This window comes from Mercenaria mercenaria, chromosome 7 (genome assembly GCF_021730395.1).
Source record: "Mercenaria mercenaria strain notata chromosome 7, MADL_Memer_1, whole genome shotgun sequence".
Taxonomy (NCBI): domain Eukaryota; kingdom Metazoa; phylum Mollusca; class Bivalvia; order Venerida; family Veneridae; genus Mercenaria; species Mercenaria mercenaria.
The window spans coordinates 83239031-83306090 of record NC_069367.1 but is presented as its reverse complement, the minus strand read 5'-3'; the positions used below and the strand labels follow the sequence as shown (position 1 = coordinate 83306090).

Sequence of the window (67060 nt, the reverse complement as noted above, 5' to 3'; positions counted from 1 at the left end):
AGAGCAGTAAGCATGGTAAGTAACAACTCAAAAAAGAAAACTTCAATACTTCAGCAGCAATGACTTGCATTTTACACGCATGTGTGTGCCATACCATTATTTATTTTGTAACTTGTTGTGATACTAATTCCAGTGTCTTTTATTGCCTATAAAATTGATTATTCAAATTAACAATGTGATAACATCTTTAATCAGTTATCATGTTTTAATGTAAACTAAGTTAACTAACTGAAACTGATTTTTAACATTCTCTTTTACAATGCCACAAAGAAACTACAATCTTCATAATCATACTGCATATTAAAGCAGAAGGTTACAAATAAGCCTTCAAGCATTAAAAATATATAACTTTCTAAACATTATCAATGTTCTACATCATAAACATTCTAGCCATTCAGGTTTCTTACAAGTTATACTCACAAAACTACCAGTACTACAGTTTTCACTGTGAATTTAAAACACTATTAATGTTAGTACAATTATGTAAATCAAAACAAGATGTTACACATAAACAATCCAGCACTTTAGTTTCTAATATGAGGCAGTGGGAAATAACTTTTCCTGCAGTTTTAACTTTAAAATTAAAAAGAAAAATATTAAATCTATACAAATGGTCTTCAAGATTTGACATAAAAGTTTCTTCGAAAATGAATTAGTCCACTAAATTAGCATACAACAGTCAACACCTCCTTGCATTCATAACAACAATTTCATCTATCTGGTAAACAGTTCAAAACTCAAGTCATGACATGGGACATCAGCATAATGACTTTGTGGCCAGTATGGATTAAACAAGAGTGCCAAAATGACCCTATATCGCTCACCTGTTATCACAGCATTTAAGGACAAGAAGATCGAAAAACCATAATCAAGATCAATCAAAAGAATTATGAGAAAATATAGTTGAAATTTTCTTAAAGTTACTTCAAATAAAATTATTTTCAAATAAGACCAGTAGTTTCATGCCCGAAGGATTACATCGAGCAAAATTTTGACTGATGAAGCCCAAAGGACAGGAACAACAATGGGAAGAAATTAAAAATACATCTAAGTCCTCAGAAAAATATCTAAGTCCAAAGGACAGGAACAACAAAGGGCAAAATTTAACCAAAAAGAAATAAACAATTCTTACAAGGTACAGATATGTCAAAATGCACCTAAAAATTGGAGGTACCATCCATGTTGTACCACAGAAAAGTGGTCTCGGTTTTTCCCTACAGCCAATAATAATAAAGTTACTTAATAAGCTATTTATAGTAACATAAAAGGGAAGTAACTGAAAAAAAATTATTGTAAGTCAACAAAAGGATCTGCCAAATAAAAACATTAGAGCACTGCAATCGACGCAAATGCAGAGCAATATACACCCAAAACAAAGTCATATGACCTTTGACCCCTATGTGTGTCCTTGACCTTGAAGTGAGCCATCCAAATACGCTCTGCACATTGTTTCGATGAGGTGAACATTTGTGTCAGGTTTCTTTGAAATCCTTCAAGGGGTTCAACAGTTACAGAGCAGAAGGGAAATTGCTAACCAACAGACATACAGACTGACAGACACCGAGGAGATAACAAAATATGTCCCTTCGGGCGTATAAAAAGGAATCAAGATCTTATGGTGATACAAGTTGTGTGCAAGTCTGGCTAAAATCAAATATTAAATGAAGCTGCTATTATGCCGAAAAGGTCAAAATAGCTAATTTTGGCCCTTTCAGGGGCCGTAACTCTGGTACCCATAATGGGATCTGACCGGTTCAAGAAAGGAACCAAGACCTTATGGTGACACAAGTTCTGTGCAAGTTTGATTAAATTCAAATCATAAATCAAGCTGCTATTGTGCAGACAAGGTCAAAATAGCTAATTCTGGCCCTATCAGGGGCCATAACTCTGGAACCCATAAAGGAATCGAACCATTTCAAGAAAGGAACCAACATCTTGGTTCGATACAAGTTGTGTGCAAGTTTGGTTAAAATCAAATCATAAATGAAGCTGCTATTGTGCAGACAAGGTCAAAAAAGCTAATTTTGGCCCTTTCAGGGGCCATAACCCTGGAACTCGTTATGGAATCTGGCCGGTTCAAGAAAGGAACCAAGATCTTATGGTGACCCAAGTTGTGTACAAGTTTAGTTAAAATAAAATCATAAATGAAACCACTATCGTGCAGACAAGAAATTGTTGACGCACAAAAATAGCAAATTCTGGTCCTTTAAGGGGCAATAACTCTAGAACCCATGATGGGATCTGGCCAGTTTTCGACAGGAATTGAGATATCATGCCAATACAAGTTATGTACAAGTTTAATCAAAACTGCTTACAAAATGTGGTCTCTATCTTGTTCACAAGAAATTGTGGACGGACGGACGGACGACGGACGAAGGGTGATCACAAAAGCACACTCTGTCACTACATGACAGGTGAGCTAAAAAGCCTGTACTCTGATCAGGAACCATCCTGTTCATTTTAACTTTATAGACCTATGGCTGATACAGTTAATGTGCACAAACAAACAACATGGATCCTGATCAGACTACACATTATTCAAGACTAATGTTAATGTTTGTTAGTAACTAGCAAAAGTCTAACAAGCAACTACTACCAATACACAGGTCTTCTAACACATGATTCAAATGTTGGTATACATTTTGTTAATGTCAGTAATGTAGTGTCACTCAATTCATTTTAGTTTTTAGTTGTGTAACAACTTCTGCTTGCTTTGCAACCTCTTTCTTTAGCATCTCTTGTCCTTTATCACATAATGCCACAGATTGAGCTAGCAGACTAAAAGCTTCTCTCCATTTTAGAAACAAAAACATATCTGTTGTAGTTGATGAATAACAGTTTTAGAATAATCAAACAGTGAGTGCATTTACTAAGCATAGTATTCTGTCTGTAGTCTATTATATAAAATAAATGTAACTATAATGAAGAAGAGAAACCACCAATAGCCAATACATAATTATACAGTCTTTTAAATTTTTTCTTTCAATTTTTGAAAAATTCCCTGATAATTCCCTGATTTTTTCAAAATTTTCAAATTCCCTGAATTTTCCATGCAGGGAATTTTTTTTGCCTTTTTCCCTGTTTTCCGTTTTCTAGAGTCGGTGGCCACCCTACTAGTGTAGTTCTGTTAGAGTTGAGGATGTTCTTTGGTTCGAATTAAAGCAAAAGTTGTTCTTAAAATGCATTCTAGGTGTGTCATAATTGTATCCTACAAAGGGTAAAAAGACGTTTGCACCACAGTGGCACTGTTTCCATGGAAGTTCGTCTATATCTCTTTGTCATGTTTAGGTTGAAGACACATACATCTACTTATATATGTCTAAGAAACTTGTTTGGTTCATGACTTGCGACAGACGCAGTTGCCTCAATTCTCATGACACTGAATCGATGGACTTGACTGTCAAGAGGCAGCAGACCGATTGTAAAATTCATAAGATTTACATACCAGGATCAGTCTGCTTTCAAGCTTGAAGTTCTATGTCCCTTTTTAGCTCACCTGTCACATAGTGACAAGGTGAGCTTTTTTGATCACCCTTCGTCCGTCGTCAGTCCGTCCGTCAACAATTTCTTGTCTGCATGATAGTGGTTTCATTTATGATTTTATTTTAACCAAACTTGCATACAACTTGTATCACCATAAGATCTCGGTTCCTTTCTTGAACTGGCCAGATCCCAATATTGGTTCCCGAGTTATGGCCCCTGAAAGGGCCAAAATTAGCTATTTTGACCTTGTCTGCACAATAGCAGCTTTATTTATGATTTGATTTTTACCAAACTGGCACACAACTTGTATCACCATAAGATCTTGGTTCCTTTCTTGAACTGGCCAGATTCCAATATGGGTTCTAGAGTTATGGCCCCTGAAAGGGCCAGAATTAGCTATTTTGACCTTGTCTGCACAATAGCAGCTTCATTTATGATTTTATTTTAACCAAACTTGCACACAACTTGTATCACTATAAGATCTTTGTTCCTTTCTTGAACTGGCGAGATCTCATAATGGGTTCCAGAGTTGTGGCCCCTGAAAGGGCCAAAATTAGCTATTTTGACAATGTCTGCACAATAGCAGCTTCATTTATGATTTGAATTTAATCAAACTTGCACAAAACCTGTGTCGCCATAAGATCTTGGTTCCTTTCTTGAACTGGCCAGATTCCATCTTGGGTTCCAGAGTTATGGCCCCCTAAAGGTCCAAAATTGGTTATTTTTGCTTTTGCAGCCATATAGACTTCATTTATGGTTTGATTTGATACAAACTTCCAAAATATCTTCAACAACAATAAATCTTGGATTCCATGACAAATCAGATCCAATCGTAGGTTCCAGAGTTATTTTATATCTGATTACAATCAAAATGAATTTATATCAGTAAGTACTTATAGGACTTATTTGAAATTTCATTATTGTCATTAGTTGGACTGAGCCAATCAGGGTAGATAACTATGGACTGATTTTATGTCAAATTACCTCCCTTTATTTCAAATTAAAATGAGTATATCTCCATAACTAATGAAGATACTGATCTGAAATTTCATTAATGTCAACAGATTTATTTGGCAGATCCTTCTTTTGTTCACTTACAATAACTTTCTTTTTAATTACTTCCCTTTTACGTTACTATAAATAGCTTATTTTTAGTAACTTTTTTATTACTGGCTGTAGGGAAAAACCGAGACCACTTTTCTGTGGTACAACATGCATGGTACCTCCAATTTTTAGGGGTATTTTGACATATCTGTACCTTTTAGATGACCCATATTCAAACTAGACCTAGATTTCATCAAGGCAATCATTCTGACCAAACTTCATGAAGGTAAATTGAAAAATACAGCCTATATCGCATACACAATGTTTTTCTTTGATTTGACCTAGTGACCTAGTTTTTGACCCCAGATGACCCGTTTTCGAACCTGGCCTAGATTTCATCAAGGTTATCATTCTGACAAAATTTCATGAAGATCAATCGAAAAATACAGCCTCTATGGCATACACAAGGTTTTTCGTTGATCTGACATAGTGACCTAGTTTCTGATCCCAGATGACCCATTTTCGAACTTGGCCTAGATTTCATCAAGGATATGATTCTGACCAAAATTCATGAAGATCAGTTGAAAAATACAGCCTCTATCGCATACACAAGCTAAATGTTGACAGACAGACAAACAGACAGACAGACGCCGGACAACGAGCGATCACAAAAACTCACCTAAGCATTGCTCAGGTGAGCTAAAAAGAGAGCTGTCACAGGAGACAGCGCGCCCGGCCATTTCGATGCTGGATAGTCAAACTGGGCACATCTGAGGAAGCTAGAGCTGTAACTGGAGTGTTTAATGACTACAATGGTGGATGAAGATATTACACAATAGCTTCAGTCTGTGTAAAAATATTTGGTAATAAGAGAGATAAAGATGAAGTGTATCAAAACATTAAATAAGTATAATTCTAAGCAAAAAGGGGGCAGAATTCATAAAATATTGGTGCAAGAGTTATGCACATTGTGTCATATGATGTGGAACAACTACTTCAAGATTGAATCAAATCAATTTAGTAATAACTAAGATATAGTGAAAATGCATCAAAATTAACCTTAAATTCTAAGTAAAGGGGGCATAATTCATGAAAAATTGGTACAAGAGTTATGCACCTTGTGTCATATGATGTGGGTGATAAGGTGGAACAACTACCTTAAGTTTGAATCAAATAAGATAGAGTGAAAGTACATCAAAACTTTAACCTGAAAATCTAAGTAAAATTCATTTATTTAGGTTTTAAGGCGCCTAACAGGACTACAAATTTTGGTTCCACATCTCATTTACATCAAAATAAAAACATGAGGTATGGAATCAAAATTTGTATACCTGCTTGAATCACAGGGTTACAGCAAAACCAAGTGTTACGACCCTATTAGTCGCCTCTTACGATCATGCAAGGGTAAGACAGTGGTTCCAATTCTTTTCATACACAGATCATCCCAGAACCACATGGGACTTCTAAGTAAAAGTGAGGGATAATTCATTAAATATTGGCACCAGAGTTATGGACCTTGTGTCATATGATGTGTGTGATAAGGTGGAACAACTAATTTCAGTTTGAATCAAATTCATTCAGTAATAATTGAGATAGAGTGAAAGTGCATCAGAACTTTAACCTGAAATTCTAAGCAACAAGAGGACCATGATGGTCCTGAATCGCTCACCTGTCCCCACATGACCAAGTTTTGAACTGAGTATGACGTCGTTTTTTTTTTATTATTTTACAAAGTGACCTAGTTTTAGAGCTCAATGGACCCAGTTTTGAACTTTACCTAAAATCATCGAGATAAAAATTCTGACCAATTTCATGAAGATCCATTGAAAAATATGGCTTCTAGAGAGGTCACAAGGTTTTTCTATTATTTGACCTAGTGACCTAGTTTTTGAAGGAACGTTACCCAGTTTCTAAATTGACCTAGATATCATCAAGGTGAGTATTTTCATGAAGATCTCATGAAAAGTATAGCCTCTAGAGAGGTCACAAGTTTTTCTATTTTTAGACCTACTGACCTAGTTTTTGATTGCACGTGACCCACTTTCGAACTTGACCTAGAAATCATCAAGGTCATCAATCTGATAAACTTACATGAAGATCCATTGAAAAATATGGCCTCAAGAAAGGTCACAAGGTTTTTCTATTTTTAGACCTAATGACCTAGTTTTTGACCCCACGTGACCCAGAACTTAACCTAGACATCATCAAGGTGAACATCTCACCAATTTTCATGAAGATCTCATGAAAAGTATGGCCTCTAGAGAGGGGACAAGGTTTTTCAATTATTTGACCTAATGACCTAGTTTTTGAAGGCATGTGACCCGGTTTCGAACTTGATCTAGATATCATCAAGTTGAACATTTTGACCAATTTTCATGAAGATCTATTGAAACATATGGCCTCTAGGGAGGTCACAAGGTTTTTTTTTAATTTTTAGACCTACTGACCTAGTTTTGGACCGCACTTGTCCCAGTTTCGAACTTGACCTAGATATCATCAAGATGAACATTCTGACCAACTTTCATAAAGATCGCATGAAAAATGTGACCTCTAGAGTGGTCACAAGCAAAAGTTTACGCACACACGCATGGACGGACAACGGACGCCACGCGATCACAAAAGCTCACCTTGTCACTTTGTGACTGATGAGCTAAAAAGTGCATCAAAACTTTAACCAAGGTGCCGATGTGGAAGGAAGCCAACGCCAGGTCAAGTAAGACAGCTCTCCATACTTCGTATAGTCGAGCTAAAAATGCTTAAGGGTCTGTATCTATTTCAGATCATTTAGAACAAATACCACATTCATTTCTATGTTTTAATTTACTGTTAAGATCTTCAAGCATACAGAAAGTTCTGAAATTCAACAAACATGCAATAAAATGCATGAGAATATAATACACCTCTGATTTCATACATTTTAGAGACAGAATTTTGTTCCTTTCACAACACTCGCATGACTTATATGTTCACACAGGGATAAAACTTGTTTATTTCTAAGTACAGCTTTCAGTTTTGTGTAATTTTTTTCAATATATCATATGGTATTCAAGTTTAGAAAAGATACATCTGCACTGTTGCCAGTCTTTATTTATAGTCAACAGCAGCTTAAAAATTTGTTCTTGTAGTCAATCTTTTAAAACAAAATTAGTCTTGTGCTAATTTTAACCATACTGGTAATGAAGTTGAAGAGCACTGTTTAAGTTTTGAAGCAGCTGTAATAAAATCACATTTTAATCTAGAGTTAAAGTGAAATTCAGCACATGGTATATCAAGAAATGTACAAATTAGCAAATGACTTATGGAAAGTATATACACAATGTTCGATGAAAAACAATATGCCAAGAACAATTCAGAATTAGTCTCTATGTTTGTTTTTCTTCGATTTTCGTCGTTGTCTGCCTGAACTCCTTGACCTTGACCTTCTGTGTTGAGATCGTGACCTCGACCTTGACCTTCGTGACCTTTTAGGACTGCAACATTTCAAGAAAAAATTCAGATTGCAACCATCTTATGATTACTCACTTTTTTACTTCCATTCAAATTTATTTAAATATATTGTATAAATATTTTCCTCTATAATCAGACATCTTTAATATAAATCTTTTTTTTTTTAACATCTTGAGAAAAACATGCAATTTTTGAAAGACAATTGTGTATACACACAAGTTATTATATTGGATAAAACATTAAACAGCCATTAACAAACCTTTTTGCTCTTTTTCTTTTTGGACTGTCATCATAATGATGTTTTTCTTCATACCGAGGTGAGTTTGATCTGTGACGTTTTCGAGCGTCTCTGCTAGGAGAATCATTGTACTCCTTAAAAAAGAAAAATGTTTGCATAAAAACAACTGAAAGATGCATCACACAATGTACAAGCTTTTGATGATTGTTCAAGAAAAATGGCCTCTAAACGTTCATCACTGAAATATGGCAATTTCCCCTGAGTCAACAGCCAGCAGTTTGATTATATTTATGCAATATTGCCCTATTCCAATTGTCTAAGATCTTTTGGATGGTGTAAATTTCAATGGTGACCCCCAAATTGTTAACAATATAAAATACTGTGAAATAAATAATATTCACAGGGGACTTTCTGGCTTGCATGGTCGAGCGAATCCACAAAATTAAATCCTGATGTACAAGTAAATTTCTCCTTCTTTTCATTTAAATAATTTGAAATCCAGAATTCTTAACCCCACAAAATATCTGTTACTGCCAAAATCACAAAATGTTGCATCCACAAAATTCAATGATTTTGCAGTATGATAATATTAACCAACCCAAGGGCTAAATTTCTGGCATTTGTGCTGAACCATTACACAGGCTGTGTAATTTTCAATGTGTTTATAACAGTAAATTTTACAAGGACTACTCAAGAAATGAACACACTGTTTTTATAACAGTAAATTATACAAAAATTGCTCAAGAAATAAAGTCACCAATGTGCTTATAACGATACAATCATTGAGAGACAGACAATGGACACGGGTGGTAAATGCGCAATCCAATTCCCACTGGGAATACGCTACAAATGGGTTGCGCGACTTCCGGTGCTGGTGTTGCGCATCGATATATACAAAATCGAGGTAGATGGGGTTTTTGTTTTTGTAAATAATGACATTAATGAGTGCTTTCAAAAAAAAAAGGAAAATGCTATTTGACACAAAAATGAATAAAGATCATATGTGTGAAATACAAACTTATTCATTTAAGAATCAGCTCTGTTATCACGAAAACTCTGCTGGCTCGAGCTGTCAAAAAAGCATGGAATCATGAAAAATGCAAATTTTCTAACTCTTGTGCCTTCTTTCTGGAAATGTGACGCTTCTAATGATCAAACACGTGTAAAACAGTCATGAATATTACATACACTTGAATGAAATGCTGCTTTTGGAGGAAAGATTGGCAAAATATAGTTGGGAATGGGGTTGCGCCCCGGGAATGGAGTTGCGTGTATACATTATATACATTATGATGTATATGAGCAACTCCATTCCCGGTGCGCAACCCCATTCCCGATGATGTTTTGTCAATTATGTCCCAGTAAGCAGGATTTGAAGCAAATAATTTTGATATTCGTTACTTTATAATAGTTGAGTTATCATAACAAGAGGGCCATGAAGGCCCTGTATCGCCCACCTGACCTATTGACCTAAAGATCATCAAGATTAACATTCTGACCAAGTTTCATTAAGATATGGTCATAAATAAGTGTTAACTAGCTTTTCCTTTGATTTGACCCCGTGACCTAGTTTTTGACCTAACATGACCCAGATTCTAACTTGACCTAAAGATCATCAAGTTTAACATTCTGACTAAGTTTCATGAAGATATAGTCATAAATGTGGCCTCTAGAGAGTTAACAAGCTTTTCCTTTGATTTGACCCCGTGACCTAGTTTTTGACCCAACATGACCTAGATTCGAACTTGACCTAAAGATCATCAAGTTTAACATTCTGACTAAGTTTCATGAAGATACAGTCATAAATGTGGCCTCTAGAGTGTTAACAAGCTTTTCCTTTGATTTGACCTAGTGACCTAGTTTCTGACTCCAGCTGACCCAGATTTAAACTTGACCTAAAGATCACCAAGATAAACATTCTGACCAAGTTTCATTAAGATATGGTCATAAATGTGGCCTCTACAGTGTTAATTAGCTTTTCCTTTGATTTGACCCCGTGACCTAGTTTTTGATCCAACATGACCCAGATTCGAACCTGACCTAAAGATCATCAAGTTTAACATTCTGACTAAGTTTCATGAAGATACAGTCATAAATGTGGCCTCTAGAGTGTTAACAAGCTTTTCCTTTGATTTGACCTAGTGACCTAGTTTTTGATCCAAGCTGACCCAGATTTAAACTCGACCTAAAGATCACCAAGATAAACATTCTGACCAAGTTTCATTAAGATACGGTCATAAATGTGGCCTCTAGAGTGTTAATTAGCTTTTCTTTTGATTTGACCGGGTGACCTAGTTTTTGATCCTACATGACCCAGATTCGATCTTGACCTTAGGATCATCAAGTTTAACATTCTGACCAAGTTTCATGAAGATATAGCCATAAATGCGGCCTCTACAGTGTAAAAAAGCTTTTCCTTTCATTTGACCAGGTGACCTAGTTTTTGACCCCAGATGACCCAATATCAAACTCGTCCAAGACTTTATTAAGGATAACACTCTGACCAAGTTTCATTAAGATTGGGCCAAAATTGTGACCTCTAGAGTGTTAACAAGCTTTTCCTTTGATTTGACCTGGTGACCTAGATTTTGACCCCAGATGACCCAATATCAAACTCGTCCAAGATTTTATTGAGGGTAGCATTCTGACCAAGTTTCATTAAGATTGGGCCAAAATTGTGACCTCTAGAGTGTTAACAAGCTTTTCCTTTGATTTGACCTGGTGACCTAGTTTTTGACCCCAGATGACCCAATATCGAACTCATCCAAGATTTTATCGAGGGTAACATTTGACTAAGTTTCATTAAGATTGGGCCAAAAATGTGACCTCTAGAGTGTTAACAGTCAAATTGTTGACGACGGACGGACGACGCCGGACACAGGGTGATCACTAAAGCTCACCTTTGAGCACTTCGTGCTCAGGTGAGCTAAAAAGCATCAGATGTCTCAGATTAAGCATATGAGGTCAGAAACTTCCATTTTTGTTGATTTCATACTTTTTTTCACGCTTCGTGTCGCCTGAGTTTTTGTGATAATGGAGCTGAATCATAAATTACAAACCAGATATTTTACACATATGATGTATTACCATATTTGTGTCGAATAACATTTTGCTTTTTTCGAGAAAATTTATTCTTGTCTCATACTAAGCAAAATCATAACTTCACATACCTCAATTTCGTCTTTTTTTACGCACAACACTAGCACCGGACGTTGCGCAACCCATTTTAAGCGTATTCCCGGCGGGAATTGGATTGCGCGTTTACCACTCGTGATGGACAGACAACCAAATAAACATCATGGAAAATATAATTTAAGAGTGACCTACCTTAGCAAGTAACTTTTTCCTGTGATGTTCAATTTGTTGTGACATTGACATTCCAGGTTTACGACTTCTCTTTCCAGCTTCAAGTTCATCTTGGTATTTCATAACTTTTACCTGAAACAAGCATTGGAATACAGGTACAGTTAGAAATGACCTAGTGGTATGGTAACTGGACTTCTAAGAGGCCATGTAACTGATAAACAATTACTGTATTACTGGTGTTTATTCTTATTGCTGAGAAGCTGCATCAGTTTTTTTCAAAACTCTAACATTATATACTTGGCAAAATCACCAACTTTCTACAAGTCAGCTGGATGGCTTCTATATCAGTTCTAGAGTTTCCAACTGCAGAGGGCAATAATAACTCTCAAGTCAGTGACCTAAACTTTTGACCACAGGTGCCCCAATCATTGATTTGATGCTGGATTTACAGTAACAAAGGCAGAAACATTCAAGTTTATAAAGGACATCTCTAATCTTCTTGGCATAAGAAAACCAAAATTGGTGAAACCCTAATCTAAAGTCTTAATCTAGATGTTAGTGCATCTTGTCTTTCTAAACATTTTCTAACTGGTTTCTCCCAATGACAGAATAACCATTGCAAGGTTTGAAATTAAATTAGTAATTCAAAGTCAACAACCTTAATTTTACCAGAAAAAAATATTTTAAGAAAAACTGTCTTGGCTTCAGTAATAAAGTATTAAGGAATTGAAAACATAAACTTTATATCTGGTAAACCTCAATTTCACGTAATTTTCTACGTCTCTCCTCCGTCATCTCAGGCTGATGATGTTGCCGTGGCGTTCCATACGAATCCTGGGATTTATCATCCTGGTAGTCATCATCTGACATTTCCTGTCCATCAAGATTTTCCTCCTCTATTGGCCTAAGAGAAATGAACATGAAAACATGGAAAACCAGGTTATATTTACAACTGATTAAGAATTGCAAATGACATAAACTGGTGGTATTGAGGTCTGACCTAGCTTAAAAACATTTATTTTAGGTGTGATCAACTGAAAACAATATGCAATTGATCAAGCTGAAAAATTCTGTAGAATGCAGCAGACAAAGTTCCCTCTGGATCATTTGTGTATCAGCAAATATCATTAGTAATGGCTTTTCATGACCCTACATTTTTTAAAAAAGATTGTAAACAACATGAGCACTGCAATGCGGAGCAATATACGCCCGAAGGTATGACATTGTGACCTTGAAGCTAGCCATCCAAAACATGTGCTCTGCACATAATCTCGATGTGGTGTTCATCTGTGTCAAGTTTCTTTGAAATCCTTCAAGAGGTTCAACAGGTACAGAGCAATGACCTCTGACCCCCTAAGTGAGATCTTGACCTTGAAGTCTGCATGTTGTCTCGATGTGGTGAACATATGTGCCAATGTTCATTACATTCCTTCAAGCAATTCAAGAGTGACAGAGCAGACACGAAACACACTCACACAAATAATTACCCTTAAGTGTGACCTTGACCTTGAAGTGAGTCATCCAGAACATGCTCTCTGCATGTCATCTCAATGTGGTGAACATTTGTGTCAAGTTTCTTTGAAATCCTTTAAGGGTGTCAGAGTTCCAGAAGGGACACGAAACACACTCATATGACCTTTGACCCTTTAGTGTGACCTTGATGGAAGTGAGCCATCATGAACATGGGCTCTGCACATCGTCCCAATGTGGTGAACATTTGTATCAAATTTCTTTGAAATCCTTCAAGGGGTTCAAGAGTTACAGAGCAAACGGACACCAGGGGTATAACATGATATGTCTATCAGGCGTATAACAACCAGGTTGATGTTTTATAGAACTAAATGTACAACACTTACTGTCCATCCAGATCTTCTTCTACTTCCTGTTTACTATCTTCTTCTCCCAACAAGTCCCATTTTGATGTTGTCATTGCTGGAATGTACACATGAGCCTCCTAAGGTCAATATCTTAGTTTTGCTTAGTTTAATTCCATATACTTTCTATAATTAGCAAATGGCTCCTGTATTTTTTTCAAGCTAGCCTGACTTGTGAATAACTCAAAATGCTTCAAGCTTTCAATAGAAAATAAAGTATTTTCACCTAAATAAAAGTTATAAGGAAAATCTGAGAATCTGTAGAATGCTCTGAGTGCATCCACCTTCCCACATTACAGCCATAACTGGCTAACTCGAGTTTTGAGAGCTGTATGGTGTTTACCTATCTCTTCCTGCATTTCTATCACCTTCATTTCAATGCAGATTAACAATAAAATTGTTTTCCTGCTTGATTTTTTCAGGCTAATAACAGGGGACAATGCCAGGATCATGTACAATTACCTTGAGCTTCTAGTTCTGTTTCATCAACTGTTTCCCACTTTGACTTTGTAAATTTGGCCAGATTGGGTTCTGGCTTACTGGGTTCAAGAGGCATACCATCTAAATCTGAGACTGTTGCTTCACCTACTGTAAAAACAAATAAGAAATCAAATGATTACAAATAGCAAAATTTGAAAGATTGTGAAACTTGAAAGATTCCCTACCAGCAAAAAAGAATAACAAGTTTGATCTGTCAGGACAATGGCTTAACTATTCAAATACGTTTACCAACTGAGAAAAGAAAATGAGTGAATGTGTTTGTGTGTACAATGTGTCTGCCAACTCTGCCGTCATGTGCTAAGGAACAATATGGTCACATAAGCAATTGACATTGAAGAAGACAGGAAGGGATACTCAAAAATAAGTTTAAACTCAATATACCAGTTAGTATGAGAAATGTGTAACAGGTGTTGGGGTATGAGGGATATTATGAAACCATGAGATATGAGTTACAAGTAATGGAGGCAGTGGGTGTAGGTAGGGATGGAGATAATTTAAGAAACAATGATGTAAGTCATTGTGTGTAAGTGTGTGTGTGGAGATTGGGGCAGGGTAAGATATATAATGAGTGGAGAGGGCTTACCAGGTAGAAGTGAGGGTTGGGGGCTACTAGTTCTAAGAATTATCATTATTTGTTGTTTTGGGTTTGACGCCGTCTTCCAACAGTATTTCAGTTATGTAACGCCCAGCAGTTATCCTAACCAGTATTCCTGGATTCTGTACCAGTACAAACCTGTTTCCGCAAGTAACTGCCAACTTCTCCACACAAATCAGAGGTGGAGGACGAATGATTTCAGACACAATGACTTTTATCAAACCATCACTGAGAACATATGCCCGCTTGGGGATCACACTCAGGACCCCATGATCAGTAGATCTCCTAATTTGGCTTAGTGGGTGGGCAAGACTCAAACAAGTTTAAAAAGATACACTGAAATTGAGAAGTGTACCATTAAACTTTAACCAACACTATTACAAAATCTGACTCCTGTGACCTTGACCTATGTGACACCTCAACCTATACCAAACAAGACCAATCACTAATGGTGATGAATAACCCCAGACAGCAGCTTATTGTCAGAGGAACGGGGGTATTGAAAATATGATACATTGCATTTGTATATTGTACTAGGAGGAAATGTACAAAGATGCACATAAAAATGTTGTGCAAAACTGTATAAAATCTCCAAATTTCATTGCTGTACCTTAAAAAAAAGACAATAGGTCAGTAGGTCAAAATCAAGGTTACTGAAAGTCAGTTTTGTGATGTGTGTTCAAAACTGTACAACTTCAAGTTGTCCAAATTTTATTGCAATATCTTAAAAAAAAAGTCAGTCAGTAGGTCAAGGTCATGGGACCATGTAATCAGTAAGGGTCATCAACTAGTTATACTTAAAAGAATATGAAATATGTTAGAAAATTATTGAAGTTTTTTCCAAGGTGACTCTATTCAAATCTGAAACAAATAAAAGAGCAATAACTTCATTCAAATGGAAGGTGCTTTCACATACACTTGGAACCGATAACAATAATAAAGTTTTATAAAAGTCTGGCATTCAATGACTGAGAAATAGCGCCGACAAATTTTTTCTATATACATGTACATATGAAGAAAAAATTAATAACGGGCCATAACTATGTGAAAAATCTTTCAAAACGAATGCGCTTTGCACATGCACAACTTGACTTGGTACCAATGACAATTACAAGGTTTGATAAAAGTCTGGCATATAAGGACAGAGAAATAGCATTAACAATTTTTTCTATACACATATAAAGAAACAAGAGCTGTCCGTCTCATTCCATTCTCCATTCAAGCCAAATCTAACAAAGCTTGTCTCAATAAGAGACCTCTACTTTAAAAGGAAGATACACCATGGGCATAATTCTGTCAAGAACACAAACTAGAGTTATTGGAATTGTTATCACACATGCAGATGATGATGGTAAAGATATATTTTGAGTTTCAAGTAATTATCTTATATAGTACCAAAGTTATTTCAGAAAACGAAGTTTGTTAAAAAATTTAAGTATGAAAGGGGCATAATTTGGTCAAAAATACAAATCAGAGTTATGGGGATTGTTACCACACATGCAGATGACAATGATAAAGATACAATTTAAGTTTCAAGTATTTATCTTAGATTGCATTAAAGTTCTATCCGGAGAGCGAAGATTGCAAAAAAACAACTTTAAGTACAAAAGGTGCATAATTCTGTCAAAAATACAATTAGAGTAATGGGGTTTGTAACCACACATGCAGATGATGATCATAAAGAAATATTTCTAATTTCAAGCCATTATCTTTTAAAGTACCAAAGATATGTCTATAAATGAAGCTTTCGAAAAAATTTAACATGAAATTAATTCCAAGTATAACAACTTTGTGACCTTGACCTTAGGTATAATGGGCCCAGTCCCTATACATACTTTGTTTGTATGCTGGACAATGTTTATGTAAAGTTACAGTAAGATATAAGCAACAGTAACAAAGATATGACAGAAAAACAAAGGTTGCCAAAAAACTTTAACCTAAAAAATAACAGAAGTATAACACCTTGGTGACCTTGACCTTAGGTATAATAGGCTCAGCCCCTGTATATACTTTGTTTGTATGCTGGACAATGTTTCTGTAAAGTTACAGTAAGATATAAGCAATAGTAGCAAAGATATGACAGAAAAACAAAGGTTGCAGAAAAACTTTAACCAGGAAAGGTCACACCAACCTCGATGCCGGGGTGAGTAGAATAGGCCCCCCTATTCTCCAAATAGTGGAGCTAATAATTAAAGGGCCTTAACCAAGTAAAACAAGAGCACCGCCTTGCGGGTGCTGATGCTCATCTGATTTTTTTTGTATAATAGAAATATTGTCCTACCCATGATTTTCTAAGTCTAAAAAGGGCCATCACTCTTGCAAAAAGCAGGATAGAGTTATGTTTCTTGATGTACAGTGTCCACTTATGATGGTGAAAAACTGTTGCAAGTTTTAAAGCAATAGCTTTGATAGTTTATGAGAAAAGTTGACTTAAACATAATATTCAACCAAGAAAATGATTTTTCTAAGTCCAAAAGGGGCAATAATTATTGCAAAAAGCAGGATTGAGTTATGTTGCTTGCTGTACAGGGTCAGCTTATGATGGTGAACAAGAGTTGCAAGTTTTAAAGCAATAGCTTTGATAGTTTAAGAGAAAAAGTTGACCTAAACATAAAACTTAACCAAGAAATCTGATATTTTCTAAGTCCAAAAGGGGCCATAAATCTTGCAAAAAGCAGGATGGAGTTATGTTTCTTGCTGTACAGGGTCAGCTTATGATGGTGAACAAGTGTTGCAAGTTTTAAAGGAATAGCTTTGATAGTTTAGGATAAAAGCTGACCTAAACATAAAACTTAACCAAGAAAACTGATTTTCTAAGTCCAAAAGGGGCAATAATTCTTGCAAAAAGCAAGATGGAGTTATGTTTCTTGATGTACAGGGTCTGCTTATGATGGTGAACAAGTATTCCAAGTTTTAAAGCAAAAGCTTTGATAGTTTAGGAGAAAAGTTGACCTAAACATACAACTTAACCAAGAAATCTGATATTTTCTAAGTACAGAAGGGGCCATAAATCTTGCAAAAAGCAAGATGGAGTTATGTTTCTTGCTATACAGGGTCAGCTTATGATGGTGAACAAGTATTCCAAGTTTCAAAGCAACAGCTTTGATAGTTTAGGAGGAAAGCTGACCTAAACATAAAACTTAACCAGGCAACGCCGACGCCGACGCCGACAACCGCTCAAGTGATGACAATAACTCATCATTTTTTTTCAAAAAATCAGATGAGCTAAAAAATCATCAAAACGGAACCCGCTTCGCACATGCACAACTAGAACTAGTACTGATAATTGTTACTAGGTTTGATTGAAAACTGGCAAATAATTGATAAGAAATAGTGTGGACAAATTTTCTATATATACATATATAAAGAAAAAATTAATAAAGGGCCATAACTTCATGAAAAGAAACCGCTTCGCACATGCACAACTAGGCCTGGTACTGATAATAACAAGGCAGTCTGAACGACAGCTAAATCCCCCGCCACTGCTATGGATAGTGAAAGGGTAAACCTTTGATTTTAGCTGTGACCTTGACCTTGAACTGACATGGCTGACTCATGAATTCTGCACAACGTCTTGATGAGGTGATCATTTGACCCAAGTTTCATGAAAATCCTTCAAGGGGTTTAGGAGATACAGAGCTGAAACCTTTGACCTTCAGTTGTGACCTTGACCTTGAGTTGACATGGCTGACTCATGAGTTCCTTATGAGGTGATCATTTGACCCAAGTTTGATGAAAATCCTTCAAGGGGTTTAGGAGATATAGAGTGGACACCAAATGGAAGGTTCAAACCTTCTACCCTTAGTTGTGACCTTGACCTTGAGCTGGCATGGTTGACTCATAATTTCTGCACATCGTTCTGATGAGGTAATCATTTGACCCAAGTTTTATAAAATTCCTTCAAGGGGTTTAGGAGATATAGAGTGGACACAAAATGGAAGGCTCAAACCTTTGACCCTAAGTTGTGACCTTGACCTTGAGCCGGCATGACTGACTCATGGGTTCTGCATATCGTCTTGATGAGGTGATCATTTGACGCAAGTTTTATAAAATTCCTTCATGGGGTTTAAGAGATATAGAGCGGACACAAAATGGAAGGCTCAAACCTTTGACCCTGAGTTGTGACCTTGACCTTGAGCTGGCATGGCTGACTCATGGGTTCTGCACATCGTCTTCATGAGGTGATCATTTGACCCAAGTTTTATAAAATTCCTTCAAGGGGTTTAGGAGATATAGAGCGGACACAAAATGGCAGGCTCAAACCTTTGACCTTGAGTTGTGACCTTGACCTTGAACCGACAAGGCTGACTCATGGGTTCTGCACATCGTCTTGATGAAGTGATCATTTGATCCAAGTTTGATGAAAATCCTTCAAGGGGTTTAGGAGATATGGAGTGGACACCAAAGTGTTACGGACGAAGGACGGACGGACGGACGGAAGGACGGACGAACGCAGACCATTCCTATAATCCCTCCGCCACGGCGGGGGATTAATTAAAAGGTTTGATGGAAATCTGGCAAATAACTGCTGAGAAACAGTACGGACTAATTCCGTCTACAGACGAACGGACCGGAATCCAGTAAAGCCCCTAGATATTAGTATCTGTGGGTATAATGATGTCTGTCTCCTACTAAGACCAATCCTTACGTGAAATGTGCTGACTGTAAGGACAGTAGTTAAGCAGATAAACTGAGAAGCCTGCCATAAAACTCTAACCTGCATTGTTATAATATCTGTCCCCAGTGACCCTTACCTTTATTATACATGACCATATGTCACTAAGTATCTGCTCCTTACCAAAATCAACCCTTCTGTAAGGCTGATGATGAAAGGTGCAGAATCTAAGAAGATACAGTGAAACTGAGAAACTTCTATAAAACTTTAACCTGAAAGCAATGGTGATGCCAGGGCAAGTGAAATAGCTCTCCTTCCCCAATTAGTTGAGTTAAAATGTCACCTTTTTTGGTGTGATAAAAATATAAACTTAGCAGTACCTAAATGATATACAGTCAAACCTGTCTATAACGACCATCCTTGGGAGAGCCGAAATGTGGTCTTTATTGGGAGGTGGTCTTTATTCACAGGTTAAAACATACTGTAAATGTTAAAATTGGAAACAACACATGTGGTCTTTAGAGTGATATGGTCTCTGTTCAGAAGTGGCCTTTAACACAGGTTTGACTGTACTGTTGTGTTATAATAGTAAAATGACTTAAAACAAGAATACAGAAAAACATACATGTACATAAAAACTATAAACAAATTCTTGCAAAAGCCATGCAATGGAATGAATCCTTTATCTAAATATATACTCACATGGTGCCCCATCCAAATCCTCTTGTAAAGGAGCTCCGTCAAAATCATCATCTCTACCCCTTTTTGCTGCAACAGGTTCTTCAAATGGCAGCCCATCCACATCTGGGTCAGCCAGAGGAATACCGTCAAGGTCAGGCTTTACTTCAGTCTTTGGAGATGTCACACTTAACATCTAAAAAGTGTGTTGAAAAATTAATAAGCAGGCAAAAATATACATGTATTTCATAATCTTAAATATGTGAGCAACCCTTATTTATTACGTTCACAAAATGTGTCATACTTTTTGCTGTTGGTTTTGCTGTTTTAAAACGAAGTTTGAATAAACAATTTAAAAGTAACTGCTTAATATTGGCTTCATTTGCTTTCACCCCTTCTATATTTAAAACAATATTTGCTGGAGATAAAAATTAGAAATTATGCAAAAGCATGTGTCCACATATCAAGATTTGACCACACTCTGACAGTCTTGTAGGTATTTTTGTTTTTATCCTAACACTTGATGATACTGGTAGTTGATGACATGTTAATGTTAACACAAGTTTATGTTAATGTTAACACAAGTTTCAAAAAGCTGAAATGAAGAAAGGTGTAAGAATGAGGAGGGCACTGACTCTCAGTATATATTATTTTGATTTAGTACAGATTACATGAAAAAAATTGCTCACAAAAAGTTACACTTTTCTACATTAAAATACCTACATGTATGTTCTCGCAGTAATTTATGCCATATGTGTAACATATATGAATATGATGTAATCTGTCATATTTAAAGAGTCTACTATTATCTTTTTACAATCAATTTATTAAAATTACACTTTTATACTTTAATACCAGTCTGCAAATGTAATTTTCATACAAATGTATGTCAGCAAAACACTCACTATTGTACTTGAGCATCTTTCCAAAAGGCATACTACTAGTTTTTACATGTTTAATACCATTGTTTCAACAGTTTTCCATGTATAAGCTGTGGAAATTTTACAGAATCAGTGTTCCTGGACGTTTTACCATTTTTAACCAGTTCTTCACAAGGACCTTGCAACTAGAATGCCCTTAGAAGTTTGCCTTAGTCAAAGACGCACGTTTCCTCAGAGATTTGAACTTATAACCTAAAGTAACTGGGTCAATAAAGTACCATTTTGCTGAACAGTTACAGGTCTTGCCTTGCATTAAACACTTACTTCAAGGTAGGACCTATACAAATCATTCATTTGATTAGGAACGCTTGTTTTTGTATGTTTCGATCTAGAAGATTTCACAGGTGTTTCTTTTGTGTCTACAGACTGTAAAAACAAAACCTATCATTTTCATGCATTCTTAGCGAACACTACACAATATATATTTACTTGATATAAACTTATGTTAAATCCAATATAATCAGTAACAATGTAGATACATAAAAGTCCTTTATTCAATTTAAATTTAAAAATTCACTATAGATTTACTTCTGCAATTTCTGACTTACAGTACTTTGGTTTACAACATTTTAAAAACTAGTTTTCATCTTAGTGTGATCAATTAACTTCACCTTATTCCTGAATTTTTGAAAATTATTTATCATCATGTTAAATTGAAATTTTACAACAAGAACCAGGCTTCAAAATTATAAATCTGAAATTGAATATCAGTTTCCAAATTCTAGCATCTGACTTGAAATTGGTCAACAGAAATGTAATTATTCTTATTTTTAGACTGGTGTCAAAAACCGATTTTGAAATCAAAATACTTGCAAGTCTATGTACTATTAAGTCATGACAACAGTATGCCCAATTATAATGCAGTTTTCAGACTAGTTTCCAAACATTTATGGACTCAATATCAAACTAGACTGGTGCAAAACCCATTTTACATTCTTGGGGACTGAAGTTAACAGAATCTATCCTTAGGGTTAAACATTTTCAATTTGCACAAACTTTATTTTGCATTTGTTAATCTTAAAATTCCATTTACAAATATTTAATTCCACTGTAATGTTATGTAATAGGTTGTAATTCTAAGTTCCATTGTTTATGCACTGGAAAACATTTCTGGGTTCCTCACTCATTCAAACCCTGTCTATTGAAGTAACTAGACCAAAAATAAGTAACTGTAAATGAAATATATCAATACAACATGTATCTGAACTTGGGTAATAATAAAATCTTGGCATTGTATTCTGCAAAATATGTCTTACCTCTTTAGGAACTAGGCCCAGGAAAATATTTTGTAAGTTTATCAGGTATTCATTTGGATATATGGCCCAATCCTCCCAAGCTCTAAAACACAGCATCACCTTTTGCTGAAATAAGAAAATATTTTGCTTAACATTCGCACGAACTTGTGAGGGAAATGGTGAAAGGCAATACAAAGTTCTCTACTTTCTAAGGGGCAGTGAAACATAAAAGAATTTTTTTTAAATATCTCATTAATACTCGATTGCAGATTTCAGATTAGAGGCAGATTTAATACAGAGAAGTTTGTGCCAAGTTACTTCACTATCCATTAAAGTATTAAGAGTTTTAATTTATGCTTTAATATTGAAGAAATACTGTGTGTTTTATCAAGGTGATATAATTCTTATCACTCACTGCATATTACTCACGTGATAAAGCTTTTCCCACCTACTTGTATACTGCTTATCAATTTTTTCATTTTTTGTGTGCAAAAAAACAAGATAAAAATTGTAGTTGTGCTTTGTTCTTTAGTGTATTTTTCAATTCAAATAACTCTAGAATTTCCTAATATTCAGCAGCAAGTAAAAGCATAAGGTCCATAATGACTCCAAGTCACTCACCTTAACTGTTTTACTGAAGAGAACTTAGTAAATAAATAAATTACTAACCTTAAATTGCTCTGCTTTTAATCGTCCATCAATATTTTCATATGTTTCATGCACATCTTGAAAGATTTCCGGTAATTTTCTCTGAAACCTGCATTAAGAAAATTCAGGTTTATATATTAAGAACAACACTTCTCAAGAACAGAAAAAGTGGATAGGTTTGGGGTTTCAATAATTGCTGAAGCAGAGGACAGAAGTTGTGAAGTAGATGGCTGTCAGTGATTGTCAGTGGTTGTCAAGGTTCTTCCCATTTAGAACTTCCATTTGCTACAGGAAAAGTATTTAGGGCTTCAGATCTCAGCTCCTACCTTTAATAAATCCCCTGGTAGAAGAGAATATTTGTTTCTAAACTGTTTAGACTTGTTCGTCACCAGCCATCGGCCTGCTTAGCTCAATAGGAAGTGCGCCGATCTACAAATCATGGCGTCATGTGTTTGATCCTTGGACTGGCCGTATGTTACTGTGACAATTTATCAAAGAGATTCTATCTGAAATCATTCTTCCTCCACCTCTGATTCAAGTGGGGAAAATCACTTGTCTAAAACATGTTTGTACTGGTACAGAATCCAGGAACACTGGTTAGGCAAACGGCTGTTATGTAACTGCCTGTTGAAAAACAGCAATAAAACCAAAACAAACAATTTTTTTTAGAAATATTTCAGTTACTGGTATATACATTTTCCAAATAAGCTGAAGAGGTCTGGGATTTCTAGTCTGTACTAACATACTTATATTGTCAGCAAGTGACAGCTTCCCAACGATGATCAGAGGTATATGACAAACACAGTCTCCACTCAATCAGAAAACAAATGAAACCTATTGTTCGGAACCAGTATTCCAGCAAAGCAGGCTGGCAGAGATGAGTACACTGTGTATATTTTAATGCTTAGTTAAACAAGAGCTGTCGGAGGACAGCAACGCTGGACTATTCAACAGCCTTGTCAACTGAATGAATACTAAAGTCGAAAAAGGGGCATAATTTAAAAAAAAAAAAAAATAGGGTTATGGAACCTGCATAGTGCTTATCAGCTCATGACAGTGGACAAGTGTGTGAAGTTTCAATCCATTCCCATTAGTGTGTACTGAGATACCAGCTTACATATAAGAATTTAACCCAAAACTCCTAAGTTTAAAAAGGGGCATAATTTTGTAAAATGCAAAGTTGAGTTATTGACCCTTTGCACTGCATGTCATATCATGACAGTGAACAAATGTATGAAGTTTCAATCCTTTCCCATTAGTGGATACTGAGATACCAGCTTACATACAAAACCTTAACCAAAAAATTCTAAGTCGAAAAAGGGGCAAAATTTTGTAACAAGAGTACCGCCTTGCGGGTGCTGACGCTCATCTAATTTTTTTTCTGTAATAGAAATATTGTCCTACCCATGATTTTCTAAGTCTAAAAAGGGCCATCATTCTTGCAAAAAGCAGGATAGAGTTATATTTCTTGATGTACAGTGTCCACTTATGATGGTGAAAAACTGTTGCAAGTTTTAAAGCAATAGCTTTGATAGTTTATGAGAAAAGTTGATTTAAACATAATACTCAACCAAGAAAATGATTTTCTAAGTCCAAAGGGGGCAATAATTATTGCAAAAAGCAGGATGAAGTTATGTTGCTTGCTGTACAGGGTCAGCTTATGATGGTGAACAAGTGTTGCAAGTTTCAAAGCAATAGCTTTGATAGTTTAAGAGAAAAGGTTGACCTAAACATAAAACTTAACCAAGAAATCCAATATTTTCTAAGTCCAAAAGGGGCCATAAATCTTGCAAAAAGCAGGATGGAGTTATGTTTCTTGCTGTACAGAGTCAACTTATGATGGTGAACAAGTGTTGCAAGTTTTAAAGCTATAGCTTTGATAGTTTAGGATAAAAGCTGACCTAAACATAAAACTTAACCAAGAAAACTGATTTTCAAAGTCCAAAAGGGGCAAGAAATCTTGCAAAAAGCAAGATGGAGTTACGTTTCTTGATGTACAGGGTCTGCTTATGATGGTGAACAAGTATTCCAAGTTTCAGAGCAATAGCTTTGATAGTTTAGGAGAAAAGCTGACCTAAACATAAAACTTAACCAAGAAAACTGATTTTCAAAGTCCAAAAGGGGCAAGAAATCTTGCAAAAAGCAAGATGGAGTTATGTTTCTTGATGTACAGGGTCAGCTTATGATGGTGAACAAGTATTCCAAGTTTCAAAGCAATAGCTTTGATAGTTTAGGAAAAAAGCTGACCTAAACATAAAACTTAACCAGGCAACGCCGACGCCGACAACCGCTCAAGTGATGACAATAACTCATCATTTTTTTTCAAAAAATCAGATGAGCTAAAAAAGCAAAATAAGAGTTATGGAACCTGCTTTGTGTATGTCAGATCATGACAGTGAACAAGTGTGTGAAGTTTCAATCCATTCCAATTAGTGAGTACTGAGATACCATCTTACATACAAAACCTTAACCAAAAAATTCTAAGTCGAAAAAGGGGCATAATTTTGTAAAAAAAGCAAAATAGAGTTATGAAACCTGTGCAATGTAAGTCAGTTTATTACAGTGAATAAGTGTGTGAAGTTTCAATCCATTTCCACAAGTGGTTACTGAGATACCAGTTTACATACAAAAACTTAACCAAATCGGGACGCGGACGCCGACGCATGGGCGAGTCCAATAGCTCTACTATTCTATAAATAGTCGAGCTAAAAATAAATGAAATTTTCTTTCCTCAAATGTTATCAATATCTGGCTCTTATATGCAGTTACCCATATTTTTCATTTATAAACCTAATGAACAGGATATCAGCTGATACAAAGCAATCATTTCTATACTGCAAGTTAGCAACACAATTCACTTTATTTCCATGACAGCAAATGGAACAATGTGTTTGTTTCAGTGTAAGTGATTTTTCAAAACAAAAATACCTGATGCAAGATTTTCATGAATGATACAGAAATTCATATCAGTTCAAAGTAACTATGAAGGTGATAAGAAAATCCCTGACAAAAAATAAAAATTCCTTGTCTCAATAGTCATCTCAGTAAGATGGAATTATCTTGTATTATTAAAATATGCAACTACTTACTGCTTTCGGAAAAAGGATGCGTTCGGAACTTTGGCACTACTGTTGAATAAAATATCAGAGACCAAAAATAGTCTTGCAATCTGAAATTAAAATTTTTCAAAAATAATGACCACTGGTAAAAGGAAGCTGTATTACCATTACTGTTGTTTCATTAATCATTTCTTCAACAATATCTGTCGCATCTTCTAACATATGAACAACACTGCTTATAACAAGAACGTAATGAAATATGTCAAGACATGGGTAGATGTGACTTCAGCCATCAACTAACGTTCCATTTTAATAAATTACAGAGTATATTTCACTATACAGTAGGTGACAATTTTGCCAACAAGAGCTGTCAGAGGACAGCAATGCTCGACTATTCAACAGCCTTGTCAATTGAATGAATACAAAAGTCGAAAAAGGGGCATAATTTTGTAAAAAAAAAAAAATTGAAAGTGTGTGATGTTTCAATCCTTTCCCTTAAGGTGGTTCGCGGGGTTCCTACCAAAATTTCGAAGTATGAGATATAAGACTGATATTAAGTCTGTATGTACTCACATCTCCTGTCTTTCATTTGGAGAGAAAAGAAAATCGTTCCGAGTCCACATTTCCTTTGAAGAGCGCCACCTAGCGGCACATGTATTTTTCAAGGGAAAACGCCGTTTTTCTGTAATAATCGCATTAAAATCAATGTTATTACATTTTTTCAAACTCAAGAATATAGCTAAATTCAATGTTATTGTTTACATGTTGCATTTTGTAAATTAGTTCATTTAGAAAATGTTTAAATAAAGAGATATCCGTAGTACGGCTGGGGAAAAATGGCGAAAATATTCAATGTGTTTCATGGCCGTTTAGCCGAAATAAAATAAAACGGAACGGTCAAAGTTCTTGATTTTCAAATATATTCTTCTTTAATCATTTCTGAACAAGAAAATAAAATAAAAATAGGGGGTCTTCACGGCAGATTTTTTGTAAACTTACTTTTTATTTGTTTTGGTAATGTAAATATTGTGACGTAGATACGTCTTTTATGGTGTTAACGTCACACAAACGTTTTGTTCATTATGTCCTTTAAAGATACATTTTTGTATAAACAGGATGATGAAAGGACACAAAAATGAAATATTTTTACTAAATAGATTCACAGTGTTAAGTAATTTACAATCTAAGTAAATCATCTAGAAATATACTTTCTTGACAGTTGAACAATTTCCTTAAAGACATTATTTATTTTGTTTATATTATTATGTAAAATGTCATTTAAAAATGATGACCACGGACACCCTTGCCGTTTCTGTCAGGGTATTAAAATTTCAGCCCGTCTCAAATTAGCTAGCTGTCTGCAAGAACAGAGCCTACATTCACATGGATTTCTGAATACTGGCGTCGTAATTAGCATTGCGTGCAACCAATACGCATCTGCTAAATTGTTTTATCCATTTTTGAAACAGTTTTAGAGCTAACTTAATGCAAGAAGACTTCACTGCAATCAATTCATGGTACATTTTTAAGCCATGGATTTCCAACGCAATGATCAAAGTAATTCATTAAGGAATATATCCAGTCGGTGGTTGCTTGTAGACTCACTATATTCATTTTAATTATGATACAATTGTGATCCATGATATGCAAAACTGTGAAAATAAAATCAACAGAAAAATCTGACAAGGCGCTTCAAAACGCATAAATGTAAAATCCCCATTTGATGCTTGCATATCGTAACTTCTGTTCACTTTGCGCTCAGTGTCACGGACATTCTTTATGCGGTGTTGCTCATTGCAGTCTGTCACAGCTGGAGCGGTCTTCTGCGCATGTCCTGAACTAATTAACAATCGGAGCGCACGGCAAAAATACGCAAATTATTGTACGACAGCATGCATTTAGTGTATAATATGTATAATATACTGACAAAAGGTTAGGGTTAGTATTACAATGGTCACAAAATATATACATTAAAGATAATTTTCATTCAAATTGCTTGAATCCGGTATATACCGGGGTCTGTAATTTATACAGGCGTTCCAGGTCTACAGTTGCAGTGAGTTGCAGTCCTGAAATATCCGAATTTATTCGCATCTGCGTCAAAATGCACTTTTACACTAAATACAAGTCAAATATTTTGTTTTCAGCATTCTGGCGAAAACATTTCAAAGTACATGTAAATTGTGGTTTTATTTATTTCTTAGTTTTATCCGTCTTTTAAATTTTTTGAAACACCAAAAGAAATGCACGAGATGAAATCATAGTGGTTACTTTTTTGATATTACATTCAGCACTGGAATACCATACTTCGATTTTGGAATAAAACCTTCATCAAATAAGAATGATCCCAATTTTGCCGCCAAAATTCTATAATCGAAACTCTTTGTATGTACAACAGTGAACCATGTCGAAAGTGCGTTTCCTTGAAAACATCTGACAGAAACAGCGGGTCTGAACAATGAATGCATGCCTCTAAACCTTTCGCAAGAGCAGCCTCAGTTAAACCACCCTTCTTCCATCTTTCCATCCTAAAATATCGTCTGCGTCGACTGTATCTGTTTTATATTATTTTCTGAATGTTTTGAAGCGAAATGAGTTAGAGTTTTATTTTGGTTGTGTCATTTTGAAGCAAGTTTTCCCTCAATACGGTTTGCATTGTGCATTCACGTTGACGTTATAAATTTAATGCACTAAGCGGCCCCAAAATGAGCTTTATTCAAGTAACGGTTTCAAGTTCACAGACTGAAGTACATTTTTACCGTAAGAGGCATTATCTCATTTATCCATCATCTGCTTAAGATTCCTTGATTTTAATTATTGAAAATATTCAATATAGGTTTAAAAAGCAATAAATATAATACACAATTAGAATTATAATGAAAATCAAAACCTCTAAATAGTTACATATCATAACAAAAAAGAAACATATTAATGTTTTAGCCACCCTTCAAAAATTTCTTTTTCGTTAAAAATGTATTTCATTTTTGTCTGGAAAACAGTTTCACCACATTTCGTATCTTGTATCTTCGTTGTTAGCTGGTTACTTGAAATATTGAAACAATAAGGAGTGTCGTTCAGTTTTGCACTTAAACATTTCATACAAAAGGTAAAATGAGCCGCGCCATGAGAAAACCAACATAATGGTTTTGCATCCGTGCAGTCTAGTCAGGATCCATGCTGTTCGCTAACAGTTTCTCTAATTGCAATAGGCTTTGAAAGCGAACAGCCTGGAGTCTGAATCCATGCTGGTCGCAAAGCCACTATGTTGGTTTTCACATGGCGCGGCTCAATGTAAATTTGCAAATTACACTTTTTTTCTATTTTTTTGTCGGGGAATAATTAAAGAAACCTATGTTTGAAAATAAAGAATTGTGACTCCGTTTTAATTCATAGCGGATAAACTGATAAGGTTTTTTTCTACACCCCCACCCCCGTCCCCCAATACTTCACTAACCCTTAAATACGGAGTCAGATACGCGAGTTATGCAAGAAAAAAAACATTTTCATAAAAAATCCAACCACTTATGAACATGAACATGTTGAATAATTTCACCGAAACTGTGGGCAAGTAGCTTTAACTGACTCTGATATATATTCCTAGATAATATACTTTGACTGCAAAATACGCATTAATTTACATCATGTGAATATATTCAAATAAAAAAGATTCTAAGGATTTTTGTAAACTCTGAAGGTCCTGTTTATATCAATGAAAGACATAATGAAATCAGCGTTTGCGCGACGTTAACGCCGTCATTGTGTATCAACGTCACAAATTTTACATTACCAAAACAAATAAAAAGTAAATTTGCAAAAAATCTGCCGTGAAGACCCCCTATTTTTATTTTATTTTCTGGTTCAGAAATGATTAAAGAAGAATATATTTAAAAATCAAGAACTTTGACCGTTCCGTTTTATTTTATTTCGGCTAAACGGCCATGAAATACATTGAATATTTTCGCTATTTTTCCCCACCCCTACTACGGATATCTCTTTATCTAAGCATTTTCCAAATGAAATAATTTACAAAACGCAACATATACACAATAACATTGAATTTAGCTATATTCCTGAGTTTGAAAAAATGTAATAACATTAATTTTAATGAGATTATTACAGTAAAACGGCGATTTCCCTTGAAAAATACATATGCCGCCAGGTGGCGCTCTTCAAAGGAAATGTGGACTCGGAACGATTTTCTTTTTTCTCCAAATGAAAGACAGGAGATGTTAGTACATACATACCTAATATCAGTCTTATATCTCATACTTCGAAATTTTGGTAGGAACCCCGCGAACCACCTTAAGTGGATACTGAAATACCAGCTTACATACAAAAACTTAACCAAAAACTGCAAAGTCGAAAAAGGGGCATAATTTTGAATAAATGCAAAGTAGAGTTATGGGACCTACACAGTGCATGTCAGGGACATAATTTTGTAAAAAAGCAAAACAAAGTTATGGAACCTGTGCAATGTAGGTCAGTTTATCACAGTGAATAAGTGTGTGAAGTTTCAATCCTTTCCCTTAAGTGGATACTGAAATACCAGCTTACATACAAAAACTTAACCAAAAACTGCAAAGTCGAAAAAGGGGCATAATTTTGAATAAATGCAAAGTAGAGTTATGGGACCTACAAGGTGCATGTCAGGGACATAATTTTGTAAAAAAGCAAAACAAAGTTATGGAACCTGTGCAATGTGGGTCAGTTTATCACAGTAAATAAGTGTGTGAAGTTTCAATCCATTCCCAGAAGCGGTTACTGAGATACCAGCTTACATACAAAACCTTAACCAAGAATTTCTAAGTCGAAAACGAGGCATAATTTTGTAAAAAGCAAAATAGAGTTATGGAACCTGTGCAATGTAGGTCAGTTTATCACAGCGAATAAGTGTGTGAAGTTTCAATCCATTCCCAGAAGCGGTTACTGAGATACCAGCTTACATACAAAACCTTAACCAAGAATTTCCAAGTCAAAAAAGGGGCATAATTTTGTAAAAAAAAGCAAAATAGAGTTATGGAACCTGTGCAATGTAGGTCAGTTTATCACAGTGAATAAGTATGTGAAGTTTCAATCCATTTCCATAAGTGGTTACTGAGATACCAGCTTACATACAAAATATTAACCAAATTGGGACGCCGATGTATGGTTGAGTCCAATAGCTCTACTATTCTTTGAATAGTTGAGCTAAAAATCATAAAAACTTCTTTATTTTTTAGTGTTGCATCTTTTTTTCTGTCATACATTACATGAAACTTACATGTTCCTTAAAACATTACCTTTTTAGGTATTGGTGTTTGTAAAATAGACAATGATTCAGTGATACATTCCACAACCTCCTCGGCAGAATCTGCATGATCAAGACACCAGACCATAGCATCACCAACCTTCTGTCGCTCTGGGGTAAGATCCCTCAGCATATCCTCTAGTCTATCCCTCTGACTAAATAATATACACAAATATAAGCTGATTCAAACATCTATCTCAATGGATGGATCCAAAACTGTCAATCATTAATGTTTACACAAGAGGGTCATGATGACCCTGGATCGCTCACCAGAGTAATATGTTTCAAATGTCAAACTGATGATTTTTACAAAAATTTTCCAATGTACAATCAAGTAACCCCTAGGGCGGGGCCAATTTTACCCCGGGGGTCATGATTTGAAAAAAGTTTGTAGAAGTCGACTAGGCAATGTTACAAATCGAATATCTAAGATCTAGGCCTTCTGGTTTATTTTAAGCAAATTTATGAAGATTTCCCTATGTACAATAAAGTAACCCCTGGGGCTGGGTCAATTTGACCCTGGGGGTCAAGATTTGAACAAATTTTATAGAGGTCCACTAGGCAATGCTACATGTCAAATATCTAAGCTCTAGGCCTTCTGGTTTATTTTTAGAAAATATTGGAAGATTTTTCTATGTACAATCAAGTAACCCCATGGGGCGGGGCCAATTTGACCCCGGGGGTCATAATTTGAAGAAATTTTGTAGAGGTCTACTAGGCAATGCTACATGTCAAATATCTAAGATCTAGGCCTTCTGGTTTATTTTTAGATATTTTTTGAAGATTTTCCTATGTAAAATCAAGTGACCCCTGGGGCGGGGTCAATTTTGACCCTGGGGGTCATGATTTGAATAAATGTTGTAGAGGTCGACTAGGCAATGCTACATGTGAAATATCTACTTAACCTTGGTATGTATAGAAAAACAATGGAGGGAGGAGTTAGATAAATTTAATGACAAAAACTGGAACAGTCCATATGGCTGTCACATGCACTGGTGGAATTAAAGTATAAAATGGGTAACTGTAGGTACTGAGCTAAAGTCCAACAACTGAAGATAGTCAGATAGTTGAATTACATGTATTTTTGAACGAGGACAGAGGTCATCTGCCTCAGTAAATCTTCCATCTAAAGAAGTAGGATGAAATAAAAATTAAATTAGCTAATGAAGCAAAACTGTTGAAATTTTCAATTCATAATACATGTACCTTATACACACCTATCAAACACACCTATGCTTAAAGTTTTCTCATGTAAAACGGACACATTTTATGTCTCAATTAGAGCTAGTAGATTAAGTTCACATCTTTTTTTTTTTTATCAAATAAATTATTACTCATATAGTATGGTGGGGTCGGGGAGAGTGTATCTTTTGTCAAAAGATGTTGTGATAAAAAGGATGAACTTTTTGAAGTTTGAAGCAAATCCACAAAGAAATTAAAGCAACAATGTGAAGTGCACCAAAACCTTGAGCAATCTGCAGAAATGGACACCAAGGCAAGTAAGATAACTCTCCATAATTATACTTTGAGCTAAAAGGTATTGTATTGGTCTCAGGGGTTATATAAATCCAAAACTGCCCTGAGGCAATACATACCTGTCAACTGCCAGTCAAATATTACATATCTATAATAATATCTATTACATACCTACATAAATACTCTCAAAAACACAGTTTGTATTTTACAAGTAAATATGAACAGGCAGAAAAAAAATTCCATTTTGTACCCTTTGTATTGCATGTTGCCAGACTACGCACAACAAGACGAAAGTTCTATAATAGCGCACATATAAACCACACTCATTTCTACTTGAACATCGATAAACCGTTAAAACTGAAGATTTTCGTTTGATTACAAAAAACAACATTGTATTCGGCTTTCGCTGACTTTAGCCAGGATGAATCACACTCGGCGCTTGCGCGCCTCATGTTATCCAACCTGACAAAATTCACCAGATCTAGATACTATTATAGTAACCCTATCGTCTATTCAATACAAAATACAATACAATACAATACCTATCTGTTAATTTTCCTTTCTTTATCTGCGGCTGATCAATTTCTTCTTTCTCTTTGACCTCTGGGATAATATCGAGGTCACCTGGATCGACCAGTTCCTCGGGCATCCCCTGCGTATATGGGTTCATAGGCGGTGGTTTCCAGTAAGAACCTCCTCTGAACATTCGGAATTCTTCCAGCCTCCATTTATATGGTTGATCACCCTAAAAACAGAGTTATCTGGGCTTTTTTACTTACTGAAAATAGTTGTCAATTTAAAATTTAGTTTTAAACATGCTATTTAGATATAAATGACAGTTTCATTATCAAATTCCGCCGAGACTGAAAATATTTTGGGAACACAGGACCAGATTATTTTTTTTCCGGGAATGTCCCCACAGTCATGTTATCTAGCATTTCTATGTTAAATCTAACACTTTTGGTTTAGTTAAACCAACTGTTTAAGCAAACATGAAAGGCGACAATTTATAATATTCTTACTCCAGAAGCATTTTCCAACTGACTTTCCAAGCACCTTTTTTAACATAGATTAGATTTTTCCAATAATTGTATTATGCGCATGCGTTGTGCATGTGCTGTTTAGCAAATCTCTGTCCATAGTAATAATTACCTGTTAACAACTGACAGATTCATTCAACTGATCGTTATACATTTATCTTCATGTCTCAAAGTCAGATTCGTATTTTATAATATAATGTAAAAACAGCATTCTTTTTTTTCTTTTGACAGCTTACTGAAATCCTGCAGACACCTGTACAAGCAAGAAATCATTCTCTACCATTATGAACCTGACCACCTGCTACTGTCACAATAATCATGAATAAAGATTTTCAGGAAAAGCTTTCCGCTGAAATTACAATTGGGAAGTTGTGTCTTTTGTTGTGGCATCAGGTAGTTTATGTCCACTACCACTATAGCATATTCAGTATTTACTTAAAAAAAAAAAAATACTGTAAAATAATTTATCATAGTGCAAGATTCATTCCCCCTAAGTTAAATTGGCTGACTACTTACATTAAGTATAGAAAAGAGTTTCCATCTGTAGTAAACATGAGCTGGACTCTGGTTGTCAAACAGGAACCTACATTAAACACCAGGAGATACTGTATTAATACTGAAGTAAGGTGTCTGATCCTCACAAATAAGCACATAATACACAAACAATAAACAAGGAGAAATTGTGCCCCGATATATGACTGACCTTGACCTTTGACCTACAAAACTGGTTAATGCATTCTGCATATCATCTCATTGCCATCTACCATCAATATCTTGAATGGTTACCGACTTATGCTCCAGACACAATATATGATGGACAGACTGACTGGTCAGACTTTACAAAATTGGCGTATAGAAAAAGGCACGACAAATGTTTATATCTCTGAGAAAATTAGCTCTAATAAGAAATTAAACAAATGAATAAATATTCCCAGTGATGACCTCTCCATACTTAGTAAGCCATGTGGGGCAAGGCTCTAAATAACTACAGTAAGGAAAAATCAAGTACTTACTTGAACAATGGATTATTTATTTCCCTATTCATTATCATAGCCTCAAACATAGGTCCTTCTCTAACAACAAACTCAACCATTCGGTGAATCACGCACAACAGGTTCCTGAAAATACCGTACCCATCGTAGCCATGGCAACGAGCTCAGCTAAAGCTCGGTTACAGTCAAAGACAAACAAAATTCTTACTTTTCATTAAAATGATAAAAGTTTGAATAAAAAAAAATAAATCTACAACAACAGGAAATAGAGAAAAAAAATATTTAAAAATGATGTTGAAAAATTTAGGTTTCTTAATGAAAGGAATAAATTTTTAAGTATATACTGGCTTTCTTACTTAAGGTGAATCTACAATTAAAATGAAAAATTGATAGAACATTTGTTTCAAAATTTCTGTCTTGCATCAAACATACAAATAAGTGTAAAAAAACTACTATGCAACAAGACAAAAAAAAAAACATTAACAATGACAAAATCAGAGTTCAAAAAATATCATAACAGTTTCTTAGTAAAATTACAGAGCACCTCAATTGTCATTTGTTAACAAACAAAAAATCAAAATTTAAATAGATCAATATTCCGTAATTTCAATATGTATTGTAAATTACAGAACAAAAATATATACATATACAAGAAATCTGTTCATAAAGATATGGTAAATTCAACCACAGAGATATGGTAAATTCCACTTTTCTGAATTAAAAATGTATGAAAATTGTTACATTTGTAAAGAATAATTAATTCTGCTTGAATTATTGCCTGAATTATTCCTTTGTTACTAAGAAGTACTTTTAGATTGTACAGCTTCCTATTTGAATCAGTTATAAAAAACATTCCTACTATTTCATTAAACAACTGTTCTCTTTCAGTTTAAAGCAACTAACCAACGCATGATCCACCCAGGAAAAAAGTGAAACAAAAACTTGTATTAAATGCATGATATGTATTTCTATCTAATTTTGCTAGAACTGTTGTTTTCGCTGATAGATGTGAAATAAAAACTTTCATCCTCATTTCTGAGAAACAGTTTTCATCTAATAATACAGGACTCATTATGTATGCACCTTGTAAACACCAGGTGAGAAGCAGGAATGCTCGGCCTTACATTTTTGTTGACGAAAGTCTCTATAGAAACTGCTGCTTTTCTAAACTTAAATCAATGCCTCCATCTTGTAAACCATCACATGTGCGTTCAAATTGTAAGAAATTAAATATGCCTATTGTTATGGAAACTTAAAACCTCATCAACCAAGTTTCATGGGAATATTTAATGCTGTTGCATAGTTTTATTTTTTGGATGATTTTTTTTTCACAAAACACCATGTGTGGAGTAGCTGCTTTAAAAATAACCCTTGATTTTGTCATATGCGTACAGTTACTAGCAATTTTCAAACAAATAATGAATGGCAAATACAAATGAATTCATCTTTGATCAAAATGATTTCAACTCTCATTTACATCTAGATAAAAATATGAGAGATGAACATAATTATGAAAAGTAAAAACATCAATGCCTTGGGTCATTTAGGTCTTTTTATAAAAATGTATAAAAATGTATGTTGTGTTTCTTTATTAAGTATGATTGTGTAAAAACATTCAAATTTGCATTGTTGCAGGAGTTCAAAGGTATAGTCAATGTTTTATGTGAGAATTTAAACTTAGCTTTCAAAGTTAACTTTCTTTTTGCACATTATTTCTTTAGTAAGCACAGACAGTAGACACTGTAATACACTGTATTAAGATTGCCACAGTGTTCTTTTAATAGATATGTCACTTAATAAATTATAAAAAATGAAGAATGACAAACATCTTGAAATACTGATATACCACAAGCACAAAACTATCATTTTTTCAAAACTTATGTGCTTATGGTGACTTCTCAATCCAGTTACCATGGAATTTGTTTGCTCCACTATGACAAAAAGTTATATATATTAACCTATTTGTTTATTACAGACGTGAAAATGCCACTCTGGGTGTTTTGTACAAGGTCATTTGATAACACTTTCAGAGATAATTTTACCTGCTTGTCTAGTTGTATGTGGTCACCAGTAAAAAAGTCATTTAACAGAATTTATTAAACATTAGTAATTTTCCACGCAGGATTTTAAGCAGTTCTTAAATACCGGAGGTTGCATGTATGATGACAACTGCATTCAATTTATTTACATTTTGTTCGGTTTACCGTTGCACTAACACAGTTATAGGTCATATGGCAACTTTCAAGCTTTGATGGTGGAGGAAGACCTCAGGTATCCCTCTGTGCATTATTTTGTTTGGGCACCTGGGTAGAACCACTGACCTTCCGTAAGATAGATGGATAGCAACAACTGCACTCAAATCTACTAAAAGTTCAGTGATGTATTAAAGACAAATACTTGAACCTGCTTGGATTTGGTCCTTTGTAATGCTAATTAGCTCAAAATCAACAGCACTAAGTGCTTACATTAAGCTGAACTTTGAACCTAGCATTTCTGCCAGGGTCCAGTCATGAAACTGAGATAAGAGACTTGTCTCGAAACCAAAGCACCTGACTGGTTCAGTCCGAGAGAGACTAATAGCACGGTTCCAATTTAGACTGGTCTACAGTTCCATTTTTATAACATTAGAACCAGTAAACCCCATTTCTCCGAAACTAACCCACCAATTCACAGTAACGGCTTGTTTTATGTAAAGTGCTGTATACAATAATAACTAGAAATGTGTCCATGGGACACAGATGCCCCCACTACATGACATTAGTCAGGGGCCAGAACTCCTACAATACTGAATGAATCCGGATGCGAAACCCCAGGTGCACAACTACACATGCTGACCAACATTCCTGTAAACTTTGGTGATTCTAGGTCAAATACTTTTGGGGCTATGCACGATACAACATTAAAATGACCAATTTTTTACGAAGTCAGGGGCCATAACTCCTACATGACTGGATGAATCCGGACGCGAAACCCCAGGTGCACAACTACACATGCTGACCAACATGCCTGTAAAGTTTTGTGACTCTAGGTCATATACTTTTGGAGCTAGGCACGACACAACATTAAAATGACCAATTTTTACAAAGTCAGGGGCCATAACTTCTACATGACTGAATGAATCCGGACGCGAAACCCCAGGTGCACAACTACACATGCTGACCAACATTCCTGTAAACTTTGGTGATTCTAGGTCAAATACTTTTGGAGCTATGCGTGACACAACATTAAAATGACCAATTTTTTACGAAGTCAGGGGCCATAACTCCTATATGTCTGGATGAATCCAGACGCGAAACCCCAGGTGCACAACTGCACATGCTGACCAACATGCCTGTAAAGTTTTGTGACTCTAGGTCATATACTTTTGGAGCTAGGCACGACACAACATTAAAATGACCAATTTTTACAAAGTCAGGGGCCATAACTTCTACGTGACTGAATGGATCCGGACGCGAAACCCCAGGTGCACAACTACACATGCTGACCAACATTCTTGTAAAGTTTTGTGACTCTACGTCAAATACTTTCAGAGCTACGCGCGACACAACATTTTCGGAAGGACGGACGGACGGACGGAAGGACGGACGGACAAGAGCAAATCTATATGCCCCCCCTCAAAGTGGGAGCATAAAAATCATCAACAACACGCTAACACTGATGAAACTTAGAACCAGTAAACCCCAATTCTCCAAAAGTCACCAACCAATTCACAATAATATCAATGACAAGTAAAAGATGTTGTTAAAACTCACAACAGACAAATAGAGCAATGTGTGTACCATTTCCTCACTATTTCAAACACAATGAAAATTTAATTTGATACATTTTTTATACCATACATTTTTTTTAAACATCAACACATGTCAGGAAAAGAGAATTTCCAAAATTTTAAATTAAAAAAACAACAACACATCAATTACAGAAAATTATTTCTGAAAAACAATAACCTCCCTCCCCAGCATTTTTTAATTCATGATAAATATTTAACCTATTTCAAAGCTAATTAAAAGTATCCTTAAATATTCATTTTCTTTATTGATATACAATTTTAGGCTCTTAAGAACAGTAGCAAGTCCAAATTCACGTTTCTGAATACTTTCCAAAAACTACATGTTTGCACAACTCATCAAATGAAAAAAAACCTGGATATGCCACAGAATTTATTTTTCATTATAACTATCAAAGGCTTTAAGTTGCCTGTAAATTTAAGACAAAAGAACATTTTAGTTATACTGGGGAGACAATTATGTTTTTCCATTCTTCTTCATGCCAACTGCTAGTGTGATTTTGACGCCATCTGGTTGGTAGTATCCTTGTCACATATTTCGCCATGTCTTCTTGTTGTAGTCTGTGGTATTCCTTACTTTTTGCCTTAACTTTTTCTTATCTTAGAAATTTGTCATTTCTCAGTAATGCCAGTATTTTCCCCCATTGTGAATTTGGATATTAAAAACATGTTTTGAATCCTGTATTAAGCCTCCTATCCATCCCAATATTCAACAGAAAAATCTAACTGCCAAAAGCCTCTTTAAAATATCGTCTATTTATAAACTATCATTCTTACTGCAAAATATCCTTGGAAAGTATTAAATTGTAAGGTTTCTGCAAAAACAGTTATGGTGAAATATATCACACATTTCATTTTTTTTTTTTTTTGAGATAAAACAAATTTTGAGTTATTCAGCAACAAAACAATTTGCCATGAGCTGACATGATTTGACAGTATTATTGAAGTAAAAAAATAAATCTAATTTTCATGAGGTAAATCAGCCTGAAAATTTCCCTCTCCACACTGATATTTAAATTCTAATATTTAACTCCATCCTTAAAGCACAATTTTATTACTCCTATATTCATCAATCTGGCATTACTGAGACAAAAAATCAATTTTTTTTTTCAGTTACATGACCATGTAACACAGTCAAATTGACTTGAAAGTTATTTATAGAAGTAATCTTTTTTTAGAAAGAAATATAAAAGAGGATGTACCTTTCTGTAGGAATAACCACTTTCACGACGGCTTTCGTTAAGGTCTGGAGAAATGGCCAAAGTGAAGAATATTAAATATTGCTGTGTCATTTGAGTTAACATAGCATCTGTTACACGTTTATATTTAATAAACAACTTTTAAAACATTAATTTCACATAAAACTCTGAAGAATTGTTTTATTATGCCAAAATGCTTTTGTCAAAATGTCTGCACAATTAGAATACATATACTTAAAATAGACGAATGAAAAAAGTATTTTCAACAGTTTTTGCTGTTTATCTAAAACCTTTAAACCTGTAATCACATTAATAAAGACAGCATGCATATCACATCAAAGTACTGCTTTAACGCGTATCTTATACCGAACCAGACTTGTAACTTGAAAATAAGGTAAAAGCTAGTATTTGTGAAAATATCTCAAATGATTTCTTGAGAACCAGTTTACATTAGATACTATAGACATATAACAAACAGATTAAGATACTTTTAAGCTTTACCTGTTTACACTATACTTACCAGGTCTTACAAAAAATACCGTAAAAAAACAATTAGGACCCACCAAAGCTAGTTCATTCAATTTCTGTTACATAAAATGTTTTGTATCAGCCTAACATGCACTTGTTTCATGAAGTCAATGTTATACACTTCCAACTTGTTCAATAGTCTTTCAAAGATTAATTCCTTTTTCACATTTTCTCCTACATGCAAAGTCGATTACACAAATGAAAAGAAATTCACCAAGTGTAATACTATCATATTTCCTTAATAGGCTCGACTAGTCTTGGTGGGTAATTTTAGAATGAAAACTAAGAAATAATACAAATGGCTCGCTCCTTCTTAGAATGATTACCTTTTCCATTTCCGCTCTGTTCTTAGGCATCGGCATATCGTTATACCCTCGTCCATCTCGGCGACTCATCTTCGGCTGGGCGTTAAATGGAAGACCAGAAGGTGGAGGTGGCTGCGTAAGCTCGGCTAAAGCTGGTGGGATGTATATTGGATGTGGCGGAATTGGTACCGGCTTGCCCCAACCTAACTTCATTTCAAAACCACCTATTTCTCTGCCTGTATCATAAAGTTTTGACAGCTTCCTCATAATAAGGGTTAATTAACATAAACATGAAAAATTACCATTAACACTAGTAGATATTCTTCGCTGTAACTGATCCACAATTATAAGTCAATAAAACCACTGGCAGGGGTTACAGTCAAAAGGTCTGAAAGCTAAACACTATCAAGCTTTGTAGCTTAACTCCCAAAATGCAAAACAGAAGAAATGACTAAACTCTACTCCAACCTCAAATGAACTGTCTTCTTGACCTTAAACCTACGGTATGTTTCAAAATTCAAAATGTAGAAATTTAAACCAGCTATCCTTTGAACACTGACAGGCAGTTGGACAACTAGGTAGACCTACTCTGAACTTTCACTTTTGTACTAACGGGTATTCTTACTAGCAGGCCTTTAGACCATTTGGCCTTGGAGCCAATGGGCATTCACTGCTCCCAGCTATCAATAATATTACATCAATATAATGACAGAACTTTATGTAACGAATCAGTAATATTAAAAGTTTAGAAACCATTTTGACTGACTGTATATCTCAGAGAGTAAAACTCTTAACACCGGAGTGAGATCAAACCTGCATAGCATTAAGTCAACAGAAAATACAACTTCCGAGACAATTATAGTTCTTTTCATTTAAAGCTTCTTTTTCTTCATTTTTTTCTTCATCATTGAGACTTGGTGTGTTTAAAGTCACACAATTTGTTCCCGGCAAATTATCACAAAAGCTGTCTGCTAATGCTCAACTATTCGAAATATTGTCACAGAAGCAGGAAAATGTTACCATAAATATTAAAATATCCACAGAGTGCATCTATTGAGTTTCAATCCAGTATTTGCATTAGTTTTGGAGATAGTAACTTGCATGCAAAACTTTAACCAGAAATTTTATGTTAAAAAGGGGACATAATTTGACCAAAATACATGTCAGAGTTATGGGACTTGATGCAATCAACTAGTTTATTAACCCAAAAAGCACATGTGAAGTTTCAATCTAATATCTGCATTTGTTCTGCAGATAGTAACTTCCACACAAAACTTTAACCACAATTTTCTAGGTCTAAGAGGAGGCATAATTTGCCAAAATTCATGTCAGAGCTATGGGTCTTGACCCAGTGAGGTTGGTAATTGATCTAGAAAAAAAAAAAAGAGTTTCAAATCTATATGTCTTTTAGTAATAGCTGTATGTAATTGCACACAAAACTTTAACCAGGATTTTCTGAGTCGAAAAGGGGGCATAATTTGCTCAAAATATATGTCAAAGTTATAAAACTGATACAATGAGGTTGGTAATTGACCTAGAAAAAGAAAAAATAATATGTGCCTTTAAATGAAAGCTGTCTGTACTTGCATGCAAAACTTTAACCAAGGTGTGATGCCGACACCGGATAGGGTGAGTAGGATAGCTATAAAACTAGTTGCACGAAGTCCCATAACTCTGAGCTTAAAATCAAACAAGAGGGCCATGATGGCCCTATATCGCTCACCTGTTATCATTGCACTTGAGGACAAGCAAGTCCTCAGAAAAAATATCTAAGTCCACAAAGGACAGGAACAACAAAGAGAAGAAATTTAACCAAAAAGAAAAAAAATTCTTACAAGGTACAGATATGTCAAAATACACCTAAAAATTGGAGGTACCATCCATGTTATACCACAGAAAAGTGGTCTCGGTTTTTCCCTACGGCCAATAATAAAAAAGTTACTAAAAATAAGCTATTTATAGTAACGTAAAAGGGAAGTAATTAAAAAAAAATTATTGTAAGTGAACAAAAGAAGAATCTGACATTTTAATTTGAAATAAAGGGAGGTAATTTGACATAAAATCAGTCCATAGTTATCTACCCTGATTGGCTCAGTCCAACTTATGACAATAATGAAATTTCAAATAAGTTCTATAAGTACTTACTGATATAAATCCATTTTGATTACAATCAGGGGAGGTAATCAGATATAAAATAACTCTGGAACCTACAATTGGATCTGATTTGTCATGGAATCCAAGATTTATTGTTGTTGAAGATATTTTGGAAGTTTGTATCAAATAAAACCATAAATGAAATATCTATATGGCTGCAAAAGCCAAAATAGCCAATTTTGGACTTTTCAGGGGCCATAACTCTGGAACCCATGATGGAATCTGGCCAGTTCAAGAAAGGAACCAAGCTCTTGTGGTAATACAAGTTGTGTGGTTAAAATCAAATCATAAATGAAGCTGCTATTGTGCAGACAAGGTCAAAATAGCTAATTCTGGCCCTTCCAGGGGCCATAACTCTGGAACCCATTAAGGGATCTGGCCGGTTTAAAAATGGAACCGAGATCTTATGGTGACACAAGTTTTGTGCAAGTTTGATTAAATTCAAATCATAAATGAAGCTGCTATTGTGCAGACAAGGTCAAAATTGCTAATTCTGGCCCTTTCAGGGGCCATAACTCTGGAACCCATAATGGAATTTCACCAGTTCAAGAAAGCAACCAAGATCTTATAGTGATACAAGTTGTGTGCAAGTTTGATTAAAATAAAATCATAAATGAAGCTGCTATTGTGCAGACAAGGTTAAAATAGCTAATTCTGGCCCTTTCAGGGGCCATAACTCTAGAACCCATAATGGAATCTGGCCAGTTCAAGAAAGCAACCAAGATCTTATGGTGATACAAGTTGTGTGCCAGTTTGGTAAAAATCAAGTTATAAATAAAGCTACTATTGTGCAGACAAGGTCAAAATAGCTAATTTTGGCCCTTTCAGGGGCCATAACTCTGGAACCTATAATGGGATCTGGCCAGTTCAAGGAAGGAACTGAGATCTTATGGTGATATAAGTTGTGTGCAAGTTTGGTTAAAATAAAATCATAAATGAAACCACTATCGTGCAGACAAGAAATTGTTGACGGACGCACGCACGGACTGACGACGGACGAAGGGTGATCACAAAAGCTCACCTTGTCACTATGTGACAGGTGAGCTAAAAAGCAACCTTAACTCTATCTAGACCAAGCCCTGAAAGTTTTAATGTATTTTATCAATAAAACTTTCACATCTGGAAGAGAGGTCCCAATTGGTTTTTTAAATCAGACTCAAGATTAGAGCTATCACTGAAGGTGATGAATGTACATCCCACATGCACTGACACTGTACATTAAACTTTGACACAAAATATATTTATCTTGCCTTCTACAAGTTTCTTGCATTTCTGTTGGTCAATAGACATCACACGCAGACAGGATATATTTCATATAACGCTAGTAATTTTCTGATATGAATTTTGATTAAATCAAAATTGCTGCCGTCTCACTGTCGTAATTAAATCCAGTCACATTATTAGCACCAGCTATAGATATCATTTCCAAGAGTAAATTTAGTGTGTTCTCTTAAAAGTATGTTGATTACATCATTACCTGTCAGTGACAGTATTTAGCCTGTGTCATTTTATGACCACTTTCCATTCGACTGTCTAATTACCATTAATTCAGCAAATATTCAAGTTAATTAAGAGTAGTAGACAGGATAAGGACTTTGTTGATATGTAATGTCCAAATTCAGAAAATATGGAAGTAAAGGTTAGTCGGCAAGATAATAATATCACTACACTGCTTGTTGGTGACAGGCTACAGGATACATGTATATGCTGCCTCGAAAATCCGTATCAGGCTCCAGCTTTGCTCTCACCTGAAATTGATTTCCTCGACAGCATATACTTATCCTGTATCCAGTCACCAGCAAGCAGTGTAACTAATGATACCCCCTTCAAACTCTGCTTCTGGGAGTATAAAATTAACATTCTATTCCTTCAATATATTTACCCTTTAGATGCTTCAAAGCCCTTTCTCCATCCTTTCTGTTCATAAAAGCAACAAAGCCACAATTTCTTCCCCGTGATTTCTCCTCATCTGTTCGAGGCCACATTATTTTTACACTAGCTAGAGGACCAAATCGCCCAAATAATTCCATTAATTGTTTTTCAGTCATCTGAAACATCAAATCATATCTGAGATGTTTATAAGTGATGTCTTGAAATGGTTTATTATTCATCTTTGTGCACATGCACATTTTAGGTTGAATGGTAACTTTCCCACTTTTGATGGAGGAAGACTCTCAGGTGCACCTCTGGATATTATCTAAGGCATGTGTGGGTACACAGGATCAGGTATTCATGATCCTAGGCCCAAGCATTCTTGAGTCTTGACCTCAATATCAAAAGGGGTCATTTGCTGGTCATGAACAACCTCCCTCTTTAACTTTCATAATCATAGGACAAGGAGTTCTTGAGTTATCTGTTTAATTTTTCAGGGTCACTGTGACCTTGACCATTGACCTAGTGACCTTGAAGTCAATAGAGGTCATGACCAACCTCCCTATCAATTTTCATGATCCTAAACCAAAGCATTCTTGAGTTATCATCTGGAAACCGTTTAAATATTCAGGGTCACTATGAATTTGACCTTTGACCTATTGAACTCAAAATCAATAGGGGTCATCTGGTCATGCCAAACCTCCCGATCAACTTTCATGATCCTTGGCCCAAGCATTCTGGAGTTATCATCTGTAAACCAATTGGTCTATGTAAGGAACGATCAACCGACATACCGACCGAACGACATCTGCAAAACAATATACCCCACCTTTGAAGGGGGGCATAAATAGTCGGTGACCATAACAACCTGCCACTGAAGACCTAATTCTTAAAATTCATACCAGTCCAAAGTCCTTAAACAATCTCTTATATCTTTTTAGAAGCACCTTCTGTTTTTCCACTATATACATGCAGAGTACCAAACCATCCGACCTTTCTTCCACACACACAAAACTGTGTGGGTATATTCTACTGAACAAGTATTTTTTCAAGACTGTATAACCATAAATGTACAAAGAAGTAGCACAATACTTTCCTGCCATAAGTAAGTAACAGAATAATCAATAATCTATACATTAATATATAACTTGAAGATAAATATTTCAATCAATGTAAAAAGCTGTAAACTTGAACACAATATACATATAAACTGGAACAATACCTTTGGGTTAATACTGGATATATAAATATTGGTAGATGTTTCATCTGTGGTAAGATCATACATGCCAAGTCCCTGTGAGGCTGAAAATAAACGGTACTGTGAAATTATCAGGGACTGCACAGATTTAGTCATTAAATAAACAAAACTCCCAAAATTTTCTTCCTTGATCTTTTTCACTTTTACAATACATTTTACACATGGTCATAGAGCTGAAAAAAATGAACAATTTGAGTGTTTAACAGTCGATTGTATTCCTACTGAAAATTATCTAGGACAAATATCTGTGCATGTTTGAATATATGTCATGTATTTAAGATTTTACTTTTTCCTTTTCTTTTTATGGTATAAATTCCTTCAGTCATGTCTCTGTATAGATTTCCACTTCCATAACAAAGTCCCACAGTCAAAAATGCATTATTTCCTCAAAATAACAGGATAAAATATCACAAATTCAAGGTAATTTCTGGTATCATTTTCAAAGTTCAAGGTGTTTTGACATTTCTGCACTACATTATGGTGGTTCAACAGCTGATCATTTCGTTTAAGCGGTAAGAACCTATGCAAACTTTTACCAGTTTAGCACACTATGGACTCATTTAAAAGTGTTTGTTTGTTTTTGGTTTAACATCAATTTTCATCAGTATTTCAATTATTTAACAGCAGGCAGTTAACATTAACAGTGTTCCTGGATTTTGTTTGTTTGTTTTGGGTTTAACTCTGTTTTTCAACAGTATTTCTTTTGTATCAGTACAAACCTGTTCTAAGTAAGTAACTGCCAACTTCCCCACAAGTAAGTATCAGAGAGGAGGATGATTGATTTTAGACACACTGTCTATTATCAAATTCACGGAGATCATACAGCCTGTTCCAGGATCAAACTCACGATCCTGCAATCCGTAGATCGACCCTCATGCTAAAAGGCAGGCTTAAACATGAAGAGTCTAATTGGTTACTTTAAAAATTTGTTAACAATCAAGCAACTAAATGTTGGCTGTGTTGTTACTGTCCTCCAGACACAAGTTTTATAACCTTAGAAACCAATTTACCTGGCATGAGATCTATTTCAGGCTCAAACCGTGTTTTTCTTTCTTCTTCTGGGAACTGAGCAATGCCACCCCCTGGATCACCTTGACCTCGGATTACACGTTTCAGTCTGTGCCTTTCTTCTCTTTCTTCTTGAATTCTGGATAAATAAATGGAATATGAATAATGAAAAAGTCTCATGGACGCCAAGTTCGCTGTTGATTACAGGTTGAAGGAATAAATAAGTGACATGAAGCAAATGACCACAGCTTTCAATGGAATTGGAAATTCATTTGGCAGTCAAAATCACTTCGTGGTTTAAAAGCCTGGTCAATACACCAAAAAGGGTCAATACTGGTCAAGTGATTTGACAGTCAATTCACCATTATCTTTACACTAATACTGGCCTTACCATTTTTATTAACACTATTGATACTAGAATGCCGTGTTAGAATCGAAATAATAAGTTCCCAAGTGAGATTTATCGTAGAATAACCCGAGTTTTTCGTTCTGTTGCGAAACAATTTATCACTTAGGCCTACGGCCTTCGTGATATATTCTTACGCATAAGAACTCAAAACACAGGTAATTCTACGAAAAACCATGTTTGGGAACTAATTATTTCTTAAATAATTACTGTTTCATTCTTCAATTACCACAAAAACAATAGCTGTCTGTTGATAGTGCATTCCACTTTTCCAAAAATTGATGTAAGAATAGGGTCAAAATATTACCAGAGATGATCAGACAAAAGAAAGAAATAGATAAGACAATAAACCTGTATCTCTGGATTTGGATAAATCTTGCGCTATATGGCAATGTGTGACCATGATGATAAGCAGGTGTTCGAATTCTTATAGCCACAATTTTATCAAATAGTTTAGACAAAATATGGAATGATATGTAGTACTTAAATAATTTCTATGTCAAAAAGGGGCCATAACTGAGCTAAAGTCCTTGTCATATATCAGTTGACTATGATGGTAAAAAAGTGGTCAAAATTTCAAAGCCATATGATCAACAGGTTCACTGAATGAATATTGAAGTCAAACAAGAGCTGTCACTATTGGTGACAAATGCCCCTGAAGTATGCCCAAGAATGCCAGTTGTATGCGTAAAACAAGAGCACCGCCTTGCGGGTGCTGACGCTCATCTGATTTTTTTTGTGTAATAGAAATATTGTCCTACCCATGATTTTCTAAGTCTAAAAAGGGCCATCATTCTTGCAAAAAGCAGGATAGAGTTATGTTTCTTGATGTACAGTGTCCACTTATGATGGTGAAAAACTGTTGCAAGTTTTAAAGCAATAGCTTTGATAGTTTATGAGAAAAGTTGACTTAAACATAATACTCAACCAAGAAAATGATTTTCTAAGTCCAAAAGGGGCAATAATTATTGCAAAAAGCAGGATGGAGTTATGTTGCTTGCTGTACAGGGTCAGCTTATGATGGTGAACAAGTGTTGCAAGTTTCAAAGCAATAGCTTTGATAGTTTAAGAGAAAAGTTGACCTAAACATAAAACTTAACCAAGAAATCTGATATTTTCTAAGTCCAAAAGGGGCCATAAATCTTGCAAAAAGCAGGACGGAGTTATGTTTCTTGCTATACAGGGTCAACTTATGATGGTGAACAAGTGTTGCAAGTTTTAAAGCAATAGCTTTGATAGTTTAGGATAAAAGCTGACCTAAACATAAAACTTAACCAAGAAAACAGATTTTCTAAGTCCAAAAGGGGCAATAAATCTTGAAAAAGCAGATGGTGTTATGTTTCTTGATGTACAGGGTCTGCTTATGATGGTGAACAAGTATTCCAAGTTTCAAAGCAATAGCTTTGATAGTTTAGGAGAAAAATTGACCTAAACATAAAACTTAACCAAGAAATCTGATATTTTCTAAGTACAAAAGGGGCAATAATTATTGCAAAAAGCAGGATGGAGTTATGTTGCTTGCTGTACAGGGTCAGCTTATGATGGTGAACAAGTGTTGCAAGTTTCAAAGCAATAGCTTTGATAGTTTAAGAGAAAAGTTGACCTAAACATAAAACTTAACCAAGAAATCTGATATTTTCTAAGTCCAAAAGGGGCCATAAATCTTGCAAAAAGCAGGACGGAGTTATGTTTCTTGCTATACAGGGTCAACTTATGATGGTGAACAAGTGTTGCAAGTTTTAAAGCAATAGCTTTGATAGTTTAGGATAAAAGCTGACCTAAACATAAAACTTAACCAAGAAAACAGATTTTCTAAGTCCAAAAGGGGCAATAAATCTTGAAAAAGCAAGATGGTGTTATGTTTCTTGATGTACAGGGTCTGCTTATGATGGTGAACAAGTATTCCAAGTTTCAAAGCAATAGCTTTGATAGTTTAGGAGAAAAATTGACCTAAACATAAAACTTAACCAAGAAATCTGATATTTTCTAAGTACAAAAGGGGCCATAAATCTTGCAAAAAGCAAGATGGAGTTATGTTTCTTGCTATACAGGGTCAGCTTATGATGGTGAACAAGTATTTCAAGTTTCAAAGCAATAGCTTTGATAGTTTAGGAGAAAAGCTGACCTAAACATAAAACTTAACCAGGCAACGCCGACGCAGACGCCGACGCCGACGCCGACAACCGCTCAAGTGATGACAATAACTCATCATTTTTTTTCAAAAAATCAGATGAGCTAAAAATCACATATTTTGTGACCTTGACCTAAGAAACACACCTTTTCAATAAACATTGGTTAACATTTGTGTCAAATTATTTTCAATTCCCTTGATAAATGGCAGAGTTATGAATCAGACAAGAAACACCTTTGACTTCTAAGTGTAACCTTGACCTTGGAGCTAGGGATATGGGTCTTGCGCATGACACCTCATCTCATTATAGGGAACATTTATGCCAAGTAATTTCAAAATCCCTTTATGAATGGCAGAGTTATGGACCAGACACGAAACAGACCATGTAATCCTTTGACCTCTAAGTGTGACCTTGACCTTGGAACTAGGGGTCTGGGTCTTCCACACGACATTTCGACTCATTATGAGGAACATTTATGCAAAGTAATTTCAAAATCCCTTAATGAATGGCAGAGTTATGGACCGGACACGAAACATACCCTGTTAATCTTTGACTCCTTAGTGTGACCTTGACCTTGGAGCTAGGCCTCTAGGTTTTGTGCATGACATGTCATCTCATCTTGGTGAACATCTATGCAAAGTTATTTCAAAATCCCTTGATGGATGGAAAAGTTACAGCACGGACAAGAATTTACCAGACATACGCACAGATAGTGCAATTTTAATATGCCCGCCTTTGGGGGCACAAAAAGGGGCATAATGTTGTAAAAATGCAACACAGGGTTGTGGAACCTGAACAATGCATATCAGCTCATGACAATGAACAACTGTGTGAAATTTCAATTAATTCTTATTAGGGACTACTGAATTATCAGCTTACAGACAAAACTTTTAACAAAAATTTCTATGTCAAAAAAAGGGCATAATTTTGTAAAACAAGAGCTGTCACTAATGGTGACAAATGCCCCCGCACCGCCTTGACCTTTGACCTGGTGACCTTGACCTTTGACCCCCAAAGTCAATAGGGGTCGTGTACTCAATAAGTACTATCAGCATGTGAAGTCTGAAGGTCCTGCGTGCAGTGGTTCGTGAGTAAAGTGCCTTCATGCAAAAAGTTAACGTTGTGACGACCTAATGAACGGACGGACAGTTGAAAACATATGCCTCCCTTGGGGGGCATAAAAAAGCAAAATAGAGTGATAGAACCTGCACAATACATGACAGATAATCACAGTGAACATGTGTGTGATGTTTCAATCCATTCCCAATAGTGGGTACTGAGATACCAGCAAAAACTTCTCCAAAAACTGGTAAGTCGAAAAAGGGGTACAATTTTGTAAAAATGCAAAGGAGAGTTATGAAACCTGTGTAATGCATGTCAGATAATCACAGCAAACATGTGTGTTAAGTTTCAATCCATTCCCATTAATGGGTAGTACTGAGATACAAGCGTACATATAAAACATTAAACAAAAGTCAAAGGGCCATAATTTTGTCAAAGAGCAAACTAAGAGTTATGAAACCTTTACAATTTAAGTCAGTTAATTACAGTGAATAAGTGCATAAAGTTTCAATTCATTCCCACAAGTGGTTACTGTGATACAAGGACAGACAGATAGGGCAAAAACAATGTCTCCCCATAACTCACATGAAGACTTTTATGACATACAAAACTTGTAAAATTTACCTTTTCAGTTCTTCTTTAAACATTTCTAGATTACTCTTTTTCTTGTCATCTGCCTTCTTCTTCAATGCAGCTTTCTGTAAAGATAGGTTCTCATTAGTTTTATATTTCCATGCAAACATTAACTGCAGTAAAAGTAAAACAAGAGATCATAGAGTGATCTTGGCGCCCACCAATGTGCCATTTTTGAGTGTTCCAAATTTCAAGACTTATTGACTAGCTCAAGGTCAAATTTCATTTCCGTACACAACACTGTGCATGTGGTCCAAATTCGAAAGCTGTAGCTTGAGAAATGTGAAAGTAGGTCACTAGATCAATTTCAAGGACAAAATTTTTTGTACACAAAACTATGCATGTGCATCAAGTTTATTTCGGTACACATGCAAGTGGTCCAAATTTGAAGGCTGTAGCTACAGAAATGTGAAAGTAGGTCACTAGGTCAAAATCAAGGTCAACTCATGTCAAGGTTCATCTTGCCACTCAAAACCATACATGTGGTCCAAATTTGAATGTTGTAGGTTATTGACAAGAAGATTTTAAAAGCTTTTCCCTATATAAGTCTATTTGAACCATGTGACCCCCCAGGCTAGGGCCATATTTGACCCTAGGGGGATAATTTGAACAAACTTGGTAGAGAACCACTAGATGATGCTACATGACAAATGCCAAAGCCCTAGGCTTTGTGGTTTGGACAAGAAGATTTTCAAAAGTTTTTCCCTATATGTCTATGTAAACCATGTGACCCCCGGGGCAGGCCATATTTGACCCTAGGGGGATAATTTGAACAATCTTAGTAGAAGACCACTAGATGATGTCACATACAAAATATCAAAGCCCTAGGCCCTGTGGTTTTGAACAAGAGGTTTTTCAAAGTTTTTCCCTATATAAGTCTATATAAACCATGTGACCCTCGGGGCAGGGCCATATTAGACCCCAGGGAAATAATTTGAATCGTTTTGGTAGAGGACCACTAGATGATGCTTCATACCAAATATCAAAGCCCTAGGCTCTGTGGTTTTGGACAAGAAGATTTTCAAAGTTTTTCCCTATATAAATCTATGTAAATTATAGAAATAAACAAAGGGCCATAACTCACTAAAAAATTGTTGAACCAGTCTGATTTTCAGGGGGACACAACTAGGGTACCAATACATCATTCTGACAAAGTTTGGTCAAAATCCCCATGGTAGTTTCTCAGCATATGCGATAACGAGAAATTGTTAACGGACGGAAGGACTACGGACCACGGATGCAGAGTGATTTGAATAGCCCACCATCTGATGATGGTGGGCTAACAACATACTCAATTTCTTCATAACAGCAGCTGCAATATTACTGTTAGATTTGAATAGCACTGTCAGAATTAAGGACATAAATGACACTTTTTCAGTTTGAGTAGTGGAGGAATCTGTATTGTTTCAGGAGCTGGCAGGCACTTTGGTAGAATCACTCGCCATGTACAACTAAGCTTAACATATGGAATAATTCACATTGTAATTTAAAAACAGCTCCCTTAGTTTTTACAACAATGGACAGTACCTAGAAATTTTAAGTCATCAATTTCAACCACTCTCCCTATATTTTTGTAATAAGAGACTGCTATTTAGGAAAGATTAATAGTTCAATTCAGTCTCCATAATAAAAGAAATCACACAAAACAGGCTCAGAGGTTCTTTTAAGACATAAAGAAGAAATGTAAAGAAATTTTACGGCTAGCTTGTTACTAACCCCGGGCTTATCTGGTCTTTCTTCTTCCTTAACTGATTTTGTTGACTGAAATGTAGAGGCTATTTCTGCAAGTTTTGAGGTAGGTTTGTATAGACGACCCTTGTCTGCTCTCCCTGAAACATCACAAGAATGAACAGTTAGTTTTCCATAAGAAATAGTCAATTATAAAAAGATTTCCATTCCTGGTTTCTTACTTTTCATCATGCCTTCAAGCTGAAGTGTGAGTCTAAGGGTTCAGATGGAAACTAGTAATTCATTTTTTTTTCCAAAAAAAAAATGGCCAAACACTTCATTTAATTTCCCTTGGTTTTTTTTGTTTATTTTACTGACAAATGAAATCCATACAGTTTTAATACTAAACATGATTTAAACTGATTATTTATTAAATTTGCTCAAATGAAAGTAATGACAGCAAAAAAATGCATTTAAGAAATATTATCGCTTTTATATTTTAGAACTATTCTAATTAGTCGGTTGCTTCTTACACAGAACATGAATGAAAATTTGAAGCCAAGTTGGGGCCATCCTGTCTGTATTGCATATATAGAATGCATTATGTTTACCTGGCTTGTCCGAGTTCACTGTTTCTCCTTTCACCCATGTTTTCCCCTGTTTACTACTTTCTTGAAATGATGCCACAAACTCTTCATACACTGCCGCTGCCGCCACCTGGTCTTGCTGCACAGAAAAATTAAACAATTTTTTTTTTTGTATACATTTCAATAACTTAAACTACTATATTTCTTCTCTTACTACAAGTAGCACCAATCACTCTCTTGATATTCACCAAAGCAAAATGAAACAAAACTAGAGGTGCTTTTGAGAAAAGAGCATGTCTCCCACAACTGCCTAATCATCTGAACATGCCTGCTGCACAGTAAATGGGCCAATTTTTTCAAAAAACATGTAACTGCATTTTATTTATAGAGGAACATCTGTTTCACGTTTTGTTAAAACTGTATTCAATGTGTCTTATTAGTATTCAAATGCTGCAGTAAAAAAGAATTCACATAATCAACCAAAAAAAAATTTGAAAGCCATTTTATGGCTGAAAATTGGCCATTTTTTCATGTAATGCGTTAGCATTGGATTTTTACACTTTTCAAAAAATGCTACAGTATTTTCAAATAACAAAATAAAAGTTTGATTTGAATACCTTTAAACAGATAATTTTATTACCTTTTAAATAATATATAACATTGGTGATCACTGAAGCCCTTACATTTTTATGAATATGATAATAAAAAGTGACTTGTGTAACACCACTGTTTTTAACAAAAATGCTAAATTTTGAATTGAACGCAAAATGTCTTAATTTTACATATTCAAAATAATTTTCTTACTCACTGTCTTACTATATATTTGTAGAATAAGAAAAAAATGCTTGCAGCACTTATCAATGGACATTTTAGTAAAAAAGTCCATTTTACCACCCAGAAAAACATTTGCGTGAAAAAAAGTGTAACGTCCGTCCCCCACTATTATTTTGTAATTGAATATGAATATGTTGATATTAATTACTTTCATATATGCTTAATGACATACCTATCATGAAAAAATGAAAAATAAATAGATCTGCAGCCTTGCTGGGAAAAAAATGACGAAATATCAAAAGTTATGTGTAACGTCCGTCCCCCTATATATGCTTTTCTTAATGTTGTACAAAATGCAGTGTTTTCATGTCTTGATGGTAATATCTGACACTTTTATTTCACAAGAGTATGTAAAAGGTATAAAATTATCAAAAACAATGTTGAAAAATGTTTTTTTTCATACTTTTGAGTATTTTAGATTGAAAACTCTAAAAAAAACCTGAAATCAAAGCAAAAATCTTAGTTTTTTATGCTGTGTGAGGAAACTTAAATAAAATTAACTCCAGTTTGACAGGACATGCATCAATAAGTAATAAATATATAAAAAGATTCATTTAGATTGATATAATGTTGTATCATCTTCATCTGAAAAATAGGGGGACGGACGTTACAGAAAAGGGACGGATGTTACAAAAATTGTGATAATTGAATATTTCGAGTGTATATCAAAATCCCCTTGATCAAAATCCCCTCCACTGAAAAATGAATGGGTACTACAAAATCCCCTTCACATATTAGCAGGGGTTATCATAATCCCCTCTGTGATTAACATTATAGATATATAGATATCAATGCTCTAAATTATATTATGTTTGCTAAAGGCATTGTATTTACGTGCTTCATGCAATAGACTTTTAAGTTGTATATAGTTGTATTTGAACTTGATGAAATAAGTAAAAATCACACAGGGGATTATGATACCCCCCTGCAAAAGTATGAAGGGGATTTTGTAACACCCTGTCATTTTTCAGTGAAGGGGATTTTGATCAAGGGGATTTTGATTGTCTCCCGAATATTTTTTATATTCTGATTTTGTTATCCATCAGTTACTTTTTTTTAGTTTATATATTGATAAATAAAGATGCTGTGTGTTAAATCATTCCCACTAAAACATTTATTTACACATATGAGGACATTATTTAAAAGAATAATATGTCACATGTAACGGAATGTAGGACGTTTTGGCCAGTGGACGTTTTGGCCCGGACGTTTCGGCCTAGGATCTTTCAGCCTAGGATGTTTTGGCCAGGCATTTTTTGGGGGTAGGACGTTTTGGCCAAAAATAAGTTGTGGTTCCATATCATGCAAAATATGGTCTGGAGATTATTCTAAAGAATGTTATAGTATAAGTGAACAAATTAAACTGATAATAAAACATACTCATGGTGTTTTATTTTTATTTTTTATAATCTTTCTATATGTATACTCGTACATATAACATATACACATTGTATGTGTTTGTGTATGTGAAAATATTTGCCATTTACAACAAACCAAAAGAGTTATGAAAATGAATTTTATTCACAATTACATTTTTAAAAAGAATGCTCAATTATACTGTAACATATGATAACATATTAATGTCCAGATCATAATTTGCATATTATGGAAATAATTTCTTTTTGGCCAAAACATCCTACCTCAAAAATTTTCTTGGCCAAAACGTCCTAGGCCAAAAGATCCTAGGCCGAAACGTCCGGGCCAAAACGTCCGTGGCCAAAACGTCCGTCATAAAACTGGACCCTATATATACATTTCTGGATCCATACTAGTCCTTGTAAAAACACTGACTTGTATATACAAAGAGATTTCTTTTGAAAAACTAAGAAAGGGGAGGAGCTTGCTGTCATATGCAGATTAGGAGTGGGACTAAATGTGTGAACGTTTTTTAAGTTAACTAATTTTATGATCCAGGCTCATGCCAGTGATGATGGCCATACGGTTGTGTAGACCCTTAAATTGAATTAAAAAATTCTGAATTATGATCATTTCATAAACAAAATCTGATGATCTGATGTGTCATGGCAATGAATCAAAGATATTTTAAGTAAATGTACCAACTGTTGTACAGGGTCCAGGGTATTTTTTTTTCAAACTCATATTAAGGACCCAAAAAGTATTTTAGTCATTACAGCATATTTTCCCTTCCTAATGGATCCTGCCCTTCAATCCCCAAAACTGGGGAATAGAAAATACTGTCTATCTAAATGTGTTTTCAGCATTACTTTCAGATTTTTCTTAATCTGTGTATATGAATATGATTTATAGTGGTATCTGTGAAATTCAAAGTGAAACAAAATGACCCTCCTCATCTCGGTTAAAAAAGTGTTTGATGTCAGAGCTCTTATCCCCTTCTTGTGCTGAGATGATGATTACTGTCACTTTCTTAAAAGTGTATGATATTATATGATACATATCATTTACATGTTCATAAAAAAAATATTTTAATACTTTTTCTCATTTTGTTCTGTTTTGTTTTGTTTTATGCTTCAACATAGTTTTTGCAAAAAAAAAATGTTAGAAATTATGGTGAATTTTGCAACGTTTATCCTAATTTACTTAACTCTAGCAGTAAGATGTACCATTACCACACACATATCTTTTATTGAATAACATTAGCATAATAATGAAAATTGAAAATTTAAAAACACCTTTCATTAAGTCAGTAAATACATAGGACGAACACTATCAATTTCCTGATTAAAAATACTGTTTTCTTTTTCTCTCCATATTTTAAAACTGTAATTCAGCATATTTCTTTTTATTTTATTACTTTGTATCATTTTTCATTCATCTAGATAGGTTTAACATTAACAGAATCTGTATTTATTCAGTAAAGCCACATTAAAGCTTGAAAAACAAATGTATATAATTAGTGTAACGTCCGTCCCCTCATAATGTAACGTCCGTCCCCCTTTGCCATCAGTTTCTCTTTACTAGTTTTGAAGCCTAAATAAAAATGAAATATACAAAAAGCTGGATTGTTTAATAATGTATGTTCTTGTGTCTTTATTTAAAAGGTTATTATCCAATTAAGTATAATATTATAAATGGTAACAGGAAAAATATGAGTATGGCTGTTTTTTTCCTTCTCTGCTTCTTTTGTTTTCAATTTTTGGCAAATTTTTTATAAGTTTCTTGTAAAGATGTACTGGTTTATTGATTTGGTGAATTTTCTCATCTTAATGACAGTAAACAGCTTCAGAAACAAGCTTTTTACATTCCCATGTAACGTCCGTCCCCTTGCCCAACCACTGATAGAAAATGATGTATAAAAACAAAAATCAGCAAAAAGTTATCTGTTATTTTACTTTTTCATGAAGTTAAAACATACAACTTCATGAAAAAGGCTTAAAAGGTTAGAAATCTTTAACTTTAATTTTTGACTTTGATGCTAACACATTTGGCCCATTTACTGTGCAGCAGGCAAACAAAAAGTTTGTCTTTACATACTGTTTACTCATAGAAAATATACCTTTGATAGATTTGGAGTAAGCGGCTTACGGGTAAGTTTTGGAGAAAGCAGTTTATCAGTAATTCAGGGGCAATAATTCCAATGTGCCTGGGCCGATTTGGCTAGTTATCAAACTTGGCCAAGGACTTATTGGGAAACACATATTGTTCAAGTTTGGTGAATATCAGATGAAAAATCTTTAACCTAGAGTGCAGACAAGATTTGTGACAGAGTGACTGACACACACCCAGACAGGAGTAAATCAATACATGACTGTGGTGGGAGACATAATTACTATTCTAATTAGACTGATTTATTCCCTATTATAACAAGAGCTGTCCATACGACAGCGCACTTGACTTTTCTCACTGCCTGACTCGCAATTAGAGCTTTGCCAGTAAAAACTTTATGAAATTTTAACCAAAAAATCTAAGTTAAAATAAACAAGAGGGCCAAGATGGCCCTAGGTCGCTCACCTAAGAAACACTCCATAACAGTGTAAAACATGTTTGACCTAGTGATTTCATGGAAACAAATATTCTGACCAATTTTCATTAAGATTGGACCAAAAAATTGGTCTCTTGCGATAAAACAAGCATTTTCTTAGATATGACCTAGTTTTTGACCCTAGATGACCCATGTTCAAACTCGACCTAGATTTTATCAAGGCAATCATTCTGACAAAAATTCATGAAGATCAACTGAAAAATACAGCCTCTATCACATACAGAAGTTTCTTCTTTTATTTGACCAAGTGACCTAGTTTTTGACCTCAGATGACCCATATTCAAATTCGACCTAGATTTCATTAAGGCAATCAACCTGACCAAATTTCATAAATATTAACTGAAAAAAAACAGTCTCTATCGCATACACAAGATTTTTCTTTAATTTGACCTAGTGACCTAGTTTTTGACCTCAGATAACCCATATTCAAAACCGACCTAGTTTCATCAAAGCAATCACTCTGACAAAATTTCATGAAGATCAATTGAAAAATACATCCTCTATTGCATACACAATGTTTTTCTTCGATTTGACCTAGTGACCTAGTTTTTGACCCCAGATGACCCATTTTCGAAATCATCCTAGATTTTATCAAGGTAATCATTCTGGCTAAATTTCATGAAGATCAGTTGAAAATACAGCCTCTATTGCATACACAAAGTTTTTCTTTGATTTGACCTAGTGACCTAGTTTTTGACCCCAGATGACCCATTTTCGAACTTGGTCTAAATTTCATCAAGGCAATCATTCTGACCAAAATTCATGAAGATCAATTGAAAAATACCGCCTCTATCGCATACACAAGGTTTTTACGTGATATGACCTAGTGACCTAGTTTTTGACCCCAGATGACCCATTTTCGAACTCGGCCTAGATTTCATCAAGGTAATCATTCTGACCAAAATTCATGAAGATCAATTGAAAAATACCGCCTTAACACCTTAAAAAACTTAATTTTTGCACCATATGAAATTTTGTTTTACAGACATCTCTATGCACGTTTGAAGGAATAAAAAAGACATACAGTACATGTTTGCCATGTTTTTGAAAAATTTTAACTCTAAATACTCCAGTCCAGATCAGCATCGCCAGAGTCCAAAAGCATCGGACATGACACTCCTTGCCAAACGAAATCTAAACTGTAATGCCCGATTTTTTAGGATCAGCGCTCGCCAATTACTGCTACTTGGACTGTTGACAATTTGCAAGATGTAAAAATGAGTGCTGAATACACACGCTGATAGCATAATTTAAGCTCCGCCTACTGCAGGTACTTGTGAGATTTTCGCGAGAAGTGTGAAAGCTAATCAAATTATCCGTTACACTAGAGGTGATTGTATTCAGCCAATTAGCGCTGCGGTTACGTCTTTGACACTTTGCGTTTGATTTGTCAACACGTGAGAGTGCAAAAAAAACAATAATTCAATAAGCGTTCCTCAGTCTGGACGATGTGTGATGCCTTCTTAGTGTTTATTAATGGAGATCATATGAAATCACGATGCTATACTCGTTTAATTAGCAAGATTTTTTTAAACAAATTAGGAAAATTCGGTAGCCTGGTCGGGCTTGTATCTGCGGGAAATCGGTAGACCGAGCTGAAATTTGGTAGCCACGGGCTATCGGACTACTGCGAATTTCGAGCACTGCCCTCGTGATATAATTCCTTCTCATCTGAACTTCAAACAATTTTAATCAACATCAAATCACTGTTTTGGATATTTATTTCTTAATCAAAGTTGCAAAAGAATTTTGAAAATGGCAACAAAATTGACAATTGATTTAACAAGCAATAGTTATTTCTATAATAACCGATTTGCCGAGAAAGAGCGAAGGAAAGGTTCATTAACTTCAATTTCAAGTTAAAGTGACAAATATGACTTAAAACACCGACAATAAAATAAATGTTTTTGTGAAAAGAAAGATTAATGATTCATAGTCCTGGTTGAGCACTTATGTCTTCAAAATCCACCTATCCATTTACTTCAACTATCAATAAATCTATTTATAGGGGCACATTTCAGAGCAGGGGTCTAGCTAGGTCCAATTTTTTGGGAGAAGTCACTTCTCCCTCAAGCTGATTTAGGGAGAAGTGAGGAGACTTTAGGGAGAAGTGGGAAGACTTTTCCTATTGCAATAATGTTGAGTGATTTGAAAGGTGGCTGTAATGTTCTTGATAAAAAGTATTGATGTGACCATTCATTTTCTTAGTAAGATCATTTCCCATACAGTGGTTATTGTTTCGTTAAAAAATTCTGAAAAAAGTCGTTTTCAAAATTCAGGCCGATTCTGTAAATGTAACCCGCCGAATTTTGGTTATATCTTGTATGAAGTGTTTAATTATTAACACCGAGTCATTCACCGAGGAATGTCAGTATCTCACTCGAATAAAACTGAAAGTAAACTGAGTAATCTAGAAATACATATTCAAATAAATTCATCGATGGAAGTCAATTTAAACATAGTTAATACATTACATGTCGTTCTTTTATCATAGATAACAAATAATTGTGTACCAAATTCCAATTAATCGCATGGTTAATCAGCAGTTTCTTTAAAAAAAACTTTGCTTTTTGCACTCAAACATGTTGACAATTAAAAACGAAGTGTCAAAGATGTAAACGCGACGCTAATTGGCTGAACACAATCAACGAGGTGTATCGGATAATTTGATTCGCTTTCACACTTCTCGGGAAAATCTCGCAAGTACCTGAAGTAGGCGGAGCTTAAATTATGCTCCCGGCGTGTGTTTGTGTATTCGGCTCTCGATATGACACCGTGCAAATTGTCAACAGACCGGGTAGCACTAATTAGTGAGTGCGGAAATCAAAGAAAGTCGGGCGACTTGCATTTCGCTTTGAGGTTAGATTTGAGCGAAGTTTGAAGTTCTAGAGCGCCTATTTCGCTCAAGTCGCCCACTCGCGAGAGCCCTGCAGAGTCCTTCTGGCTTCTGTTCAAGTAAATTCTAAGTATCAAAATGAACTACCTTATTGATGCAGGATCTGAAAAACCAGGAGTCAAGAAGCTAGAGATTAACTTGAACGTAATCATATTTTTCATTCAAAGTCTCACCTTCCGCCGCAATTCTTCTTGCTCTCGCTTTGACAATCCTTTCTTGCCTAGCAACATTATTCCTTCTTCAGGTGCCTTTATTTATTTTCTGAAATAAACACGCAGCTCAGAATTTGTATATTTCAAATGTCCTGCAATACATATACAAAATTTGTTAAGGCCTATATTAAAAAGTGTACACGTTTGCCTGCTACCTACTGGTCCAATTTTTGGCCCAGACTCTAAACATAAATTCATACTGCCTTACTAGGAAATATTTTAAAAAATCAATTAACATTGGCTCATTTATCTAAGGCATTACTGGTACATTAAAATCTTACCGGGAATAATAATTGATTGTAAAACACATAATCCCCCATGATGCCTTTCCGAGGTAGGTAACTAAGTAAATCTATATTAAAATATATTGGTGACAAAACCACTAACCTAAATTTAAAATAATCAAAGATGGCAACAAATGATCCATAACAAGACATGACATGGTTTGCATAATAATTTAAAGGTGAATCATATTACAGTAACTTAACTATCAATTTCAAACAGCAGTGGTTGAAATAAGCACTAGTCCAAATGCCAGACTAATAAGTATCCTGACTGGCTTCAACAAAAATCTGAATGACTAGGATCTGTATTGATCATCAAAATTTAAGTCTGATATTTAGATTTAAACTTTAAATCTCTCAAATAAAGGAAGTTGCTGTAACTTTTCTCTGAAATGCATTTATATTGCTGAAACATGGCTCTTTGTTGTAGAATGGAAAGTTTTATAAAAAATATCTAATTTAAGGGGCCAAACTGAACCATTTGAAAAAGTTGAAAAAGGTTTTTACAGCAGGGCTCGACAAAATTCTTTGAAAGCAACACGTCCTGCAGGTTAAGCTGCCTAGAATTTTCACTCGTCCTAAAATTTGTTATCATCCCGCAATTCACTAAGTAAACAATTTTTTACAGACAGCATCTATTTTAAAGTCCATTAAAAATGGCACATACCGGAATCTTGTTCCTGACTACCGAGCAACCAGCTGATGCCATTATGATATATATATTTGGTAAAAAACCATGGCAGAAATTCCACTCACTCGGAGTTGATTTCTACTAGTATTTATGAGCAGACAAGAGGATTTGTCGCGCCATGTACAAGGATGCTACAGACCAAGTCTGATAAAGATCCATTAAGTGGTTCTTGAGAAGCTGTTAAAAGGTTTTTCTATTTTTAGCTTTGTCCGGCATCCCCTTAAATTACAGACATTCTGAGGTCACACCCTCCACCACCCCATTGCACAGCCTATATTTTTCTCAATATAATATTTTTATCTTGAGATTATGTCACTGAAAAGAAAAGGAAAATATTATTGCATTGGTAGTAAATGGCTATTTTTAAAACATGTTGAATGATGAATCTGAAACAAAACATACTTAATGATGGAGACGTATTCTCAGTGTGCTTTAAAAGGCTAAAAATATTGGCTGAAATTTTGCTTGGACGGGGAGGGTAACCTGACCTCCAAGTGTATGTGCCTTAAATCAGTCAAGCAGATTCATTTGGATACATCTGCAGGGTTCCCGCTGTCGGTCGCCAATGGCGCCAAATGCGACAAAATGTAAATTCTGGTGCTAAAAATCTTCAATTGGCGAATTTCATTGGCGCCTACAAGATAATCGTCGATCTGATCTGCTGATCCCTCTCAATGACGCAATAACGGATTATCCGATATTTAACACTACAAGAAGACATTACACAACGTGTCAATATCGATTTACTTCTATGCATTTCTATGCATAAAGCTCAGGGGTCTAGCTAGGTCCAATTTTTTGGAGAAATCACTTCTCCCTCAAGCAGATTTAGGAGAAGTGGGGAGACTTTAGGGAGAAGTGGGAAGACTTTTCCTACCGCAATGATGTGGAGTGATTCGAAAGGTGGCTGTAATTTTCTTGTTTCTTGATTAAAAGTATTGATGTGACCATTCATTTTCTTAGTTAGATCATTTCCCATACAGTGGTTATTGTTTCGTTAAAAAAATTCTGGAAAAAAATCGTTTTCAAAATTCTAGCCGATTCTGTAAATGTAACCCGCCAAATTTTGTTATATCTTGTATGAAGTGTTTATTATTAACACCGAGTCATTCACCGAGGAATGTCAGAATCTCACTCGAATGAAACTGAAAGTAAACTGTGTAATCTAGAAATACATATTCAAATAAATTCATCGATGGAAGTCAATTTAAACATTGTTAATACATTACATGTCGTTCTTTTATCATAGATAACAAATAATTGTGTACCAAATTCCAATTAATCGCATGGTTAATCAGTAGTTTCTTAAAAAAAAAACACTTTGCTTTTCGCACTCGAACATGTTGACAAAATTAAAAACGAAGTGTCAAAGACGTAAACGCGACGCTAATTGGCTGAACACAATCAACGAGGTGTATCTGATAATTTGATTCGCTTTCACACTTCTCGGGAAAATCTCGCAAGTACCTGAAGTAGGAGGAGCTTAAATTATGCTACCGGCGTGTGTTTGTGTATTCTGCACTCATTATGACACCGTGCAAATTGTCAACAGTCGGGTAGCACTAATTAGCGAGTGCGGAAATCAAAGAAAATCGGGTGACTTGCATTTCGCTTTGAGGTTAGATTTGAGCGAAGTTTGAAGTTCTAGAGCGCCTATTTCGCTCAAGTCGCCCACTCGCGAGAGCCCTGAAGCTGCCGAAATTTGCCAAGTATCATGTTGTTATCTTCGTTTTTTTACCATATCAGCAAGCCATGCCCTTGCATTTATCTGCGTTTTACTGTCAGCCATATTGGAATATGATATAAATTCCTATAAATTAATGCGGAAGTCATTTTTCGGCATCATAGAAAGCTGAAATAAACTTGAAATTTAAACTTATAAGGTATAATACAATAAATGAAACAATTAAAATAAATTAAGTGATTTCTGTTAATGTTTTTTTTTAATTTGCTTATAACATGTTTACAGTTTTATCCAATAAACAAGAGCTGTCACAGGAGACAAGGCGTTCGACTATTTTGATGCTGGATAGGGAAACTGCGCACATCTGAGGAAACTGGAGCTGTCAGTGGAGTGAACATTAATGACTCCAATGGTGGATGAAGATATTGCACAGTAGCTAGAGTCTGTGTCAAAAATATTATAAACAAATAATAAGAGAAGTAACGCATTTATAATCAAAACACTATATAAGTATATTCTAAGCAAAAGTGGGCATAGTTCATTAAATATTAGTGCAAGAGCTATGCACCTAATGTCATATGATGTGGGTGACCATGTGGAACAACTTCTTCAAGTTCGAATCAAATGCATTTCATAACAACTGAGATATAGCGAAAATGCATCAAAATTAACCTTAAATTCTAAGTAAAAGAGGGCATAATTCATGAAAATATTGTGCCAGAGTTATGCACCTTGTGTCATATGATGTGGGTGATGATGTTGAACAATTACTTTTAAGTTTGAATCAGATCCATTCAGTAATAACAGAGATTGACTCATTGAGTATAAGTGCATCAAAACTTTAACCTGAAATTCTAAGTAAAAAGGGGGAATAATCCATAAAAAAAGTTGTGCAAGAGTTATGCACCTTATGTCATATGATGTGGGTGATGATGTTGATCAACTATTTTAAGTTTCAATCAAATCTATTCAGTGATAACAGAGATAGAGTGAAAAAGCTTCAAAACTTTAACCTGAAATTTAAAGTAAAAAGGGGCATAATTCATGAGAAAATTATGCCAGAGTTATGCACCTTGTGTCATATGATGTGGGTGGTGATGCTGAACAACTATTTTTAATTTGAATCAAATCCATTTAATAATCACAGAGATAAGAGTGAAAGTGCATCAAAACTTCAACCTGAAATTCTAAGTGAAAAGGGGGGATAAATAATGAAATATTGGTGCCAGAGTTATGGCCATTATGTGAGATGATGTGGGTGATGATGAGGAATAAATATTTTAAGTTTGAATCAAATCCATCAAGTAATTATAGAGATAAGTAGAAAAAAGAGAAAGTGTAAAAAAAACTTTAACCAAAGTGGGGACGCAGAAAGACGCCGCCACGAGGTTGAGTAAGATAGCTGTCCTTATACTTTGTATAGTCAAGCTAAAAAGTAATGCATGTAAAGTGCCGAGGTGTTACAAACCAGTATTTAATGTGATCAAAGAATCCGCTGGAAGATTAAATGGCAAATAAATTAATTTGTACATCCGCAAACATCAAATGACACATTTACAAGACAATACAATTATACAGTAAAATAATTTAAACATAGTACCTGTTTAATGGAAATAACATATAAAAACAACAAAGTAGTTTTCATGCATTCATTCATACTATTTTACATCATTCCAATATGGCAGACACGGTATGTACAGATTGGAGACACAACGCACAACTTCAGCAGCCGGCTATACCAGCTGCCTAGACTTGAACAAAAAAAGCGGGACTGTTTTATTGATGCAGATTTCATTATAATAGTAAACATGCCATGCTGTGGTCCTGTAAATCACAAGATGCACCAATCATGTTCAACTGATGCCATTTTCTTTACACTTTTTCAGTTTACGAATGGCATGAAATGATTCAAATCAGAAACCGATGTGTAAATGAATGTTTATGTTTTCAAAAAGCATACGCTGTTTAGTCACCTTTGTTGTATTTTTGTTGCAAATGTGTTATTTTTGTTGTCATTCTCTACCCCCAAAAATACCAATTTTCTGTCCGAGATCACGTGATACGTACGGTGCTACTGTAAAAATAGAAAACAGTGAAGTAATATGAAGATCAGCGGGAACTAACTCATCTTTGCCATATAAGGTTATAACACACTAAATAGTTGTTGTTCTTTTATTCTATATAAAATTGACCTATTTCCAATGACCGCAGCACACATCAGAACCCATTTTAAATTTCTGTAACTTACATTTTCTTAAAGAATATTGTCAATGCTAACTAAAAATCAAAAGAAAAGTGGGGGTCATGTTTGATGCAAGAAAAATAATTTCAGTCAAACACACAAACTGCAAAATCAGCTAAACAATGAGACCCCAAATTATACTGGTGGTGTATGATCTAAGTTTCCATGAAAAAAATTGTCATGTTGTTATTTCATTATGAAAATGTTACCTTCATGTCAAGCATAGATCTGTCATGTGATTTTAGCCAAAAAATTGCAAAGAAAATAAGGAAAATAGCTCTACAGAGCAAAAAAAAAAAAAAAACTGAGGACTATTTGTATCCGCCTACCATTTTTTTCCGCGCCATTTTTCTATTTAGTGTCTGTATGCCTATAAATGACCTACCTCTTTGTGTAAAAGTCACAGGTTAGGCTTTTTCAGATGACTGTTTATTGTATAGACAAATACGTTATATTTCGGACCAAATCAAACTCCAGCAAGATCTTGTCACCCTGGAACACTGGTCTACCACGTGGGGTATGAAATATAATGTCAAAAAGTGTTATATCTTAAGTGTAAAAAGTAAATCAACTTATTTCTATGAACTGAATGATACTATTCTGAAACATGTGGATTCTAACCCATATCTCGGATTACTTATACCAAATTATTTAACTTGGTCAAATCACATTACAAATATTTGTAAAAAAACTAACTCAACGCTTGGTTTCTTGAGACGTAATCTGAAACATTGTCCGGTAGAGTGCAGGAAAACAGCTCTCATTGCCTTAGTAAGATCACAACTAGAATATGGTTCGATCATGGACCCATATCTGAAGAAAGATACTGATAAATTTGAAAAAAAAATTCAACGTCTGGGTGCTCGTTTTATCCTAAATAATTACAAATCTCAAGAAGAAGGATGTGTAACACAGATGCTCAACACTCTCAACCTCAACTCTTTACAAAATCGTCGTGTTTACAACCGAATGGTGATGCTCTACAAGATAGCAGGGGGTATTGTGCCGGCAGTGGACGCAAATAATTACCTGACAAATAAACCTACCAGACGATCAATAAAGGTGAAATCGTATACAAACTTTACTACATCTAATATTCTAGACAGACAGATATCTAATAACTCTCGTTCGTACATAATACCACATGCTCACACAAATCAGTTTAAAAACTCCTTTTTCGTGGAAACACTTGTGCATT

At 35.1% G+C, this 67060-nt stretch overlaps 1 protein-coding gene across 2 annotated transcripts; it reads right to left on the bottom strand.

Annotated features, from left to right (window-relative positions):
- Positions 1-7328: 7328 nt before the first annotated feature.
- On the bottom strand, positions 7329-65721 carry LOC123553764 (U2 snRNP-associated SURP motif-containing protein-like). Of its 2 annotated transcripts, XM_045343385.2 has the most exons (25): positions 65594-65721; positions 60923-61010; positions 53083-53197; positions 52520-52632; positions 50795-50868; positions 46573-46709; positions 45527-45606; positions 44315-44480; positions 40300-40514; positions 39449-39492; positions 34481-34585; positions 33984-34050; positions 32970-33172; positions 30944-31106; positions 25695-25774; positions 22627-22714; positions 21979-22083; positions 20987-21088; positions 19806-19977; positions 13855-13980; positions 13375-13450; positions 12275-12422; positions 11540-11650; positions 8234-8346; positions 7329-7997 (listed from the first exon to the last, which is right to left on the bottom strand). In XM_045343385.2, exons 2-25 carry the CDS (start codon positions 60977-60979, stop codon positions 7883-7885), a joined length of 2775 nt encoding a protein of 924 aa, XP_045199320.2. In that variant the 5' UTR covers positions 60980-61010; positions 65594-65721; the 3' UTR covers positions 7329-7882. The 2 variants fall into 2 exon arrangements, with proteins under 2 accessions (XP_045199320.2, XP_045199321.2); XM_045343386.2 differs by lacking the exon at positions 20987-21088.
- Between the last annotated feature and the right edge of the window lie 1339 nt (positions 65722-67060).

Bases quoted from the DNA above. Each gene is read 5' to 3' on its own strand.
- LOC123553764 (XM_045343385.2), bottom strand. From the start codon at position 60,979: ATGTTGCTAGGCAAGAAAGGATTGTCAAAGCGAGAGCAAGAAGAATTG. The intron at 11,651-12,274 runs GTTTACCAGATA...TGCTTGTTTCAG, and splicing joins GAAAATTACGTGAAATTGAG to GTAAAAGTTATGAAATACCA. The intron at 7,998-8,233 runs GTTTGTTAATGG...GAAATGTTGCAG, and splicing joins AAAAGAAAAAGAGCAAAAAG to TCCTAAAAGGTCACGAAGGT.